Source organism: Malania oleifera, chromosome 9 (assembly GCF_029873635.1).
Source record: "Malania oleifera isolate guangnan ecotype guangnan chromosome 9, ASM2987363v1, whole genome shotgun sequence".
NCBI lineage: Eukaryota > Viridiplantae > Streptophyta > Magnoliopsida > Santalales > Ximeniaceae > Malania > Malania oleifera.
In genome coordinates this window covers 13,656,726-13,728,814 of record NC_080425.1, presented here as the reverse complement: position 1 = coordinate 13,728,814, position 72,089 = coordinate 13,656,726, and the positions used below count along the sequence as shown (strand labels likewise).

The following is a 72,089-nucleotide window of genomic DNA, read 5'->3' as shown; positions in this document are numbered from 1 at the left end:
CACTAGATCTCACCTAAGAAGTGGATGTAATCATATCGCTTTCATATCCCATCCAGAACCAAAAAACTTTAAGGAAGCTGAAAATGATGAAAATTGGATAAATGCCATGCAAGAAGAACTAGATCAATTTGAAAGAAACAAAGTATGACACTTAGTTTCTAAACCCAAAAATACTACAATAATTGGCACAAAATGGGTGTTTAGGAATAAGAAAGATGAAGATGGAAACATTGTTAGAAACAAAGCTAGATTGGTAGCCCAAGGGTATAACCAATAAGAGGGTATTGACTATGATGAAACTTATGCCCCAGTGGCTAGACTAGAAGCTATTAGAATGCTACTTGCCTTTGCTTGCTACAAAAACTTTAAGTTATTTCAAATGGATGTAAAAAGTGCATTTTTAAATGGATACATAAATGAAGAAGTTTATGTCAAGCAACCTCCAGGATTTGAGAGCCGTACTCATCCCAATTACGTATACAAAATCTCAAAAGCCCTTTACGGACTCAAGCAAGCACCTAGAGCATGGTATGAGTGTTTAAATAAATTTCTCTTAGACAATGGGTTCACGAGAGGAAAATTCAACACCACTCTTTTCTTAAACACAAGGAGAATGATATGCTTATCATACAAATTTATGTAGATGATATCATTTTCGGTGCCACCAATGAAACTTTGTGTCAAGATTTCACTCAAACTATGTAGGAAACATTTGAGATGAGTATGATGGGTGAGCTAACATTCTTCCTAAGATTACAAATTAAACAATTGAAACATGGAATCTTTATAAATCAAGCTAAATACGTTAAGGACATGTTAAATAAATTCAATCTTGAAATGGGTAAGTCTAAAGTAACTCCCATGAGCATCACAACAAAGCTTGACGCTGATGAAAAAGGGAAGAATGTTGACCAAAAACTCTACCGTGGAATGATCGATAGTTTGTTGTACCTTACCTCTAGCAGGCCCGATATAATGTTCAGTGTTTGTTTATGCGCTAGATTTCAATCTTGTCCTAAAGAATCTCATCTTCATGTAGTTAAAAGAATCTTTAGATACTTAGCAGGCACCCATGAATTAGGAATCTTCTATCCTAAGAATGCTCCCTTCGACCTCACATGCTGCTCTGATGCTAACTGTGGTGGTTGCAAAACCGATAGAAAAAGCACTAGTGGAACATGTCATTTCCTAGGACACTCTCTTGTGTCCTAGTTTTGCAAAAAACAAACCTCCGTAGCCCTCTCAAGCACCAAGGCTGAGTATATTGCAGCCGGCAGCTGCTGTGCTCAAGCCTTATACATGAAACAACAACTTGAGGACTTCCGAATCTTAGTTAAGGGTACTCCAATTCATTGTGACAATACTAGTACCATCAACATCTCAAAGAATTCATGCCTCCATTCTAGAACTAAGCACATTGAAATTAGGCACTACTTCATTCGAGACCACATTCAAAAAGGGGACGTTGAGTTGGTTTATGTTCCTACTGAAAATCAACTCGTTGACATTCTAACTAAGCCACTCAATGAAGAAAGATTCCACAAAATTCAACATGCCCTAGGCATGTGAACTCCTTTAGATATATCATAGAATCCTTTTGTCGGTTCTTACCCCGTTATTTAGCTCATCCTACGATTAACTAAGTTTTTCTCCTTCTTCTTGCTCTCATCGATGAACACAGGGTATTCGTCGCCGAGAAGTCTGAAGAATTCATCGACGAACACAGGGGTCTCGTCATCGAATTTGCCTTAATTTCATCAATGAACACAGAGCCTTGTCGACGAAAACTTTCGAGAACCTCATATTCCCACTCGCACAACCCTATCTTTTTACAAACCCTAGCCCTCCTCTTTCAGTTCCTCTTCTTCCTCTCGCCGCTCTATCTCTCTCTCCCTTCCTCCTCTCACTCCACATTGTCTTACCCACCCTCTCCACCTCTCCGAGGCTCTCCAAGCCTCCACCTCTCTTCGGCTGCACACACCATCTCTTCCAGCTCTCTCTCTCTTTCCCCCTCACTCCTTCAATGGCTCCAAAACCCAAGCGCCGCAACCTTCAAACTGAGGCCGGTGAAGTCTCCTCTCATCGCCCTCCCACCAGTCCTCCTCCGATTGCCCCCACACAATCTGACCCCCGTTTCGTCTCTCCAGAGGCTGCCCATCGCTATCAAAATGACATTCTCAAGCAGCACATCGTTTACGGGAAAATTGTGCCCTCTGAATTTTTTCAGCTCCATTTTCCCACTCTTCTCTCCAAAATTAAAGCCCTAGGGTGGGATGCTCTCTTTGACCTTGATGAGCTCGTCTATAAGGACTTAGTTCGTGAGTTCTACGCCACAGTTCGCGGGATCGTTATTCGACTCTCCAAGGACACCTTCTCCGCTGTGCTCGGTTGCACCCATTATCCACTCCAAGGCCTCCCCAAGTCATCTTGGCCGACATGATTTGAGTGGTTCGACTCGCACCCCCACTCAAGCTCCTTACTGGTTATCCTTGCATTCCCGCGATTGCTCGCCTAAAATCCAAGGACCTCATAGTTGAGTTTTGGGTCCTCCACCATATGATCACATACAATCTGTGCCCTCGCACTGGTGGTAGGGATTGGATCACCCTAGGCGATATCTTTAGCATGTACTGCCTCTGGGTTGGATGTGGTATATACCTTCCCTCTATCATTGTCCAGAATATGGAGGAAAGCCTCAAAAGGCAATGAGGTTGCCTTCCTTATGGTCGTCTCCTCACAACCTTCTTCGACCACTTCGAGCTCATTCGCGCTGGCCTGCCTTGCATTCATCCTATGCTGGAAGATATATACACCGAGGCGACCCTTCGTCACATGCACTTTGAAAAAGATGATGTAACCAACACGTGGGTCAAAGACCACGAGCAGGGACACGTTCCGATCGATGTGGTTGAGGCCGCCATGGAGGCCGAAGAAGAGGAAGGCGACGAGGAGGATACTGCATATGGCCATATCCCGGAGCGCCTGGACGGGCTTCAGCACGCCATGACACAATCTGGAATTCATCACCACAATCGTTTTGATTCCTTAGATGCGTCTCTTGCCCGACAAGAAAGTGCTAACCGCGCTCGCTTTGACACCCTTGATGCTTCCTTTTCTGCCTTCTTCAACCGTCTTGGTCGCCCACGCGAGTAGCGCTTTGTTTTTGCTTTCCCCCAATTTTTATTATGGCAAAGGGGGAGAGATATAGGCTTGTATAAGCTCTCTTTTTGGATGTATCTCTAGTTATTCAGATGTATCTCTAGTTAGGTGTAGTACCTTGTAACCACTGCAAGTAATGTAGTAACTTCATATTTCACTAAGATTATTGTACTCAGCAAGTAGTGAAATTGTTGAACATAAATGCACTATCTTTGTACCAACATGCTTTTGATCGATATACTGGATTGTTATATCTCGATCTTATGCGGGATTACTTGGGAAATATCGTACTTATAGACGGAATGCTGTCAAAAATTTTAAATAAATCTTCATTCATATAATGCAAACATTAAGGGGGAGATTTTATTTAAATACATTTTGTAAGGGGGAGCATTTATCCCTAAAAAAGAACACTAATGGATTGCCATCATCAAAAAGGGGGAGAATGTTAGACCAAGTAGATAAAGGTCTTTCATTCCAACTATGTTTTGATGACAACAACCCATTAGAAGTTCTTTAAAGGCTACTAACCTTTTTCTCTAGTTATGATCAGTTGCACAAAATGACACCAAAGCTATAAGTTTCAAATAAGCCAGAAGCAACTCGTGACATGACCAAAAGTTCAGCCACTCAAAGCGTTCATGGACTCTATGTCATATGCAAGTGTTCTAAAGACTGAGTGTGAGAGTGAGAGAGATTATTTTGTAATCCCTTGCATATGGAGTAACTCATATAAAGAGCAAGAAATGGGCATATCATACACACACACAAGTAAAGCTACTTAAGATGTCTAAAAACCCTTAACAAGACAAGGACCTTTCTTGGAACTTAAAAAAGATTTTTTCTAAGAAATTAAGAAGGGACTCATCGACAAACACATGGCTTCGTCGACGAGTATAACACAGTTCTCATCGACGAACACAGGGTTCTCGTCGACGAAAAGAAACTAAGAGGCACCTGAATTCAGAACCAGCACCTCGTCGATGAACACAGGGCTTCGTCGACTGATACATTGAAGAACTCGTCGACGAACACAGGGTTCTCGTTGGTGAAAATAAACTGAGATCTGTCTGAATTCAGAACCAGCAACTCATCGACAAATACAGGGCTTCGTCGACGAATTTACTGAAGAGCTCATCAACGACGTACAGACCTCGTCGACGAATGTCGGGTTGCAGGGCTCATTAAATGCATCAGAATGGCTAGTTTGACCCTTATCTTGCATCAATAAATGTCCAACGGTTCTCCAGTGCCTAGATCGCCCATTTGATGTTTAAATAAAGGTTATTGCATTTACTTCACATCTAGAAAACTCATTTTTACTCATCAAGATCATTCATTGTGCTTTCATTTTCTAGGGTTTTCCAAAAACTCACTTGCCCTCTTCTTGCTGCTCTTACTCTTGTTTTTACTCCATTGAAAAGAGGACATAGTGTGAGGATATTGTTGTGATACTCAGCTAAAAGGGAGCATTTAACATTGTATTCATTTCTCATCAACTTCTTGTAAAGAAAGGCCCATTGTTAGCCATTGTAGGGTATCTCTAAGTGAGTGCCTTGCTGAAGCTCTTTGTGAGCATGTTGTGTGTATTGGCTTCTCCGCCTGAAGGAGAATCGTATAGTGGATTTTGGGAATGTTGGGCTTTTGTGGAGCCTAGTTGTGTTTTAATTTAGTTGATGACCCGACCTCTATTTAATTAGAGATTTCTATCCTAAGGCTTAGTCCATGAGCGCTGCAGCTTGGGTCGTAAGTTTTGGAGCTCATTTGGAACGGAACCCTAGGCGCAACATATAGAAAAGGATTGCTTTCGGGTGATTAGGGTTTGCATGGTTGTACCTGCGAGAGAGCGAGAGGGAGAGCATTGTATCGCCGCACTCTTTGTGTTTTCTTCCTGATAATATTGAAATCCCTGCAACTCCGTGGACGTAGGCAAAATTGCCGAACCATGTAAATATTGTCTTGTGCGTGTGATTGTTTTTTCTTTGGCTTTATTTTTTCTATATTTTGTTTCTCACAGGTTTCGGGAATTTGTTCTTTATTCCCAACAGGGAATCCTTGAATTGGTCTCAAGGCGTGGACGTAGGCTGGGTGCCGAACCATGTTAATATCGCCATGTTAAGCTTTTCCTCTCTCATCTCTATTTTGTACTGCTTATTCATTTCCATTTGCTGCTGTACTTTTATATTGTGATTTTATGCACTTGTTCTAGGAAATATTTTTGTGGTTGTAGAAAATTTGCATAGCTGCGAGAAACGTCTATTCACCCCCCCCCTCTATACGCTCAATCGGGCCAACAATATGTATAATGGTTATTGTAAGGCTCTAACTCAACTCAACAAACATCATCCAATAGTTGAACGCTAAACAGACCCTAACGCCTTTTATCCCTTTTACCTCTATATCTCTTTTGCTATCACTTTCTTCTACTCTTAGTATCTTTCCTTTCTATCTCTCCTTACCTCTTCTAATCTAAGTTTGTTCATATCCACCATCCACCTATCTAAATTCAGACCATCCCTTAAAATGCGCTTGATTTTTATCAAACATATTTTTTGGCATGCTCGTCTAGGATCTTTTATGCCATTAGTTACTACAAGTACAAGGTAAAACCATTATGTCACAAAAGTAAATCATACTTATTGATGCTGATTTGGTGATGATTCGACAATAATTGGCCATAGTAGTGATGTATTCAAGTCGAGTCAAGTCAATACACTAGGATACTTGAATTTGATTTGACTCAAAAATGTTGACCTCGAAACTCAACTCAAACTCGATCGAGTACAAAATTGTTGAACTTAAACTCACCAGCAAGTTTTATAAATTAAAACAAAAAATAATATAATGTATTTATAATATTACATAAATGTATAAAATGTATATTATATGACTTATATAATATAAAAAATAATAAAATTACAAAAGTTTGATTAAGCTCAATTAGGCTTACAAGTAGTACTACTTGAGTAGCTTGAGCTTGACTCAAGCTTGAGTTGAATTGAGTCGAGTCAAGTTATAGCACAAGTCGAGCCTAAGTAGTCTATGAGTGGGCTTGACTCACTTACAACCCTAGGCCATAGAAAGTATTCGGGTGGCTACTCACACTTCTCACGAGGTGACAACTGTAATGAAAAAAATTGTGGGCAATCTACAAACCGAGATAAGATCTTAAAAAAAAAAAAATGCAAGGAGATGTTTGACAGTTCAAGATTCATAACAAAAACACTTATAGAAACCCTTGCTGACATTTGCCCATAATTCTTGTATAGGCATGGCCAAACCATCGCTTGTAGTTGCAATTGTAGATTCGGCCAACATATTCTTTTGTAGGAGGACGTTAGGGGAAAAATCATGTTCGCCCCACAATCACCACATGGTCGTATCATTCATGATAACTTCGCCCAGACTTAGTAGCATGGGGACAAAACAATATTTTATGAGAGACTATTGACTATGAAGAACATGCGAGTGATTTATTGGTTGATTGGATATATGAAGATGAAAAGATTAAGCCCACCATCGGTTAACATCATAAAGAGTCCATAGTGGTCGATTAAAATATGGAGGAGAAGGATTCTTATTTGAAAAAAAAAAAAAAAAATGAAGAATACATAACACGTATTTGGCTGAGAAATTAAACCTTGTTGATGATGAAGGCTAAGATGATCTTGTAAATGAAGATAAGCTCAAGCTCAATTTAGAGGTTAGCAACTTCATTGGCAAAAACTTTGAGCCAGGAGAGGACCATTCATTGGCCTAGCCTAAATCCAATATCAAGTGATCCACTCCCATCCTCCACTTTTGGTCGGTTAAAACTTTTTCTAGATTCAATATTCTAAAAAGTATCATTTACAAATAATTTGAACAACCTCTATTCAACCTAGGAAAGGTAATGCATTCTTCACAGTTGAAATGTAGGGGGAAAAAGGCATGCATACTCATTAGCAAATGCTAAGTGTCATTTATTGGCATAGCGCTCTTGTAAAATAGTTATAATTGCCCAATCTCAAGGTTTGTCTAGGGGCTTACATGAAGATTGCCAAGGAAATGCATGATGAGCATCATCTAAGCTAACCTTGCCTTTCATGAGGTAGATTATTTTGAGGTGGGAAGAATTATTTGCAAAAATTCACCGAAGTGAAATGCACGACAAGCATCACCTAGGCTAGGATTGAAAATGATTTGAGGCAAAGACTAGATTTTATTCAAGCTTATCTAAATTTAGGTAGTGCTTGGGACTTAGCCATAGAAATACAACATAAAAACGCCCTAATAAAATTCTCCTAAGAGCTTGGCAAGGGTAGATGGAAATCGTATCCATTAAGCAAAGTCATCTTGATCGGCCAATATCATCTTTGCCCCAAAACTATCATGGCACACATCATCGATGTGATTCTAGACCGCCAATCACCTTACCTTTTTCTCCTCTTTTGCCTCATCGTATTTAGCTATGAGCATAGATGAATTTTGGCTCAAGTGGCATTAACCTCAACCTCCTACTTTGCTAGCTCCTAAACTTCATTGCATTTTTTATCTTTGACCTTATGGTACTGGTCTCCAAGGTATTCTAGGTTGCATCTTAGATGTTTATCTTTAGCAATATATCTCTTGTCTCTCCATAGTGTCTTATAGAAGGCATTATGGTTAGGAGTAGAGCAGACAGTTAGTGAAGGTCACTTAACCGTTTTAGAAACTATATGACATTGGTCAAGTAAACAATTATTTGACAAAGATCACACATTGAAAATTACCTAGCAGTTATAGCAACTAAACGAAAAGTCGCCAATATGAGCCACAAATAGCACCTTTTTTTGGGGGCTAATTACATGATGAATTAACCCTTCAAACATGTGACTTGTCGCCTTGCAATGGATAACATAGGGAAACAACCAAGAACATTTCAAATGTGGATTGCCTAAGAAAGGAATGATATAATATCTTTGTGATTAACTAAAACTAAGGTTGTGATTTATGGTCACTCATAAGTGTTATAAATAACTAAATGGAGCAATTATTGGGAGTATTGATTGTGCTATCCTTATGCACCTCTATGGAATGTGATGGAGATTGTTCAATCAAGATAGTTGCCTTAAAAAAGAGGTCACCTAGGCAAGGTTAATCATGTATTGCCTAGTCACCCAAATGACTAAGTTGAGAATTGTCTAGAAGAGACGTAAGTCAAACATTGCAAGCGAAACACAAATTGCCTAAGGGATGGTATCGCTTATCACCCAGCCAACACAGAAATTATAAGTAGCCACTCAGACAAAAAACAACAAATAGTCATCAGACGTCGATGGTAGCATAATTTTTCAGGTGAAGTTCACCCATCATTAGACAACGATGGTCGCGTAAGTCATTAGGTGAAGGTCGCCCATCATTAGATGACAAGGCGGATAAGAATTAGGCAAATATGTGAATTAAAATAAATTAGGATTTTAATATTATGAAATGGTTCCAATTTATGATTATGTTTTAAATATTTTATAAACTTCCTATGTTATTAGGATTTACTATTTGAATTTGTGTTTGTAATCATAAAATTAATGTAGGTTTGACCCGGGAATGGTATATATACGTGTAATGGTTATTCTAAGGAAATCTCCAATTTAATTGAGCAAACATCATACAATAAGCAAGCACTAAACAACACTAGTGCCCTTTTGTCATTCTTAGCTCTTTCTCTTTCTCTCACTCTTTTCTCCCCTTAATCTCCTCTCTCTATCTCTCCTTACCTATTCTAGTCTAAGTATTTTCACCCCCTTTTTCCCCCCTCTCTCTCTTATTCTATGATTTCTACAGTTGTTACTATCATCATCCTTGCATTTTTTATGAGAGCTGACATAATTAGTCCATTCATAACCAATCCACAATCTATCCATCTAAATCCATATCATTCCTAAAAAAGTACTTGATTTTTTATCAAGCAAAGACCAACTATTTCGATGACAACCATCCATTATATACTAATATGCTAAATTATTGTTATGGTTGTAGTCACTACTATGCTTATATGAGCACCTTTGTACTAAGACTCAATGATCAAGGGAGGATTTCCTGAAGTCAGAAAGCATGACACTCAAATTGAAAGAATTTGAAGGTTTATATTATGTTTTAAACTCTCTCATTTTTTTTTTTTTTTGGGTGTTCCAAGCATAATCCTATTTTACATGATAATTGAAAATGGTGAATGTAACTTTCTTTAATGACTTATCATTTCTTTTTCAAGTATTTATAAATGATATCAATATATTTTATTTTAATTATGTTTTAAATTCAAATGGCCATTTTATTTTGATTTTAACTAAAAACTTTATATAAAATGAATGATTTAACCCACATAAATAAATTATATGTCTTAAAGTATTGCATAAACAACTTGTCATAATTATTGAAAAACATAAAATATAATTTTTAGGTTTAATGAAAATTGACAAAAAAGAAAAAAAGAAAAAAAGAAAACTAACTGCATAACAAATGTGTTGCCGTAATATGTTTTTTCACTATGTAGCAATGAAAACAGAAAATAGAAAACATATGACAGCTTCCAATAGAACTTTTTGAATTTAAAAATGATTAATATATGAACTAGCTTATCGATTTGTACAATGTAACTACTAGGTATTAGATAATTGTTTTGCGCATTAGTAGACTAGTTTCTAAAGTCTTTTTCTTTAATTGACATTTCTTGGAAAATATAACAATAGCAGCTTCTAAATTGAAGTTGCAATTATTGAGCTATTTTTATGAGTATAGTCTACTGCGAGCAATATATTATATTCATGAGCTATTATTCACCTGCATATCCATTGCTTATGAAAGCTAGCTAGATTGGGTTTGTATAGTCCATTCAAAGAGTGGTTTTCACCATATTCTTGAGAGCTTTTGTGAATTCTATGGTAAGTTTTATTGGTGAAGATCACCATTATGTTGAATATGCTTTGATAAGGCCTATTTTGAAAAGATAATTATGAGCTTTGGAAAAGAAGAAAACCAACATCAGTTATTTTTGAACATTTTGGATATAAATGCTTTATCTTAAACAATAATAAAGATAATCTTGGAAAGTTTGATGTTATATTAAAGATTTCTTGGTTATTTACAACTAGTAAAGCTTAGAGTTTTTAATGAATAAATTTTATCATGGGAAGAAAATAATTATGTTTGTATTTAATGAATTTGGCCCTCCTTCAAGAAAACATTTTAGTAATGATATGGATGAGTTAAACAACCAAATGGAAGACTCAACAATCAAGATTAAAAGCAAGGTAATAAAAAATGACCAAGTGGTTTAGAGCAATGAACAAGATCTAAGTACCTCAAGCGAAGGAAGAAGCTCCACATAACTTCCCACGAGAATGAAGATCCCATAAAATTAATTCTTAGTGATTCATCTCATGGCCTTGGTCTATAACATTTGGGCAAATGATTTCCCTCACAATTAGAAGTTCAAAATGAGGACATTTAAAAGGTTAAAAAAATCGATTCTAGCATTGTTAGATTAAGGTGTAGATTTTATGAAAAATAGGTTACGGTAAATGTGAATGTCACCCCATCTTCCACCACTTTGGTTTTTTCACCCCAATAAATGTCATGTTATCCATATTGCCCTATAAAAGGGCACCCTAACCCTCTCATTTGGGAGACATATCTTTGCATGTTTGTATAAACATTGTATACTTGAATACTTAGTTGCATGCTTGAAGTAAGTAGTGTAGGTATATAGAAAGAAGATGAGAGAGAAAGAGAGAATAGAGATATCTTGTACAAGGCCGGTTCCATATGATATTGTAATTTCTCCCGTGATAATGAAGTTTTGATCCCATCCGCTCGTGGAGTAGGCATAGCCAAACCACATAAATTTTTTTCTCGTCTCTATTTATTTATTTTCCTATTTATTTTTCGCATCTTTTATAACACGTTATCAGCATGAGACTCTAAGCAACTGAGTTATTTTTTTTAAATTTTTATTTAATTTATTTGCTTCTTGTAAGTTTTACCCCACAAGAATATAATATTTTCTAGAAGAGAATATGTCTTTTAAACTTTAAAGAGTACTAATCTCCAAAAGAGATGGTAAGATAGTCTTCCTGAAGAGGTAATATATTTAAATCTCCCGAAACTCTTGAAGAGGAAATATATTTAAATTTATCATCTACATACGTAATTTACTGAAAAGATTGACATCCTAAAGATGATATATTTTTAACCTCTCGAAGAGACGTTAAAATCGACCTCCTAAAGAGGTGAAACGTTTATCTTCTAGATGAGGTAGTATATTTAACATCCGGAAGAAGTGGTAAATTATTACCCAATTTAATATTGTAAATTGTAATCATACTTCTGAAGAGTACAAATTGAAAAAAATAAAATAATGTTTGTGAAGAAACATATTTAAGTACCCTAGAAGGATGGAAATAATTTTATATTATTATCTTAATTTTATTTTAGTTTTTACATTTTGTTTTCTAAATTGCCTTATTATTGTTAATTTATTCAGATGTTGAACCTAAGAAAAGTTGAATTTTTTCCCCTTGATATCAAAGGTAATAATTATTTATCATGGATTCTTAATGTTGATATCCATCTAAATGCAATGAACTTGGAAGATACTATTTTAGATGGAAATACCGCATCCCTGCAGGATCGCGCAAAAGTTATGATCTTCCTCCGTCATCATTTAGATGAAAAATTAAAGACTGAATACCTCACTGTTAAAGACCTACTTATCCTATGAAAAAATTTAAAGGATAGATTTGATCACCAAAAAAGTTGTGATTTTACCAAAAGTTCGATATGAATGGTTGCACCTGAGATTGCAAGACTTTAAAATAGTCGGTGAATATAACTCACCTTTGCATAAGATTAGCTCGAAACTAAAATTATGTAGTGAAAATATTACTGATGAAGACATGCTAGAAAAACTTTACTACTTTCCATCCCACTAATGTGCTCCTACAACAACAATATAGGGAGAAAAAATTTACTAAATTTTCTGAACTTATATCATGTCTTCTCGTCGCTGAGCAAAATAATGAGCTTTTGATGAAAAATCACCAAACTTGTCCAACTGGTTTGACCTGATGTAATTGGTGTATTCCCAAGAGGGGTAGGGGTGAATTGGGTATTAAAAAAAAATTCTAGCTAGGTTAAATTAAATCCACAGCCAGTATATCACAACCTAGGGTCTGTCAAAGGTAAGCACAATACCCAACAATAATTTACTGAGCAAATATTTAAACAATTAAAACAATCTCAGTATTCCCAATCAATCTCTAATCCCATAAGTAATAATGTATGCATATATTTAAAATAGAAATAACATTCACACCAATTTAAATATAGGCATGCAAGTGCAAAAATTAAATAGCGTAGGGAAAAGAGAAGAACACGATATTTGTTATCGAGGTTTGGCCAAATTTGCCTACATCCCTACCTTGAGCCAGCAACCTAAGGATTCACTAAATGCTCACTTTAACCGGGCGGATCGATGCCACTTACAATGTCCTTATAGGGCTGACACTCCCCAGCTCACCTAATGGGTGGAGCCAAGACCTTGCACACTTTCCCAAGAGGGTGCATCTCCTAATTCTCCTAACCGGGTTTGAACCAATTTGGTGCTTTCTTAACAGGGTCTAAGCAATCCGGTGCATGTTACAGGCCAGTGCAATCCTTTTCCGGCCACATGTTGGGAATACAACAACTATAATATTTTGTACAATAAAAATGCTTCTAAATACAAGCAGATGATGTACAAATTTAAATCTCTAATGCACTTAATCATGATATGAAATAAAAGCTCAAGTAAGTATGTGATTTTTCTCTCTAAAATATTTTCAATTTAAATCCAGAGAGTATGAAAAATAATCTTTTAAAAAAATCAGAAACCTTCCAAGCAAAAACATGCTCAAGGTTCTCCTTCAATACCCCAAGAAATTTCCCAAAATGATTTTTCAAATATTGTTCAAGGGAAAGCTAGGGTTTTGGCTCAAAAACAATTTTTGCAAGGAAATAGAAACAAACCTTTAAATATTGCAATGGATGTACAAGATTCACAAGCAATAACAGGTTTTCCCAAAGAAATATTTATCAAGAAAAAGTATGGGAAAAATTGTAAGGAATACTTTCAAAATGATTTACAACAATAAAGTGTAAGTGAGAGTGAATGCTTAAAAAATATGCCCAAAGGAAAATTTCTCTTTTCCAAAAGATTTGTTGAACAAAAAATAAAAGAGAGATGGAGTATAAATTTTGTCCCAAAAGGATTTTTGAAATCAAAGAGAATATGGGGGAACTTTGATTAAAAAAAATTTGCGAGGATTTGAAAGTTAATCAAAGTTACTAATTTTGCTAATGAAAGGGGTATTTATAGATTTTCCCAAAAATCTGACCGTTATGGACATGCTCAGCATTTTCTAATTTGTTTAATCAAAAAATAATTATGTTCAAGCGCTTTAAAATAAACCAACCCGAGCGGTTTGCTTGGGTGACCTTCAACGTCCGTGGACCGAACACACATAGCCATTTTGAATTTTGAAATAGGTTCAATGGGCTGCGGGAGGTGGCTGGCGACTGGCCAAGGCGATTTCTCGAACCTTCGTAGGTTCGGTTGCCCGTGGGCAAAGGATGGTTAGCCAAACTTGAGGTCTGGTCGACTGAGGCTTTCTAAGGCACAAAGTGTCAGTTGGCTAAGGCTAACTAAACACCTAATCGTAGAGGGTTGGTCGGCTAAGGTGTTTTACCATGTAAAGGGTCGGTAGACCGAGACTTTGTAATTAAGCCTAAAAATGTAAAGTCGGTCGATGAATTTGTCAAATTTATTTTAATGCTAAATTTTTACCCTAACTAATTAGTTATTAAGAATTTTTTTTTTTTTTTGTGAAAAGTATTGGTCCCTAGGGTATGTCTATGGCATTTCATTCCCTACGGTCAGTCTATGGTCATTACTGAGCTTAGAAATTCACATCATGCATGCATTGCATTATTACAGACCAAGTAGAAAATAAAATGCATTACAATTAAAATAAATATGTCTTCTTCTTTTCTTTGCCCTTTGGTCTTCCACTAAGTATGCCAGATTGTATAGTCTTCAAGTTCCTCCTGGCTTCCATGACCCTTTAATCTTATGAGCGTGCCTAGATATAAACTTGTTCAAGCACTTAAACACACATAAGATCCTTGTGATTTGTCAGCATCAAAATAGGGATCAGACTCAAAAAGTCAACAATCTCCCCCTTTTTGATGATGACATACACACTAGAGTAAAATGAGGTTTATCCTAAAAAAACTCCCCCTAAGAATATGCATAAATTAAAACATAAACATTGAAGTTCAAGCATATCAAGAAGACATTAAAAAAGTTGCATTTTTATTTAGCAATGAAGCACAAATACATAATGCATGTAGCTCAGATATTTTTCCCTTTTAAAGATTTCCCCCTTTTTGGCAATAAAATCATCATTTTGCTCATAAAAATTCTCCCCCTTTTAGCATCAACAAAAGGGTTAGGCTAAGTTTAAAACAATTTGGTCATTTAAAAAAAACTTAACCTAAAAGAACTCCCCATTTTTGAAAAACTCTCCCTCTTTCTGATATAAACTTGGACATTAAAAAAAAAAATTTTATTGTTGATTTGAAAAAAAATTGCAAGAAAACACATATAACAATATAACTGGTCATTAAAAGATTAAAAATACATGTTAAACATTGTTGGACCATAAATATCCACAAACCTTTGCAATTAAAACACTTCATAAGACCCGTGAGAGATTTGAGTTCAAAACACATGACATATGAAGACAAGTGTGGGTTTGAGTATGAATTCGATCTAACTGGTTAGCATGCATTTTTATGTATGAATGAATGAACTAGCTATGCTATTCAAAAACAAATAAAAATAAAAAATATATAAATAATAGGGCAAGAGATAAAAGATTTTAGTTTTGAAAGTATTTCTTGCCATAAAAAAGAATTATTTTCCCTAATGATGTTATCAAAAAGTACAGGGGATGTGCTTGCTAAAAAATAAACTTTAATTTAAAGCGAGCAAGCAACATTATTCTGGTTAAGCATTTAAGCACTCTTCATAATATAACCAAAAAAATACAATCATATAGATCCTAAGAATGTAGCAATTTAAAGCAAGATCATATGGCAACACAGATGCCTATCGCTAAACAACATATTTCAATTTAAGATTGTCAATAAAATCAATACATTTTAGCATATGCCACAGAGAATTCACAACAGATCTAAGCAAAAGAAATGTTGGTGAGCATAATATGATAGGAATTTATGTTTAGATGCTCCCCCTTTCAATTTGAATGATAGCTTAGATGCTTCTAAGTGCTTATACATATCAAAAATTACTTTCATTTAATAGGCCAAGTAGTATAAGCAGTTATTTAAAATCTTTTAACATAACTATATTGGATATTAATTAATTCATTTCAATCATTGCAACTAGTATAGTCTCCCTAGAGCCTTCAAATGCATTAGAGAATATATATTAAGGCATGAAATAATGCTTATAACGTAGAACAATCCATATCTATTTATAGGCTTTTAAAAGCTGGATATGATGTTCAGGATTTTTAATAAGAGCCTTAATATTCAAAAAGCTAAATGTGATGCATGTGAGACTTTTATGCTCTTTCTCTAGGGGTGGAGCTTAGCTCCTCTAAATGTTTGATGATTATGCTAGATGAAGTTTAATACTTATTTAGTTTTCACTCACCCTTTCAAAAATATTTTAACATTTATCTTTACCATAATCATCTTTTCACATGGTTTTATTTTGCAAAATTTCTACCGAAATTTGTAGCATGTCGTTTGTAAATAGAACATTTCCTATAAAACATGTACTTGAAATGTGGTTGTTTTCAGCAGATAAATCATATTAATCATACAACAACCTAGATCCACTATCAGCATGTAGTTCACATAACTGCATCAGCCATGTAGGAGACATTCAATACAGACATGCAATTAGGTAGCTCAAATTCATAAAATATAAGCTATCCATCAAGGAGATTTAATCATTTAATGCATTATGGATAGTAATTTACAATACTGTTCATAAAGGCATATAAACATGTAGTATGATTATGGGAGCATCTGATAGAGTTAAAATTTTAAGGAGACGTGCTCCCCCTGAGTTATGCACTAATGCTATCTTATGCCTTTATCTATTTTTCAAGAAATTAGCCAAGTGTTTTAAGATTTTCAATGATTTAGGCTTGGCTTTGAGTTCTTAGGCTTAAAGGACCAAAAAGTCACAATGAATATTCGTTTAGGTGTGATGAGCCTAGTCCAGCCTCTTTTCTTATGATTTTCAAAACGTATGAGGCTAAGATCGAATGACTTTGGATTTTTGTTGTTCATGCATAGGTTTCTCAATCATTTGCACTTTCATATATTTTGAAACCTATAGCAATCATTTTAGCCATTCATCTTTAGCATAGGGATATGAAGCTCTAATGGATTTGATTTTAATGTTAGAGAGCTTATGAATTAGAAGAAGATAGATACTTTTAACAATTTGATCATCTTTAAGTTCAGAAGAGTGTTTAGAGAAGTAGAACATTATAAAAGATAAGCAAGCTAGAGAATATGTCCTAAGTTATTTTGGTAAAGAGCATTATAAAGTATATGAATTTTGACTGTAGCTCTTTGAAGATTGGAATGTATCATTTGAATATGATCACAATATTGAGCAAGGATACGAACCAAGGAATAGGTAAAATCTTTACTGAATGTGATCGTGGTATGGTAAGATTTCCTATGGAGGAGATGGTGAACCAGAATAGAGGATTTTTATATTTCAAGTACAAAGGGAATAATTTTATGATAACTAGATGAAGACTTGATTCCCTTAGTGGATGCCCCTAATTTGGTTGAGAAGGGATGTCCTATGATAAACACTCAATATATATTAGTCATTTATAATCAATAGTGCTTTAAACATAGAGTGATGACTAAAAATTTTATTAGACAATTAAGGCTTTCAAGATGAGTTTAGGACAAGATGTTTAAATAGAAGGATTCATTTCCTAAAACTCAAACTTGTGCAATGGACAGAATATGCTTAACTTTAGATATTCATATCTAAGCGTGAGTTAAGTAATAAGAATAATTTACCAGGCAAAACCTTGTCCATTTAGGAGTGGATTTGTTCGAACACGCCAATATATTCACATTTTATCCAATCATTATGATATACATATGTATTAAGTTCAGGTTGGATACTTTCCTTGAATTCGCACGTTGGCTTGAATTTCTAATGATCTAAGTATTCAAAATAGTGTATAGTGAATGCATCTCCTAAGATTTGACATTTTAGGCACAAACCATTTCCCAATCCTTTGGTCATCACTCCCCCTAAACTTAGGAACTAAGGAAGGATTAAATGGTTATGTAATTCAGAAGAAATCCAATCTTCCTCAGGTCCTACAGGATTTGCCTTTCTGATTACCTATATCATTTTCTTATCTATGCCTCTGGCACCTCTAATGGATGATTATATCTGGTGTGCCTTTTCAATTTACAAAATAGGCAAGTTTTGTATATGCGTGAAAGACTATTGCTTATTTTATTTTTGCTCGATGAGGCATGACTATGGGATTTAAACGATGAACCCTTTTCAAAAAACTTATTTCTTTTAACTCCTAAGAGTTTATTATGATTATTCTTTTCATTTTTAATTTTGAGTATAATTCTAGAATAATCATCTATTTCTTCCTCTAAGCAGATAATTTTCAATATCTTTTTCTTTTCTAATGTGGCAAGATAGTCTTTTAGATTTTCTAATTGCTTTGCCAACTATTTATTTTCACTTCTCAAGATTTTTTTATGCTTAGATATCCTAACTAGAATCCTATGAATTATAAATGAAGCATTTTCTAGTCAATAGTGAGAAGCCCTGCTAGCACTTTTGAATTCATCAAGTGATTCATTACAAAATATATCACAATAATTATCACATGAATGACTGCATGAGTTACTAACAGTAATATCACTGAAGTTAACAAATGATTTAACATATGATATATTAAAATATTTTTTTTACTAGAATCATCATATGCATTATTAACAGAATTATCATGATATTCAATAGATGATTCAACGTATAAATTATCACAATATTTGACATAAGAGTCATTTATAGAGGCAGAGTTAGGATCATATACGTAATGCCCCAACCAGGGTTTATCAGGGAGCACTGCGTCTCTCCTCCTCCACCTGGACCAAACAACAAGGGGTGGGCCTTATCGGACTAATGACTAGCCCCCATAGACCAACACATGTCCTTTTCAATGTGTTTTGTCCTCACTCACACACTTCTTGAGAAAACTTTTCAGAAGATCACCCATCCCAAGATTACTCCAAGTCAAACATACTTAACCGTGAAGTTTTTATGGGAAGACTCACATATCAACAAGGTGGACACCTTTCTTTTCAAAAACCTTCCCATAAGAACTCCATGTAAATTTTTGTCTCGTCTCTATTTATTTATTTTCCTATTTATTTTTCTGCATATTTTATAACAGTAGAAACATTATTGTACACATTCTGATAATTTGGTTAGTAGAATAATATTGATTTTGGAAAAAAAAAACCTTATGCTGTGTTTGGGAGCATGAATTTCGTACTTTAAATTTAGACAAATTTCAATACAATTTTAGATTATATTTTGTCCAAATGCAATACAACTTCAAATCCAATACATATCCAAACATAAGGTAAATGAATTTGAAATAATAGTCATATGGTAATATATATATATATTATTGGTTTAAAGCTTAAAATGAAGGGAATGAAATGATCATTACAAAATATAGACTTTGATTACTAGACAAGAAGTTATTAGAATGTTATTGGCATTGTATGTTGTAAAAACTTAACTAAATAAATCAAAGGGATATGAGAAGTGCCTCTTATGATGTCCTTATAGTGGTGGAAGTACAGTTTTCTTTCTAATAAGATTGTGGTATCCTACTCACGACCTCCATGGCAATTACCCCCTGAACCTCCACCTCCATCCTTAAATTTCATCCAAACCCCCTTTCAAAAATTGCGGAAAATCCTCTCATAGGAGGAATCGAATCCTAATTATCCCGATGAGGAGTAAGGAGTTGGGAGGTGAACCGGTGAGCTTGAGGCCCAAGTTCACGGAAGTTTATTTTTGACAACCTCAATTCTTTAGATCTAACTTTGTCAAACGTGTTTATAGATTGAAAATAAAAAAGTTGTGTAATTCAAAACAAACCCCTAAAGGTTGGTAGGAGGTACAAACGTTTCAGCAAATTTCTTGATTTTTCAATGGCTGCCCTGCATTTTTCCTTAAAATCAAAGGCATATATATTCTCAATGCCCATGTTTATGTTGATATTATATTTGGGCTCAGTAAAAGTTCTTTGTAAACAAGATTTGAAACTAGCAATATAGGCCTAATCCTCGGTATGCATATATATTTTTTTCTTTGCTTTGTTTTTAGTTTATAAAGTAAATGAATGAGGGCAGACAAGAAATTGTAGAATAATCCACTAGAAGCCATCAGAATCCTTATCCTCTTGGGATATATCATGCCTAGGCTGATGGTTTTTGGGATAAATGGATGAAATGCCAACTAGCTGTGTAAATACAGAGTGCTGGCTAAACTTGGGAAATATCAGAATTACCTTTCAAAATTATGCGGCTTATGTTTCTCCTTTTCCTCTCAACAAAAGAAGTCCATAAATAAATTCCCATTTTCCAGGAAATGAAGAACGATCTATGGCAGTTCCGCCCATTTTTCATTGTGCGCCAGACTTTCTCCTTCACATCAGATGCTAGAAAATTCCCATTTTTCAGGGGATTGGATTTAAACAGAAGCATGCAAAATAGATCATGCCAGTTGAAAGACATCTCATAAAAAGAAAAAAAAAAATGTTAATCAAGATTATGCTAAATTATCAACATGTATTGTAAACTACAGAAAGCGGCAGGAGCAAAAATTCCCAGCTGGTATACACGTTCTTGCTTTGTTTTAGGAATAGCAGCACTACAGCATGGGAGGTTGAACTCCGCTTGAAGGGTCCCATCCAGGTGGGTTAATGTTTGGCCAATCACCACGACATCCTAGTCTTATGTAGAGGCTCTTTTTACCTTCATGAAAGCAGAAAATAGAGTCAGCTACAGAGCGAGTGACTAGCAGTAAATATCTGAGACACCATGCCATTTATTTGACTTCTTGGTCTGATATATATATATATATATATATATATATATATATATATATATATATATATAATAAGCCTGGGGTGACCATTCACATCTGGTAAGCTTTAGGATTTTTGGTCCTTGGGAAAAGTAGACAAAAGAAAACTCGTTTCATCTTCGGTGTTGGGGAAAAACCAGCAGCAGCATCACCATAAGTCCAAGCTATGACACTGATCCACTGAGATACTGCAGCATCACCAATTGTCCCTCGTCTCTAAAGCACCCACGCACACCATCCAAACACTAACGAACTCTCACCAGAGAATCAGCACTGCCTAAAAAACCCCACCAAAGTATATAATCATTATCTAAGTTGCAAAACAACACATCATAAGTCAACCACCACTGGCCACCATAATCACCACCAAAACTGCAAATTTTCACCACCAGCAGCAACCCAAGATCAAACAAACTCAAAAACATTGCCCCCAAACACTACAAACCCAACCCCAAATAACCACCAAACCCCTGACCTAAGACCAAAAAAGTCCCCACATCCATCATGAGTCAATCAAACAATACCATACAATGACAAATACAACAATGTTGCAGCCACCAACTACTGTGTAAAGCAGCATTACAACAGATAATGGAGTATGAAAAGCAATAACATTTTGAGAAAAAGAAAGAAGCAATAAACAGTATTAATTTGGTACAAGAATGGTTAGGATTTGAGATTGTAGAGAGAGGGGAAAAAGGAAAACAAAAGAGTAAAGGACATGAGAAAAAAAAAGGGGAAGAATTGCTGCTAGAAATTGGCATATAGATATGGTTGCGTGGTATCCACATGCTGGCAGAAAGTGAGAAATGAGAAAAAGAAATAAGGGAAAAAAGGAAAACTGGGGAAATAATTTTATTATTTCTTTTTGTGCCAAAAAAATGAGATAAAATATCTTTCAAGGTCTAAAATCATACTACCACCTTTCTTGCAATTTAAAGTCCATAATAACTAATTGTTTCCAGTGGCTTAGATTGCTTTTGTTTTGTAATTTGTACAATGAAATTGACAATAAAAAAGATATTGGGGAATCCTAAAAATTTTAAACTATAATTAAATGATAAAAACTAAAAAAGTAAATGCAAAAAAGAAGGAAACAAAAGAATGAGAAAAAGGAAATAAACAAAGAGAGGAAAAGTACAAGGAATAAGGAACGAAAGGAAAGAAAGGAAAGAAACAAAAAAAAAAAAAATGAGAAATAAAATTTAAAACATAAAAAATAGGAAAAAAAAAAAATGAAGCATGGGGTGGAGAGTAGGGGTGTTGAAGCATGTCAACAGAAGAGCGTAGTGTGTCCAATACAAAACACACATTTCATTCCAAACTTCGGTGGACACTAGCAAAAGATTATTGTTTATATGATAATGGTTTGTCTCTGCTATTACGTCTTGACCTGAATAATTTTGAAGTCTTCCACAATCTGGAGGAAGCTGTCTAATAATTAATTAACTAATGAAGTAATTATTTATTTATTCAAAATTTCCTAGTCAAAAAATGTAATGTAAAGAAGCCCTAATCTTTTGTTTTGCAGAAGAGAAGCAAATGAATTACCTTAAACTTTGTGTTAGATATATGTATTAAAAAATGGAAGAAAAAAGATAAAATAAACTAGTGTAAGAGAACTAGGTGGTGGAACCTAAAATGAGAAAATATAATAAAATTTAAAGATAAAATGATCAAAGATGGGGATTGGACTATAGAAGATGGGATAGATACAAATACTCTTTGGAGTAGATTAGCTAACTCTATTAAAAAGATAGTAAAAGATATTTTAGATGAATCAAGGGGAAGATTTTCGAATAACAAAAAAGTTGGTGGTGGGATAAAGATGTACAAAAAGCTGTAAAGACAAAAAGAATTTGATATAAAACATGGCAAAAACGTAGAAACATGGATAACTTTGAAAAATATAAGGAGGCGAGAAAAAATGCAAAAAAGGTTGTGTTAGAGAAGCTAAATACAAATCATTTAATAGTTTGTATGATAGATTGGATATAAAATAAGGGGAAAGAGATATACTTAAACTTGCTAGAGCTAGAGAAACGAAGAGTAAGGACTTAGAAAATGTAAAATGTATAAAAAGTGAGGATGATATTGTCTTCGTTAAGGACGAAGACATTAAAGAAAGATGGTGAATTTACTTTAATAAGTTGAATGAAAACCAAATAGAAGGTTCAAACTTAGAATTGTCAAATGAGGAAAAGACTAAAAATATGAGATTTATTCGCAAAATTAGAGTTAATGAAGTCAAGTTTGCACTAAAAAAATGAAAAATGGGAAAGTTATGGGATCAGATAACATCCCAATTGAAGTTTCGAAATGCTTAGGTGATAACGAAATTATATGATTAACTAATTTATTTAATACAATTCTAACAAAAAGCCAGATGAATGGAGGAAAAACACTTTAATACCTACATACAAAAATAAAGGAGATATTCAAAATTATAATAACTATCTTGAAATTAAACTTATGAGTCATACGATGAAACTATGGGAAATGGTAGTTGAACAAAGATTAAAGTTAGAAACGAAGGTCTCAGAAAATCAATTTGGTTTTATGCCTAGGAGATCTAACATAGAAGCTATATATCTTTTAAGAAGATTAATGGAAAAGTTTAGGGAAAAGAAGAGGGACTTGCATATAATATTTATTGACCTTGAGAAAACATATGATAGGGATACCTAGGGAAGTTCTATGGTGGGTTTTAGAAAAAAAGTGTGTCTGTAGTAGGTATACTGATGTCAGTAAGGATATATACGATGGAATAATGACTAGTATAAGGACTATAAATGGAGAAACTAGAGAATTTCCAATTACTATAGGTGTACATCAAGGATCTGCTTTGAGTCCTTATCCTTTTACTTTAGTGATGGACCAACTGATTAAGAGTATTCAAAAGGAGGTTCCATGATGTATGTTGTTTGCAGATGATAATGTATTAATTGATGAAACTAGGGACGGAGTAGAGACTGAGTTAGAATTATAGAGAGAAGTTTTAGAATCTAGAGGCTTTAGGATAAGTAGAAATAAGATAGAATATATGAAATGTAATTTTAGTAATGATAGAAGGAATATTGGAGACAAAGTTAAACTTGATGATGAAAAAATAAATAGCACTTGTAAATTTCAATACCTTGGATCTATTATACAAGCTGAAAGAGAAATTGAAGATGATGTAATGCATAGAGTTAAAGCCAGTTGGGTAAAATGGAGAAGTGTTTCTAATGTGCTTTGTGATTGTAGAATACCCTTAAACTTAAAAGGGAAGTTTTATAGGACAACTTTAAGACCAGCTATGCTATATGCATCAGAATGTTGGGCGACAAAGAAACATAATATCCAAAAAGTAAAAGTTTCCGAGATGAGAATGTTTAGACGGATGAGTGGTATAACATTGAAAGATAAATTAAGGAATGAACACATTCGCGGTAAGTTAGGTGTAGCTCCTATAGAAGATAAGATAAGGGAGAGACGACTTAGATGGTATGGACACTTGCAACGTAGGCCACATAAAGCATCAGTGAAGAAGAGTGAGTTAGTTACTGTGGGGGACAGTAGAAGGGGTAGGGGTAGACCTAAAATAACTTGGGAGGAGATAGTAAGTAAGGATTTAATATCCCTGAATCTGTCAAAAGAAATGGTACATGATCGCATAAATTGGCGGAAAATGATTCATATAGCCGACCCCACCTAGTGGGAATTAAGGCTTGGTTTGTTGTTGTTGTTGTTCCTAAGAAATCCATGCCAAGGAGATTGCCAAAAAGATCAAAGTTCAACTAGATTGAGCACAATGCTAGAAAGAGATGGTTCTGGTTTTTTGTTTTGTTTTATTTTGTTCTTATTATTGTTGTTTGTGCAAACAAAATAAATCTTTCTAGTACCATTGAGAAAAATAAACCTTTAGTTTCTGTCTCCAATTTGTATCCAGTTTACTCTGGTTTTTTTTTTTTTTTTTTCAAGCAAATTGTTTAGTCAAGCAAAAATTGGTATGGAGAACCTTATCAAAGATTTACAGTTAGTTCCAAGCTTTATTGTCACTTGTTAATCCTATGATGCCATCATTTCCCAGATTTTAAAGTCAGAATTTTGTGCAAAAAAAATGAGCATAGCAAGCATGAAAATTGTTAACATAGTAGATACCTGGGAGCTTCTTGTCTGATATGATTAACCGTTTAAGGCCACTCAAGGAAGCCTGAGCAACAGTTTTGGCATGATTTGCATCCCAACTCCCAAGATTGACCACCACATCTGCATTTGAGTAAGCAGAAGTACCGCCTTGGACATGCTTCTTTGCTGTCTCCTTTGCTGAATCTTTCTCTACATCATAAGTAAGCCAGAATCATTATAACTGAAAACTAAATGTGTCTCACAATGAAAAGACTTGAACTGCCATCAAGAGGCTTTCACTGGACCATCAACCAACTGTCAGAGTCACACATTGGATGTTTACTAGGGAAACCTTGGGCTAGGTTGGTATTGTCTGCAACTATGTGAGGTGCTTTTGTTAGCACAAACTCGTGAGGCCAATGATCCAAAGTGGACAATACCTCACTAGAGTTGAACCCAAGATCGTGACATTTGGTATCAGAGCGAACTTTGGGGTACTATTTGCAAGGTACTTTTATGAGGATGTCAGAGATTGGACGAGGGAGAATGTCACAGTCCCACATTGGATGTATACTAGGGTAATCCTAGCCTTACTAGGATGGTTTGGGCTCCAACTATGTGAGACGCCTCTTATAAGACAAACCCATGAGATCAATGGGCCAATGCAGCCAATACGTCACTGGAGTTTAGCCCAAGATTGTGACACCAACCATCTGGATATTTGCACAGTATTTGGGCATGTGGTAGAATGATGGTAAGGCTTGAATCACTATCGCACAGACCCATTTATTAATTTTCATGAAAGAACTAGAATAATTGGATAATTCTAAAAATCTGCAAAGATGCATGGAGGTGACCTTTATTTGAGCACAATAAGTTCATAAGCCAAACAAAAACACATCATATCAGGAAAGTGATCATGCAATTACTCAAATATTAAAGACCTAAGTTTGGATGGAAACATTGTTAAATCGTGCAGAGACTTTGCTTTTCTGATTCCATGGATAGACATTTGAAACCACTTCTTTCAAAACCTTCTTATGTAGTTTCCATTATGACACCAGTCTGAAATATGGTTGGAATGCTTGTTTTTATCTAACTGAAAACAGGCTATATTAAAAGCCTATACTGGGTTTGTGAATAGAATCAATCTCTATGAAGGGCGAGGCGGGGTTGAGCCCAAATCCACCTTAATACTGTCCTTAATGCCAATGAGCATCTTCATTAGGATTCTGAGAAATATCAAATCTAAAGGGAAGTTTTTTATTTATTGATCTTTCTGGGGAAAAAAATGGGAGGAGAGAAATGGGAGTACAAGTCATGTCAATTGTATTTATAAATTATGAGAACACCCAAACATAGCTCTTTCCAATCAAGGAAAACAGGAGAAACTATGCAGGATTAAGATTACTGATAGATAATTTGACAAAGTACAAGCATCATTGAAAGTGCAACAAATGTAGTTTGCGAGAATAAAAAACATTGTAAACAATATATGTATATATATATATATATAGAAATTCCATGATTCTATTTTTGAGGAAAATGGACTAGCTAAAGAGCAGCAGTGTACAGATGGGATTTTGCCTATCCCTTTGGAGGATGCTAATGGGAAGGATTTAGAAGCTCAACGACACACATAAGATGGGATTGTGGTTGTCTGATCTTGGAAGGAAATGAACTGTTGAATGGTGGTATAAGAAAGGTGTGGAAAGGCCAGCAAGAGTTAACAAATTTGCAGTGTTCTGAGAATTCCCATGGGAGGGGTTTAAAGAGAGCATTTCCAAATTAGTTTTTGTTAGGATTTTTATTTCTTCTCTTTTTTCTTTCTTTTGGTGGTTTATTTCATTTTTTGAGGATTTCTTGTCCTCTCCAAGGATGTAATCTCCTCATGCTTTGGGGTTGGTTGCGAACAAAACTTGCTCCGGGTTAAGTGCATCATATTTCTTTTGAAATTTCAGGTTTATTTACCAACAGCTGAAGTAGAAATCCAAGCACCATTCAACTAAAGTCTTCTACTTCATAAAAAATTTATATCATTCTCCCATATTGGTAGGGAGTCTGGGGACAACCTGGTTCGCATACATCTTTCCCACTTCAAAATGGCTCGTAACTATGGTATTTTCTTCATACAAAGGCATGACACATCATTTTCATCTTGAAAATGCAGTTTTTGAATCTCATGGTAGCATAATTTGCCATGTCAAGATGATCCTTCTGAGATATCTTTTTGTAAAAGCCATCACTCAGATATGCCAACATCTACATAAGCACATTATTGACAAGCCTCGAGGCATTTGCAAATATATTTCATGGTTTGGAAGCAACTTTTAATAAGGAAAAGCAACACATGCCTCTTTAGAGATATAGAAACTGGTTTTGCAGCTCATAAGTCAATACTTATGGATTTTCCTTGTAAGATAAAGGGCACATTTTCAAAAGTTGTAAAGGTCTAAACTTTGTTGTCCTGCAGGAGTTGAAAAAAAATTCTTAACAAGTTTTTTCCATACTTCTCATAAAGAGTTTCTAAAATGAAGTACCTATGGATTCAGACCATGACAGCCAGACAGTAAATCCTGCATACAGATGCCTCCATTGGTCATCCCATGCAGCAACTCCATGCTGCCCTCCTAATGTCGCAACCACAGCACGGATTTGACTGCAAGACCAATCACGCCCACAGGATGATGTTATTATTTTGTTTTGTTCAAACAAATTAATAAATCATATCCCACACAACATACCTACTTAGGCTTTCTAATATAGCGCTTTCTGCCTCAGCTACAGGTTTAGATCCTTCAGCTGTCACCCCTGGAAATGATTACACTTATTAATGCACTGCAAGATGATGGATTCAAGTTATTTCAAGCAGTCTCACCTAAAAACTATTATTGTTCTCTCTACTAGACAAGGTCCTAATTTTTAAAAGCATAATTATTACTGAAAAAACTTCTAGGGCGTAAAACAGACAAGAATTTTAGCAACCATAGCTGTCAAACTGAGATTGGAATCAAGAACCGAAATCATAATTTGTACACGGAGATTAGACAAGATTGAAAAAATCTATGTACTTACATGTGTATAGGTAAAACAAACAAAATACATGATAAAAATAAAATATATTTATAAGCATATCATGTGCATGCGTGCCTGTTTATGCATACTGCATACATAAAGGGTATTCCTTTTTCTTTTTTATTGAGGACTGTCAGATTACCACTTTACATAAAAACTTAAGCTATTAGGTTGTGGCTAACAATGTATATCAAGCTTTAACACTCCCTCGCATGTGCAGCCCGACAATACGTGGAGAGATAAACACAAAATAAATAACAGCCATTACAGGGAATAACTAATTTTTTAAACACCACGCAATAAATGCGGGCAAGGAGACTAGAACCTAGGACCTCCTAGTAACTCACTCTAATACCATGTTAGATTACCACTTTGCCTAAAACCTTAAGCTATTAGGTTGTGGGCTAACAATGTATATCAAGTTTTAACAAGGACCAAATCGCAAAATTTGAACTGAGAAAATTACAAGTCTGACTACTATTATAGCAAATAGCATATCCAACATAATTTAAGGAGGCTCCTTTCTCTTTTCAAATGTCCTCAAAACTGGCAACACAACAAATGAAATAAAATATAAATTCATGCTTAATAACTTCAGAAATGTTCCTCCTTTATGTACACTAAATCAATGCCAAAACAAGAATTATGTTTGTTGGTTAACACAGCACATAAGGTAACCTATTAGTCCCTTTTGAATGCATATGGTGTAGATTTTCCAATAGAACAAGATGGCAATCTAAAGGTACCTCCAAACTCCAAAAGCAATCATCTAAATTCTAAAGAGTAGTCAACACAAAAATGTGTTTATTTTTAGTCAATTCATATGGTTAGGTATATCTAGGTCGTTGTTTCAGTCAAGCTTTAACCCTGTTAATAAAGTTTATTTTAGACAATTCATATGGTTATGTATACTACTTTATATTGAGGACTGTTAGATTACCATTTTACCTAAAATCTTAAGTTTTTAAGTTGTGAGCTAACAATGTATATCAAGCTTTAACACTCCCCCGCATGTGCAGCTCGACAGCACGTGGAGAGATAAACACAAAATAAATAATACCCATTACAGCGAATAACTAATTTTTTAAACAACACACAATAAACGCAGGCAACGAGACTAGAACTCAGGACCTCCTAGTAACCCACTCTGATACCATGTTAGATAACCACTTTGCCTAAAACCTTAAGCTATTAGGTTGTGGGCTAACGATGTATATCAAGCTTTAACAAGGACCAAATCGCAATATTTGAACTGAGAAAATTACAAGTCTGACTACATATTATAGGAACTAGCATATCCAACATAATTTAAGGAGGCTCCTCTCTCTTCTCGAATTTCCTCAAAATATTTACACAATTTATATATATAGTTTGAGCTCCCATAGAAGATAAGATAAGGGAGGGGTGACTCAGATGATTTGGGCACTTTCAACGTAGGCCACAGTGTGCCAATAAGGAAGAGTGAGTTAGTTACTGTGAGGGGTAGTAGAAGGGGTAGGGGTAGACCTAAAATAACTTGGAATGAGATAGTGAGTAAGGATTTAATAGCCTTGAATTTTTCGAAAGAAATTGTCCATGATTGCATAAATTGGAAGAAAAGGATTCATGTATCCGACCCCACCTAGTGGGACTTAAGGCTTGGTTTTGTTGTTGTTGTTGTTGTATATATATATTTTGAGTTAAAAAACAGAAATCAATCCCTTGAACACTAGCAGTACATCATCTGTAGGCAGTGGCTAGTTCTACTCAAGTATGACCGTACTTGTTAAATTTTATCTCAAAACTTTAGATCATATCATCTACTGTTAGATTGTTCCAGCATTTTCACAAGGGAGGCAAAGACTGCTAAGCGGCAATCAGCATAAAAGCATACAGCCATACTCACATGAATCAATGGTCTGCTTGGCAAATGTTTCCAACAACTCTTTTGTGCTAAGAGGTGTATACCTGTCAACATATCAATCAAGCGGGAAAATTTTAGAACATGAGAGATGTCAAAGAAAATAAAATTGTCCTAGATATAACAAGCTAAGCAAAAGAAATGTACAACTGAAAAGTAATAGCATATAGAAAGTAGTGGACCATGATCATTAAAGCCGCTGATTCAAGATTATAGTCCAACAGGTTGTGATGCAGACACACTCGCGAGCACACATAAGAGTTTATTACTTTACGGTGATATGGTTTTTCTTTGTTCAAAATTATTAGTCAAACGTGATTTATGTTACAGTGACTACTGTAAGTGACAAAAATGGGATGGTGCAAAATACGTGTGCAATACCAAGAAGATGTCCAGAAACAGGAAAAGGGTGAACTGGTATGACTTCCGTGAAAAATTAGTAGGTAATAATAGCTCTCTTCAGAACCACAAGTAAGATTCATACCCTAGACCAGCTGCAAGTTCTCCAGCAACTTTCTGGTTGATTTCAGTAGAATCCCCAACAAGGTAGATTGATGTTCCTTTTAGAAACTGCACAGCTCCTTTTGTCAGTGACTCCCAGGACTCCACAATGTCGGGCCATTTTATATCTGGATCCTGCTTCTTTAAGTTAACAACCAGTTGATCGTCATCTAAACACCTGCACAAAACAAAAATCCTCGAATTAACAATTTAAAAATGTATACAGTTGAAAAAAAACATTTTGCATAACAGAAAATACAAACCATATTGTTTCAGCAGGCTTTATCTTGTGGTACAGATGGTCAATTTCTACTAATGTAATGAGAGAATCTGAGCACTTTGCTCTAATTGTTAAAGAACTTTCATTTGAGTTCACGAATATGTCTTTGGAACTTTGGATATTTCTTCCATCTAGTTGTAATCTCAATTCAACCTCAAAAGGACCATCAGAAAACTGCATTATATTTCACATGATTAGAAGAGAAGTTAAAACCAACTGATAAAAAAATTTAAAGATGTAAAGAATTAATCAAATTCAAGGAACAAAAAATAGAAAATAATATAATATCCAACTGAGAAAATCACCTATTGTTATTTATAAGTGGTGACTGATATAAACTTTGTTAGATTACCACTTCATCTAAAAAGCTGAAGCTGTTAGGCTGTGGGCCAACAATGTATATCAAGCTTTAACACTCCCCTGCATGTGCAGCCCAATAGCATGTGGAGTAAATAATACCCATTACAGGGAATACAATATTTTTTTTAGCACAAGATGATAAATGCGGGAAACAAGATTAGACCCCAGGACCTCTTCGTAACCAGTTCTAGTACCATGTTGGATTACCACTTCACCTAAAATCTTAAGTTGTTAGATTGTGGGCCAACGATACATATCAAGCTTTATCAAACGTAATTAGTACTTTAGTAGAAGAAGAGCCCTTTTCAAGCTCCAGTCTGCAATTCAGTAAATCATTTGTTGCCTATAAAATTTAAACTTAATCGTAAGTTTAGTGCTTTATGAATTCAATCATAGAATATATGAATCGCAGAATGGATTATAAATTTATGAATTTAGCACTCTTAGTCCGCAATTCATTTGTTAAATAAGTGTGAACCTAACCATATTTATTTTATTATCCTGTTTTAAAATCCATAAATTCAGTAATCAGTCTGAATTTATGAATTTAGTACTGTGTTAAACAAGTTCTATTATTTATTTCTTAAGTAATTAAAATCCAGTAAATTTAGACCAACAAGTTATATTGTATAAAGTCTAAATTTACTGAATTGCAGACTGGATTATATATTTACTGGATTTAATCATAAATAGAATTGTATAAAGCAACAAAACACCTGATCAGACTGGAACATGAGTTTAATCATAAAATTATAGTTACGCAATATAACTTGTTGGTCTAGATTCACAGGATTTCTATTATTTTACAAACAAACAATAGAATTTGTTTAACTTATTGTACATTTGTATGTCTTATGTGCCTTATAGAAAATGGTGTGCACTTGTATAATAATTTTGTCTAACTAATTAATTTATCAAACATATGATTAATGAAAAAGTGAAAACATACACACACACACACACACACAATTTTTCTATCAATAGTATTTTAAAACAAATGTAAAAAATTTATTTCCCTTGCCAAACAATGTTAGCAAGTCCATCTAAAGGAACCCAAATGTTCTAAAACTCTCTTTGAGAAGGGCAAAGAGCTTAAAACATGCAAATAAACCAAAACACATAAGATGTTTGTGCCTGAAAAATATTCATGGTCGTTACACCCACTTCCTGTTATGCTACTCCATCTTCTCACTACACCTGCAACCATTATGCTATGATTACCTGTACCACCATTTAAAACCATGATCCCAATATTATGGCTAGTAATGGGAACTTTCATATAAAAAATGGCGCAAACATTGTCATCAACATCAAAAGAGCAACCTGTGGTTTTTTCAATGGACAGGCCATTGTTCTAAGTATATACTACTGGAAAAACCATAGACACTGGATTAGGAATTGTTGTGCTTAATCTGCATACTGCATAATAACATCTAATTTCTTATCAGCAGGTTGGACTGGCTAAACTTCAGTATGCATCTTTTCATAATAAGTAACCCAACTATCTGGGAGACACTTTATAAGGTAAGCTTTTGAAAGCTGTTTTGGAGCACAGGTATGGCTAGAAATTGCATTTAATCAACAGAATATTGAGGTCTTCCCATATGAAGTACAGCAAGATCAAAAGTGTGGTTCCTAACCATAGTTGTTAGAATCTTATGATTCTCAATGTGATTCATACGATTCGTATTAGCTCCGCACCAAATCAATTCGACTCTTACTAGCGAATTAAAAACTAATTAATTGTTGCTGAATCTATTGATTCACCTTGTGAATCTAATAAATCAATTTGAATCTATTGATTCGCATGATTCTAGACCTATCATATCTTGACAAACCCAACTAACTTAAAACCCCCAAAACAACATTTCTTTCTTCTTCTTTTTTTCTTGCTTTTGTTTTTACACGATTAGCTTCCATTCCTTGTCTACATTGTGCTAAAAAAGAGAAGAAATAGAAATTCACATGATATGTTGCCTTCACAAAACCATTCTTCACTCTAGGAGCATACTATTCTAATATTAAGAAGAAGGTAAAGAACACTCACTGGCTGAGGTGATACTCATGTTTCATTGTGTAGTTAAGATTCAAGAGTTGGTTTTTATGGTAGTTTATTCAGTTATTATCATTTTTCTCCTTTTAGTCCGTGAAAGAATATACATGAAATATTATTATTTTTAATTGTTAATAAACACCAAAAGTTCAATTTTTTATTATTTTTTCTTGATTCCTTCCTTTGAACAGCGCAAAATTCATCTTATTAATATTTCTTGACTCTTTCTCTTAGTTTTCATTCACTTAGGGAAAGCAAACACACGAAATATGGTTTTTTTATTTTCAAAATTTAAACGTACTTTACCATTTTGCTTCTTGTTTGTATATCACTATATGCATGTCATTTAGAATTGATTTTGGAAATTGTACCAAATCTTACAATTTGATTTGATTCTCGATTCCCAAAATTGGAATTTCGTTTACAATTCGAATCTCTATTTGAAAACTATGCTCTTGTCAATAGATACTTTTTATGACTAAAGCAGGAGGAATCGATTGATCACGTCCTTCAGCATCGTTCTTGGACCAAGAAATTATGGAACTAAGCCATCTCCATTGTAAACCAGAAGTGGGTGACTGCAGCTACCATGGAAGATGAACTGTGGGCTTGGAAAGGGGCCAAATCAAACAAGGAAGGAGGAAGATTTCTCTCCCTAATCCCCCTTGCTATTTTTTTGTGGGGTGTGGAGAGAGAGGAACAAAAGAACCTTTGAAGGAACTATTTCTCCTACCCAGTCCATCATGGACCGGTGGATTGCATCAATTAAAACCTAATCTCCATGATGCCGGGTTTCCAGCAATCAGTCTCCATGGGCCACTGAACAGCAACTTATTTTAATTTTAAAGCCCTTCCACATCTTACTCAATGTCATCCTAATCTCTTTCTTCACCGCTTATTTTCTTTAAATCCACCAAAATATCACTGTAGTTTAGTTTTCTAAGTTGTGCTGCATCATGATGTGCATTCTTGTCCACACATAAGTGCAGCTATATTATCTATACTATTAATTAAGCAGGACTATGCTGTTGGTCTGCAACTTTTCTTTTTGAAAATGCTCATATCATATATTTTATCTTTCTAAAAAATGCCTCCGTTATAAACTCCTCAAATGTTCTAAAAGGGTAGTATCAGGAAATAATACAAAGCCTAAAATACTAGTAATCTAAGGAGACAAAGAAAAAGCCTCTGAGCACGTGCAGAATGTGTGCAAAGAGGCTAGTGCATATTTATCATTTCCATCATAAACTTATTTCTTTGACTTTTCTTCATCATTGGTTCATAGGTGCAATGGAAGTAAAATATAATAGGGGGATTTTTTATTTTTTTTTCCAATTTTCCTCCAGAGGTGATGCAGAACAGCTGAGGGGAGGAGAGGGTGTAGAAGAGCAAAATAGATCGAAAGGACTCACATGTCCACATAAGGGATAAACCTAAATTGAATTCCATTGTAAATTTTCCGTAATAAATTACATAATATTGATGTTTAAAGACCTAAAATGCTTCTGAAAATACAAAAGATAACTAAGAAAATTTGATATTACCCAGACATTTGCTTTCCTAATGGATAAGGTCCTGGAATCTACAAATTTAGGGCCTACAAAATGCTACTAGAAGAATACCATTAAGAAAAAATAACAATAATGTCCAAATATGTTAAGATCTAAAAGTCCCAAAAATCCTAAATGCCTTGAATCTGAATTGTTGGCCTTGTTTCTAATATTGCATCCTTCTCACCCAATTAGAAAAGGAATCGGCTGAAAGTTTTAATTGAAAGTTTAAAGTGTTGGGAGGAGATCCAAAACAGCAAACTAGAATTCCCTAAAATCTGAGATCCCCCAAGTCAATCAAACAAAAACTTTCCCTTGGGAGCAACAATAAATTAAACAGATGTCACAGCTTGCTTATTGCATCAAAGTATCAATTTATAATGACACATCTAAGAACTCTTGGACCTTCTTGGCCACTTGCTCATTCTTTAGTGGGTCATTTTGGTGAGTTTGGGAGAGAGTTAAGTGTTCTTGACTTTGTCTTAGATCGGCACATAGTGTTGGGAAAATCCACCATCAATGTTCTCTTCTTTCCTCACAACTTTGTCCTTATGTTGTGCAGGTAATGCTTGGAAAGAGCTGTATCTTTTATTTATTTATTTATTTTGCAAGTTTTAGTATGATTTCTGGTCATTGGGTCGATCCATGGGTAACCAAGCAACACATGTGATTTTCATGGAGAGGGCATCACATCAACCATACGCTGAACAACTACTCACCTTGATAGGATCAAACCTCTCTATTTGATTGCCAACCAAAGAAAAATGGAGAAGATGAGGATTAAACCCTAAACTAAATTCTATTTCATTCTAAAATCCCTAATCAATTACATATGGATATTTAAAGGCCTAAAATGCCTGGGAAACAAGAAAATAAAAATTAGGAAACCTAATAATATTGGGACATTATTTTTCCAGTATATAAACCCTAAATATACTATTTATGACCTAATAAAAGCTAAAAGAAAAATACCATGGAAATTGAACAGATAAGATAATAATAATAATAATAATAATAATAACCAAAACTTCCAAATGGCTTGAATTTGGATCTCCGTCCTAATTTCTCATACATCTGGTGCCAACCTAAATTTTCACTTGAAGTGAGGTGAGACCATGAGAAACAATTTAGCATTGCAGCGTTATCTGTGCTAATTCTTACTATGCTTTCTCTACTTAAATAAATTGAGGAAAATAAATAAATATCTCTTCTCTTGCCTTCTCATTATCCTTTGAATTTTCTGTTATTCATATAGTAATAGTTTTCAGCTAAACGAAGTATACATGTGTTCAGTTTCTAAGAAATCCAGTAAAAGCAGAAGAACATAAAATTGTGAGTCGCTTCATCACTGGTTACTTGAAAAACAAAATCCTTCACTCAGTTGAACCTATTTGAATACTTGTTTCATCTGCGGCATGTTCTTCAGATTTTTGAATCCTAAACAACCTAAAACATGGGGTTCAAATCTTTTTTTTTTTTTAAAGAAGTCTCGACATCAGCAACTCAATTACGCAATATATTACCATTTCTCTTATTTTCAAATCATGTGCTGATTAATGTCAATCAATAAAATACACGTTATAAAAAAAATTTGTAAATTCTGATCCCAATCTACCAAAAATATCTAGTATTATAGAAATGGGAGGCATGCTCCCCAAAAATAAAAGGTACGTTTTCATTCGAAAAATTCTGACTATTAATAGTCCAAAAATTTGTTGTAGAGAATTTGTCAGGGAAGGAAAATCAACAACAGCTCAATGTTAACTAGAAACACTAGTTTCATGCTTTCTTTGTCAAAAATGGAAATGCAGAGAGAATCGAAGAAGAAGATTTCAGATAAAGAGAAGAAAAGAATGCTTTTTGTATTTCTACTGTTGCAGCAAGCTTACAATCGTGTGCTTATATACAATTGCCAAAGAATATTTTTAACTAACTAAGAAAATACATTACTGCCCTTTATATACAGCTGGGCAAGGAAAATGAGCAACTAACTGAAGGAATCAAAAAGGGAATATGGAAGCAGAAAGGCAGACGTCAGTCTTCAGGTGTGCCATGTGCTGTGTGCTGTGCTGAAGCCATCTCCAATACCCCCCCCCCCCCACCGGAAGATGGAGCGTAAAGATTTACGACTCCCATCTTGGATAAGTGAGAGGAAAGAACTTTGGGGTCAGCAATTTGAGCAAAGCTAGGGACATAATGAGTGCAGAGACTTCCATCTTGGATTTTGTCAAATGGCAATAGAGCTCGATATGTTTGGTTCTTTCGTGGAAAACAGGGTTCGCAGCAATGTGTAGGGCAGCTTGGTTATCACAGTGAAGTAAAGCTACCTGAGGATGAGGAACTTGAAGAGCAGATAAGATGAACCGTAGCCATGTTAATTTAGAACGGGTAGCAGCCATTGATCTATACTCTGCCTTTGTCGATGAGCGCGAAACAACCGATTGTTTCTTAGACTTCCAAGAGATCAAGGAGGAGCCAAGAAAGATGCAATAGCCCCCGACAGATCTTCTGGTGTCAGGGCAAGAGGTCCAATCCAAGTCACAGTAGGCCTCAAGTTGAAAGGAAGAAGAACTGGGGCGAAGGAGACCTTGACCAGGGGCACCCTTGAGGTATCGAAGAACCTTCTGAGCTGCCAAGAGGTGTGAATCAGTTGGGTTGGCCATGAATTGGCTTAAAGTTTGAACACTAAAGCATATGTCTGGTCGGGAGATAGTGAGGTACAGCAGGCGACTAAATAGTCTTCTGTAAACACTGGGGTCTGATAAAGGAGTATCGGTGGACTTAGTGAGTTTGAGGTTTTGTTCCATAGGAGCCTTACTAGGATTGCTGCCCAAGGTACCAGAATCTGCCAAAATGTCCAGTGTATATTTCCGTTGACACAAATGTATCCCTTTAGATGACCTTGCAATCTCTATGCCAAGAAAGTATCGCAATGTGCCGAGGTCCTTTATTTGAAAATTGCTGTGTAGGAAAGCCTTGAAGTCATTCACAGCATTGAGATCATTGCTGGCGACAAGTATGACATCAACATAAATGAGTAAAATAACAAAGATGCCATTTGTGTCGCGGGTGAAAAGGCTATAATCAGCTTTGGATTGAGAGAAACCAGATTCAAGCAAAGCAGTGGAGAGTTTAGAATACCATTGTCTCGATGCTTGTTTGAGACCATACAAACTTTTGAGTAACTTGCAAACTTGGTTGGGAGAACCTTTCTTGTAGCCGGGAGGCTTGGTCATGTAAATGTCTTCATGTAAATCCCCATGTAAGAAAGCATTATTGACATCAAATTGATGTTAATGCCAACCCTTAATCAACGCAACAGCTAAAAGACATCTCACGGTGACTAGTTTTGCAACTAGAGAGAATATCTCTTGGTAATCGACCCCGTCAAGCTGAGTGTAGCCTTTAGCTACCAATCTTGCCTTCAATCTCTCAACACTTCCGTCAGAATTATATTTAATTTTGTAGACATATTTACAGCCAATGGGTACTTTTCTAGGTGGTAAAGCAGTGAGTTCCCAAGTATGGTTTGCTTTCAAGGCAGCCAGCGCATTATCCATAGCTTGACACCAACCGGGGTCCTTAATGGCTTGTTTAAAAGTTTGTGGTTCAATGTGAGTGGAAATAATGGTTGAGAAGGCTTTATATGGATGTGAAAAAGATTGATAGGAGAGAGTATGATGCAGAGGAAAGGGTTCACCTGAGGAAGACAGCAGCTGCTTGTTCAACAATGGGATGGGAGTAGCAAGAGTAGTTTGTTGGCAGTGGAAATCTTGCAGATAACTGGGTGCACTTCTAGCTCTAGTGGACCCGCGAGGGAGGAGAGGAGAGGTGGATGGTGGGGGAGAAACAAGGGAAGAGGAAGGAGAGGTTTGGGAAAGGGGGTGGAATTCCTTGAGAAGGATAGTGGTAGGTAATGACGGAGTAATGGGAGAGGAGGAAGGAAGCTGGTGAGAATTAGAGGAAATGATAGGGTGTGGCATAGTGGTGAGGGGAGGAGATGGAGAAGAAAGGGAAGGGGATGTGGTGTTGGGGAGGAGAGAATGGAAGGGAAAATTTGTTTCATGGAAGTGGACATCTCGAGATAGAAAAACTTGTTCAGTTTGTAGGTCAAGTAATTTATATGCTTTAATGCTGAAAGGATATCCTAAAAAGACACACACTTTACCACGGGGGGTCAAATTTCTTCCTCCCATGAGAGAGTGTAGAGGCATAAGCAAGGCACTCGAAGACTTTTAAGTGTTGGTAACTGGGTGGGATATGGAAGAGGGTTTCATAAGTGGTTTTATTATAAAGGAGGGGGGTGGGGGTTCTATTAATGAGGTAGACTGCTGTTAGAACACAGTCAGTCCAAAATTTGAGAGGGAGACGTGATTGGAATCGTAATGCATGAGCCACATTCATGATATGTTGACGTTTTCTCTCCACGACCCTGTTTTGTTGGGGTGTTTCCACACAACTCTTTTGGTGTATGATGCCTTTGGTTTGATAGAAATCTTTCATTTGGAATTCAGACCCATTGCCACTCCTAAGTATCTCAATTTTTGTCTGCAATTGTGTTTCAATTAGATTGCAAAAGGTGACAATACAAGTACGAGTATCAAATTTATTTTGAAACATGTAAACCCAAGTTGTTCTAGAGAAATCATCGACAAGAGTGAGGAAGAAACAGGATCCATCAGCTGCAATGGTGGAGTTGGGACCCCAAATATCACAATGGACAATATTGAAAGCATGTAAAGAGGAATGCTCAGAGTGTGGAAAGGAAGACGATGTTGTTTGGCTAAAGGACAGACAAAACACGGCATTTGATTATGGTGTTTCAGATTGCTAGTTACAATCGGGTCATTAATTAAAAGTAATCTGGAAGGAGAGATGTGACCAAGTCTGTAGTGCCATAAATCTGAACAAGAGGTTGTCTGAGTAGCAGAAGCAGAACGGAGGTGGTCTTTGTGAGGAAAGTAGGACAAGCATCTACTAGAGCAGAAGGTGACACCCATGAGCTGAGTAGATGATAAAGGCCACCTCTAACTTCACCCATCCCAACGTTGTCCAAGAAGCTAAGTCCTGAAGAAAGCAAGAATCAGATAGAAGAATTAGGCAGCAGGAAGCATGTTGAGCAAGTTGTTTGGCAGAAAGTAAGTTAAAATGAAAAGAAGGCACACACAAGACATGATTCAGCACTAAGTGCTCAGAGATTCTCACAACACCAGTGTGGGTAATAAAGACTGCTTTTCCATTAGGTAACTTGACTTGGTAACAAACAGTAGCAGTTATGGATGTGAAAAGGGAAGAACAACAGATCATATGATCAGTTGCCCCTGTGTCAATTATCCAAGGTGGGGTGTGTGAGCTATGAAATTTCTGTGTGTGTGTGGCTGAACAAATGGCCATACCAGAAACCCGAGAGGTGTTGACATGACTGGAAAATGGAGATGGAGAGGGCTGAGCAGCAGAGAGAGCAGCCATGGGTGAGCTGGGTTCTTTGGGATGCAAAAGAGCAAGAAGTTGCTGATATTGGCTCTTGGTAAATGCCATAGATTCTGTTGGGACAACCTCATGATCAGCCTCTAGAAGAGCACTGGAGTGGGTGGTTGTGGCTGCAAAACTTCTGGGTTTCCCATGGAGCTTGTGTCCAAGGGGGTAGCCGTGTAGTTTGTAACATTTAGCAACAATGTGGCCAGTCATGTGACAATGTGAACACAAAGGAGGTTTAGCATTGCCAATCTTAAAACAATTATCAAGAGAGTGGCCTGGGATCTTACAGTGGGAGCAATAAGGACGGTTGTTTTTCTGGGTATTTGAGTTGGAGGACTTGGGAGGGTATTTTGTGGGATTGTAGGTAGGTTTGGCCATCATAGCCATAAGGTCAAAGGGGGCAGAGGTGGGAATGATTTGGTGTTGTCGTTCTTGTTGCTGAACCATAAAGAACACTCGATTAAGAGGTGGTAGGGGATCAAGGAGCATAATCTGGTCTCTTGTGTTTGAGTAAGAGTCAGACAGTCCCATGAGGAATTGAATGACACAATCACGGTTGTAACGATCATGAAGAACCTTCAATTTTCCACAGTCACAGCTGGGAAGAGGGTCATAAACAGCAAGCTCATCCCACAAACCTTTGAGACGACCTAGCGACAGAATCCTGACTTTGTGATGAAGCAGCTAAATCACGTTTAAGTTGAAAGATGCAAGGACCATTTTGTTGAGTAAAACGATCCCTCAGTTCCACCCACAGCATTCTGGAATCATCAACTAAAGCCAGGCTTGATTTCACAGAAGCACTTACAGAATTCTGCAGCCAAGACACAACCAGATCATTGCACCTCTCCCAGGCTTCAAGAACAGGATCTGAAGAAGCAGAAGGTTTAAGAAGCGTGCCATTGATGAATCCGAGTTTGTTCTTCGCACGAAGAGCTCGGCTAACAGCACGCGACCAGCTGACATAATTATCAGCAGTAAGGAGGTCAGAGACCAATGCAGCATCAAGGTCATCACCTTTCTCAATTCGGAATGGGTTAAAGGGGTCAGAAAAATTCAGGTATCGGTCTGAAGAGTTCTTCTCATTGGAGAGTTTGGAAACATCATCATCTCCAATATGAAGTGCTTGTGAATCCTGCTCTGATACCATGTCAGAAATGGAAATGCAGAGAGAATCGAAGAAGAAGATTTCAGATAAAGAGAAGAAAAGAATGCTCTCTGTATTTCTACTGTTGCAGCAAGCTTACAGTCGTGTGCTTATATACAATTGCCAAAGAATATTTTTAACTAACTAAGAAAATACATTACTGCCCTTTATATACAGCTGGGCAAGGAAAATGAGCAACTAACTGAAGGAATCAAAAAGGGAATATGGAAACAGAAAGGCAGACGTCAGTCTTCAGGTGTGCCATGTGCTGTGTGCTGTGTTGAAGCCATCTCCAATATTCCCAAGTAACTAAACAGCATGTGCAATTTAAAGAAACCAAGATCCACTAATTTTGTCCTAGTTGTGAAGGAATTTACTTCTGCATCCAAAGCAGCATACTGTGCTCCAACTGAAAAACATATAAACACCAAACCCCTATCATACTCCAAACCCCTATCATACTGTATTTATTAAATTATTTGGCAGACCCTTTTCAGCATACCAAAGTGGTGTGCATTACATTGTTTTACTCCAGATGTGAGTTAGTTTTTAAATTGAATATCAGCACTAAAGATCTTCCATAAGCTACCTGGGGATATATACATATAGCTCTTCTGATGAGTGTCTGGAACTGGGAAACGTAAATGTCCACTCCAGTCAGCTTAATTCAACGATTTAATCAGTTTGAGTTGAGTTTCTCCTTGTCAGGGAATCAACAGTGCACAAAACATGATGCACCATTAGGTTGCTATGACATCGTAGGAAAACAACACCATGGTTAATCGTTAACACCAAAGAAAACAAAAGCCGCCACTCAGCTAAGCCTAACATACCGTTTAACTTACATAAACTGAGCCATTCAATTTGCGAAAATTCACAAACAAGTGAAACAACACCACCATAAAAAGAAGAATTAAAATTTTCCTTTTTCTCACAACAATTTTCTAGCCGCAAAAATGAAGGGCAGAAAACTAGAAATTTCAAAAAATTACCTCGTAATTCTTAGTTTCGACGGGGATGGTGGAAAGGCAATTACAGGAGATTCGATTGAAACTCTTTAAAAGGTTCATATTGTTCAAAAGAAAGCAAGAAGAAGAAGAAGAAGAAGAAGAAGAAGAAGAAGAAGAGCGACAAGCATAACAGAAGGGATTTGTAATGGAGGCCAAATGGAATTTGGACAAGGAAGGAGGAGGCTTTAGGGGCGAAATCTGTAGTGGTTTGATGGGGTTCTGGGAGAAGAAGTTGAGAGTGGCCATTTGTGCTTTAGATGAGAAGCAGAAACAGAGATGGATAGATAAGGGAGAGTCTTGCTCAAGAATAGCCTTTTTGGTTTTGGCCTTTTGGCTAGTTACTCTTATGTTTGGTAACGATCAACTAAAACACGTGACTTATTAGGAGTAGAGGTGACAAAATGGGTCGAAACTGGATAGATAATTTGTGATCATATGCTTAAATCGAGTTTAAATTTAATACAAACTAACCTGTTTATAAACAAGTCAACCCATACCTGATCCGTTTTTTAAATGGGTTAGGCAGGTTTGAATTAGGTCACTTGCCGGGTGACTCGTTTTGCTACCCCTATTTGGGAGTGAAGGGATAGTTTCTTCAGGGGAGGGAATGGAGATGAGGGAGAAATGACTAGGCTTCCCTACTGTTTCTCTGTGAACTCGCCTGTATTTTCTTCTTCTGGTGAGTGGATTCGATTTTCCCGGTGATCCGAGTGGCGAAATTTGTACTTACTAGTGGAAAGTTTCGTTTTTTCTTGGGATTTGAGATATTGTGTCACCATTGAAGTTTCGGTTTTTTTTCTTGTGATCACAGAGAGAGAGAGAGAGAGAGAGAGAGAGAGAGAGAGAGAGAGAGAGAGAGAGAGAGGCTCCAACCAGGAGGGGATGGTGACGGTGTCATAGGATAAACTGGAAGGGAGAGTGTGAGAGGTGGAGTCATGGTAGGGATGGTGAAAAATCACCCAAAAACTCTAATCATGCCCAGTGGTAGGGATGGTGACTATCACGGGAGGAACTAGATGGGAGAGAGTAGGAGATGGAAGATGGATAATAGTATAGAAGCCCAAGCCAAAACATTTTCAATTTCTTCTTGTGCATCAATTTGTTCTTGGGCAGCAAGCAGCGTTGGGATTTCTTCTTGGGCAATTGGTGGCATGGGGATTTGGAATTAGGAAAGATGAAATCATCAAAATGCCATTCACACCCCATTTCAATTTCTTCTTGTGCGTCAGAATTTTATTGTGCAGCAATGTCCCTCCCCTATTCTACCTTACCCTACACGCATTAATTAATTATTCATTAAAAAATGGAGGTAGCTGGATATAGGCCTAGCAAAACGGATCCATACTTGACGGGTCGCCTGTGATTCACCAAGTTAAAACAGGTCTGGGTCTATGAAAATCAACCCGTTTATAAACGGATCAACCCGTGACCCGCCTATTTATAAATGGGTCAACTTGGGTTTTGGTCGAGACACCAGTCGGATGACCTGTTTACTTGCCTCTTGTTCAATAAAACCCAAATGCAAAATGAGAAAACCTTAAATCCTATTCTTAATCCCTCACCATGGCTGCCTCCTCCACACCGGGTGATCTAGTTGGTGTTCTAGGGATGCATATACAGTTCTACTGCATCTTTGTCTCAGTCCCCTGTTACCGGAGTCCTTGCTGTAAAGTAAACCATATTGGTTTTTACTATAGTCTTTGCTATCCTATTAGGCTGCTATTGCAGCATTTTCCTTGGTTAAAGACGAGAGGTGAGAGGTGAGAGGTGAGAGGTGAGAGGCGAGAGCTGAAGCAGCAGGAACTCTTCCGGGCTCATACTGATGTAGCCATCGCCACTTGCCATCACCATCACCATCGCCACTCCCCGTCTTCTTCTTCCCCTCCACCTCCAACTAAGAGACTAATTGAGAGATGAGAGTCATTGAGAGATGAGATATGAGAGATGCCTCAGATAAGAGAGGAGAGATTCTTGATAATTTAATTTTTTTTCTTTTAAATTTTTAAATAATTACTTTTTTTAAACAAGTGACTTGTGACCTGCCCATTTATTTAATGACCGGATTAGGGTTTATAGGGTTGTGCCCCGTTTAACTTCGACCTATTTGCGACGTGACCCGTTTACGACCCGACCCATTTTTGACCAGCCCGGACCCGACCCATGAACTCGTTTTGCCACCTCTAGCTAGATGGATGCATGCATGCATGCACAGTGGACAATATATTGCAGTCCATGTTTATATACAAATTGAAGACTCCACCTCCCACATATGTATCACCCACATCCTGTCTCATATGTTGCATTGTTAATCCATACAACCACCGGTTACACACACACACACACACACTGTAATAACCCCAAAAATAGTTAAACAAGATTAGTGGAATGATCTTAAAAAAATAAAAAAATAAAAATTAATTAATTAATTAAAATTAAATTAAAATAAAAAAATAATTAATTAAATAATAATTAGTAATTAAAATAATATAATTTAATATAATATTATAATATTAATATAAATATATATAAGTATATAATATAATATTATTATAATATATTATATTATAATCTTAAATCTTCCAGGAAGCATCTGCAATTTGAATTGCAGAGAAGATGCCCCCTTTAGCACCCTCGTTCTCTCTCCCACTCTCCTCAGTTTCGCGGTTGATATTCTCCTGATTGAAAATCAGGAAATATTACTGGACTCCATTCTCTACCACCAACATTTCTACCGGAGCGGATTTGTCGTAGGAGCAACGTACGCATATTCCCTGGGGTAAACTCAATTCTTATTCTGACCACAATTTTTCGTAAATCTTAAGCTAATTGATGATTGGTCGGACACCACCACGAGAATCTAGGGATAATTCTCTACAAGTCTAGTAGAGCAAATTTCTCGTGCGGTCGTCGTAGGCATAACCCTAAAATTAGGATAAGGGGGTTATTAAGGGGCTAATTATTATTTAATTAATATAGATTTAGAAATGCTAGAATATTGGGCATTTTGAGGTTGAATTTGAGTTATTGAATTCAGGGCTCAAGTAAGCGCCGCGAGTGTAATTTTGGGACCCTATAGGCATAGTTCAATAAACCAGGTAAGGGTGTTAAATATTAGTTTAAATGTTAATTTGGAGTATATGGAGACTAGGGAAGGTTATATGGGTATTATTTTGGGAAATGAGTTAATTAATCTGGGAAAAATGCGAATTGCAGGATTTGAGTTTCAAGCGCTAGGAGCATAGGATCTAGGTTTTAATGAGACTCTCAATAAGTCAGGTATGGAGAATAAATTATAGCAGTAGTATTTTGATATTATTGATTGAATGAATATGTGGAAAATGAAGTTATGGTATTTTTTCCTGTGAAATTAATATATTATGAATATTAGATGAAAACTGTGTGGCATATGATGTATACTGAAAAATGTCAAATATAATGATGGGTAATTTTTGAGAAAATAATGAAATGAGAATTATTGATATGTTAGTGGAAAATGATGAAATATGGTATTTATATGTGAATAGAAATGATTTCTATGAAAATGAGAATGTGTGAATTACTTATATGGGTATTTTGAGAAATGTTGAAGTACGTTAAACATGATATATACTATTATGAGGTGATGAAATGTGCACAGAAAATGATGAGAACATTTTTATTGAGATGAATTAAGATATACTGATATAAGATTAATTGTGTATATTGATATGAAAATATTAAAATGTGAAAATGAAAACGTGAATTCTGAAATGTGTATACTGGAATGTGAATATAGGAAATATGAAATGCACTATAGAAATTAAATTGTGATGATTGAAATAAGAATACTGATTGTGAATACTGGGGAAATGTGAACATTGCAAAGTGCGAAAGTTGCAATGAGATCATTGAAATATGATTGATGAAATGTCAATACCACATAATGATTGCGGGTATGTGGTAATGATAACCTTGATGGATGGATATGGAAACTATAATGATGGGTTGTGATATTGAGCACGGTACCGTTGCTAGAGGTGTTAGTGCAACCACACGGACTTGTGGAGCGTGTGCCGTGATAGTCGACTGAACTATATAGTAGAGTTGTTGTGCCCTCTGAGTCCGGATCAGAGTTATAGGTTGTTCAGTCGTACTATAGATATGGGATATGTGATATGATATTTTGATCTAACTGAGTTGGCTAACTGCGGTTAGATCCAGCCTTCGAGCCACACAACACTGACCATGGGGGGAAATATGGCGTAATGAATATCCTCAGCGCAGCCATGAGTTACAGACACGAATATATTGGTTATCAGGGACACTCATGAGCTAGATGAAAATAGGAATGCAATGAAAATGGAAATGAAATGAAAGTGGAAATGCAATGAAAGGAAATGAGGGAAGAAATAGTGTGAGTTAATCATATAAATAAATGAGGCGAAGTAAAACTCTCCACTTGAGGGCTTACTGAGTAAGTTGAGTGCCTTGATAATTATCAGCTACGGTTGAACCCGAGTAATTGGGTAAGGTTGCAAATGATATTAGGGCAGAGGGAAGCTGCTTGTATGGGCGGGTAATCTTCCCTATTCTCAGGAACTTTGTTGGTAAATGTAAGTTGTGTACGAATGATTTTGGAGACAAAATTAAAAGCTTTTAAAAGTTTGTAATCTATATCTACACAAGTATGAAAATGAACTTGTATACTTTCTCATATGGAAATCATTTTAATAAGTATTTTGATATAACTGAATTCATACTACCACACACTGTAATAATTTATTCCGTCTTACTGAGATGTGTCTCACCCAAATTATCTAAATTTTTTAAGGAATAGAGACAGACTAGGTGATAGGGCTCCGAGATAGTGTGGAGCGAATACTTTGATATACAGGGTCGATGTTGGACTAGGGAGGTTTAAGTCACCTAGGGCTATGTTGTTTTGGGTATGATAGAAATGTGTTAGCTTTACCGTGATCCCAAGAGGGGGGGTGAATTGGTATTTTTAAATTTTATCTTCTAGGTATTTCTCCTAGCAGCAGTATGTTCACAAGCCTAGGGTCAATCTAGTGCAAATAATGTAAATATACCAGAAATTAAATAAAGCAGTTTAAACAATCATATAAGCGTCATAAAGCAGTAAAGGAAAGATGACACGCAGATATGTTATCGAGGTTCGGCCAACTGCCTACGTCCCCGCCTTGGCTAACCAGCATAAGGATTATTACAATACCTTGCTCACTTAAACGGGTGGAGCGGCACCTATACAAACCAGGTCAAATTACCACAGGGCTGACCTCAACCTTTACACCAATCCTTACCGGGCTGGATTACCGCCCCCTCAGGCCACGCCTGGAATCTCTCAGATATACAATCACAAGGTACAATGCAGGAGTGCTTTCACGTAAAGCAGATTTGTACCACAAATGCGCACAAACACAAACACCACAAGTGATTTAAAATGTAAGCTCTGTGTGGTCTGAATATGTCAACTCTCAACTACGTTTTCTATCAGTGTAATACGTACGTGAGAGTGTCAATAATAATCTGTGTACTTTAAAATATTCAATCAAGCGTATTCACACAGAGTATCAAACAAGCCTCAACATAATCAATCAATAGAATGAGTCAATCATACGAATATGTATATGCTTGAATGGCAAAATAGATAATCTTTATTTTCGGTAAATGCTATATTACTTGTATAAATAATACCACAAAGATTAGTATAACAAGCACAAATACCTTTTCACAAATTGTTCAATAAGTTCCACAAGATATTTGAGTAAGCTTGAAATATGTTTTTGCAAATCAAAACAAATACACACTTCCAAAGATGTTGCAATGATAATGCAACACTCAGAAGTTTACCACAAGTTTTCTTAGAATAGGCTTATTAGCAAAGCCTCCTAAGAAAACTTAGGTTATGCTCTCGAGAGAAAAATCGATTTAAACACTCTTAAACAATGAGAGCAAAACCTATTTGAATATACACTCAAAGCACTTACAAATGATTTGAAGAAATGAGCTAAAGTGCTTTTGGGAAAGATTTGAGCAAGTAGGAATCACAAGGAGGTATTTTTGCTTGAGAGAAATTTTCCTAATCCTTTTTGCTAATCAGTGCTTAAATCACCAAATGAAGGAGTATATATATAGACATACTAAAAATTTTGACCGTTGGGGACTTATTAGGGATTTTCAGAAAAGATTAACGACACTTAAGAAACTTTAACCCTGTTTAAAAAATTTAACCTCGGTAAAAAAATATGAGCAACTCGAGAGGTCCGGTCGACCAAAAGTGGTTCGGTCGACCAGGACTCAAGTAGCTCGGTCGACCGAGAGCATTTTGAACTGAGTGGTCGGTCGACCGAACAAGGGCGATATTCAAAAATACCGCGATTCGGTCGACCGAGGCCTTTTTGAACTGCGTGGCTCGGTCGACCGTACAGTTAGGAATCCTCCAAAACCCTTCGGTCGACCAGGTCGTTGCAGTACAATTTTGGTCGGTCGACCGGGGGGTCAAAATGTTGACTCCTATGGTGTTCGGTCGACCGAGGTCAAATGACCTGTAAGGGGTCGGTCGACCGGGCCAATTTGAACTGAATTGACCGGTCGACCGAAAGTGTACCAAGTGTGCATTTCGGTCCCGAATTGACCTAAAAAGGTTTATTCCAAGTGCCTAATAAACATATGTGCATATGTGTGTGTCCTAAGGTCACTTGGGGTCCAGTTTTGGAAACACCGAAAAAGTTCGGTGTCGGTCGACCTGTACCCTAAGGTCTCTCTACAGTACTCTTTCATTCAGGGTTTGGTTCGAGCTTACAAAATAAATCATGCATGTGATGTGTGTGCTTATTACAAACCAAAACCCTAATTACTATTACAGACGTCCTAGTTACTATTACAGACAAAATTCACTTAGAGATATTACAATTTGGAATATGAAATTGTCTTCAAGCTTTCACGTGTCTCTGAATATATGCTAGTATAAACCTACACATGAACTAGATATTTATTAAATACAATTGTATTTGTCATTATCAAAACCAGGGTGCGACCTATAAGGTCAACAAAATGTACATGTTTATGTATAATGATACTCTGGTATTGTATTTTGAATAGTTTGTATTTTATGACTTTCGCTGTTAGGTTAATATAAATGAAATACTTGTTTACTTGGTGCCCAATGCGGGTCGGGTCATGTGAGTGGTATTAGAGGTGTTGACGTGGCCGATATATGATTGTTTATATAAAAAAAACAGTAAGAAAAATTAAGGCATCACAGTTTGGTATCAAAGCCTAGGTTGTTAGGTTCTGCAGATTTTAGTAAACAGCGGAATATAATAACAGAGTATAGGAATGGACTTTAAGGAAAATAGGATACGAGTAGATAGAAATGTGAGTTAGTGATTGTTAGAAGATGAGGTGAGAATTTAGGATTCTATCTTGCGGCCTAGAGACATAAGTACCGAGGTTGTTTCTATTTTTTTCCTAGGGTGACGATTTCAGGACAACCATAGATACTACCATTGGGTCTTATTTCTGAGTGGTAGGACATAATTTTAAATGGGAATTGAGAATGTGAGATAAAATGGTCGTAGAAGAGTAATTTATGAATTATGGCAGTGTATTGGTTATGTGATAGTAATTGTATGCCGAGACTAGTTGTTCCCTTTGTAGGATGGATCTGGGGAACAGTAACACAAGTGCGGGAGGTGATGGAGCAGGACCTTCCAGTATGGGTGGCGAAGACCCTTACACGGTATTGTGTAGCGTCACCCAGCAAATGATGGTTGAGAAGGCTAGGAGCTCGGGGGAGCAGAGCTGCATGATCGAGCAGTTTGCGCATATGCGACCCCCATTTTTGCTGGAAGAGCGGACCCACTAGTAGTTGAGAACTAAGTCCAAAACATAGAGAACATACTGGCAGTTCTCTTATGGATAGATGAACAGAGGGTGTTATTTGCCACATTTAAATTGACTGGGGAAGCAAAGCGCTGGTGGAGGTCAGTGAGATTATTGGAGGAGCAGAGGCCTGACCATGTGATGATGATGTGGAGTTGCTTCAAGGAGATCTTCTTAGAGCGGTACTTCCTCACTACAGTCAGGAGTTCGAAGGCATCAGAGTTTCTACATCCAACACAGGGGCCTATGACGGTGCAGCAGTATGTAGCGAGATTCATTGAACTATCCTGATTCGCCTCGTATTTGGTGCCAAATGAGGAGAGGAAGGCAAGGAAGTTTGAAGAGGGCCTGAGGCAGAATTTGTATAAGTAGGTGGTAGGCTTCTGGGCTTAGACCTTCTCAGAGATAGTAGACAGAGCTGCAGTGATTAAGAGCGACCTACAGAAAGGCGCAACAGCACAAAGCCAGGGAAAGAGGCCCGTGCCTCCCAATTTTCAGGCAGGGTCCAGTCGTGGGGTGTGAAGGAGATATGATAGCAGAGCGGGATGACGATAGGGAGGAGGAGAACGAGCAGTACAGAGTAGACAGATGCCCTCTCCTTGTCTCAGATGCTACAAGAGACACCCAGGAGGGTGCCAAGTGAGGGAGGTTGTCTGTTATATGTGTTATCAGCCTGGACATATAATAAGAAACTATCAGGCACCGCGAGCGATAGCGGCAGCTCCTCAACCATATAGAGGAGGCTACCAGGCACCTCTAGGCGGACAGGAGAGGAATACTACTCCGGCATGAGTTTATGCACTAATGCCGGGAGATGCTGAGGCGGCAGGAGATAAGGTGACAGGTACTGTTTCAATACTGTCATTTAAAGCTACAACCTTGTTTGATTCAGGGGTGACTCATTCTTTTATCGCCTGGGAATATGTTAAGTTGTGTGGGTTTGAACCTCAATAGTTAGATATTAGTCTATCTGTTGCTACGCCGACTAGGGCTGTAAGGATATGCAGAAAGGTACTTAGGGACTGTCTAGTGGGTATTTAGGGGAGGTCTTTGTTAGCTAATTTGGTAGTTTTAGATATGCATGGATTTGAGGTAATCTTGGGGATGCTAGCTGCCCACTATGTCAGCATTGACTGCCATCAGAGAGAGGTAGTGTTCAGACCTCCAGAGGGATAGGAGTACAAATTAGTGGGATCATGTGTGCAAACCCCACCTCAGTTACTATCCGCTATTCAAGCATGTGGATTGCTATTAGAAGGCTATCAGGGATATTTAGCCTGTATAAAGGCGGTATCAGAAGGAGGGTTGAGGGTTGAGGGTAGAGGATATCCTGATAGTGAGGGATTTTCCTGATATTTTCTCCAAGGATTTGCTGGGACTACCTCCTGATCGTGAGGTAGAGTTTGTTATTGATTTGGTTCTAGGGATAGTGCCGATTTTGAATGCGCCGTACAGAATGGCACTGACAGAGCTAAAAGAATTGAAAGAACAGTTGTAGGTATTGTTAGATAAAGGGTTTATTTGGCCCAGTATGTCGCCCTAGGGAGTGTTGGTTTTGTTTGTGAGGAAGAAGGATGGGTCGATGAGGTTGTGCATCGATTATAGGAAAATAAATAAAGTAACTATCAAGAATAAATACCTACTCCCTCGTATCGATGATTTGTTTGATTACCTACAGGGGACATAGATCTTTTCGAAGATAGACTTACGCTTTGGGTACCATCAGGTGAAATTCAGGGTGGAAGATGTTTCGAAGACGACATTTAGAACACGGTATAGCCACTATGAATTTCTGGTTATGCCATTTGGTTTGACAAATGATCATGCAATGTTTATGGATTTGATGAATAGGATCTTCAACTAGTATTTAGATCAGTTTGTGGTAGTATTTATTGATGATATACTGGTGTATTCGAAGAGCCTAGTGGAGCATGAGAAACATCTGAGGATAGTGTTTCAAGTGCTAAGAGAAAAGAAGCTGCATGCGAAGCTCAAGAAGTGCGAGTTCTGGCTGGAACAGGTTACCTTCCTTGGACACGTTATATCCAGGGGTGGTATTTCTGTTGATCTGAGTAAGATTGAGGCGGTAGTAGACTAGGTATGACTGAAGAATATGCAGGAGATTAGGAGTTTCCTAAGATTGGTTGGGTACTACTGTAGGTTTGTTGAGGGCTTTTCTAAACTGTTAAGCCCACTGACCAGATTGACCAGGAAAGATATGAAATTTGAGTGGTCTGGTGAGTGTGAACAAAGCTTTCAAAAGTTTAAGCAGCGACTCATCACTGCACCTATATTAACGATTCCTTCAGGAGAAGAGGGATTCGTAATTTACAGTGATGCGTCCCATAAAGGGCTTGGATGCGTGTTGATGCAGCGGGGTAAAGTGATAGCCTATGCCTCACGACAGCTGAAATAATATGAGAAGAACTGCCCTACCCATGATTTGGAGTTAGCAGCGGTGGTGTACGCACTAAAGATTTGGAGGCACTATCTTTATGGGGGTAGGTGTGAAATTTTTATAGACCATAAGAGTCTGAAGTATTTCTTCATGCAAAAGGAGTTAAATATGAGGCAGAGGAGATGACTGGAGTTAATAAAGGATTACGACTGCACTATCAGCTATCACTCAGGAAAGGCTAATGTGGTCGCTGATGCTTTGAGCCGGAAATCAGTGGATTTATTTGTACTTGTAGTGGAGATTTAGCATCTGATCCAGATGGATCTAGAGAGGCTCGATGTGGAGCTGGTAAAGGTTGATCACCAGACATTTATTGCTAACCTGATTTTGCAGCCAACTCTACAAAAGAGAATAAAAGCAGCTAAGAGGAATGATGCAAAATTGGTAGAGCTTATGGAGAAGGTACGGTATGGTCAAGAGGCAGAGTTCAACATCTTAGATGATGAAGCCTTAAGGTTCCATACCAAATTATGTGTTCTTGCCGACCCTGAGATCAAGAGTGTTATCTTGGAAGAGGCACATCGGTCCCTATATACTGTACATCCGGGTAGCACTAAAATGTAAAAGGATCTTTGAGAGTCTTTTTGGTGGAGCAACATAAAGAGGGAGATAGCCTAGTATGTGGATCAGTGTTTGACATGCTAGTAGGTGAAAGCTAAGCATCAGAGACCGGCAGAATCATTGCAGCCACTCCATATTCCTGAGTGGAAGTGGGAGCATATAAAAATGGATTTTGTCATAGGACTACCGTCGACTTTGCATGGACAGAACGCTATTTGGGTAGTTGTGGATCGACTGACAAAGACTGCCCACTTTCTGCCAATCAGAGTTAACTACTCCATGGACAGATTGGTTGAGTTATATGTCTAGGAGATAGTTAGGCTCCATGGCGTCCTAGTGTCCATAGTTTCAGACAGAGACCCACGGTTCTCATCTCATTTTTGGAGGAGTTTGCAAGGGGCCATGGGTTCTCAGTTGTTGTTCAGCACAACTTTTCATTCTCAGATAGATGGACAGACAAAGAGGATGATACAAATTCTGGAGGATTTGCTTCGAGCATGTGTGTTGGACTTTGGAGGTCGTTGGATGCAGTATTTGCACTGGTCGAGTTTGCGTATAACAATAGCTACCAAGCTAGGATTGGGATGGCACCGTATGAGGCATTATATGGCAGGAGGTGCCGATTCCCGTTATACTAAGAGGAGATTGGAGAAAGACAGATTTTAGGGCCAAAGCTGATACAACAGTCTCAAGATAAAGTCAGACTCATCAGAGACAAGATCAGAACAGCATAGAGCCGGCAGAAGAGTTATGCAAATACTCGTCAGCGAGAATTGGAGTTTGACACAGGAGATCATGTTTTCCTAAAGGTGGCACCATTGAAGGGAGTTATGAGGTTCGAGAGGAAGGGTAAGTCGAGCCCTAGGTATATTGGACCATTCGAGATTCTTGAACGAATGGGTCCAATTGCCTATAGGTTGGCATTGCCACTGGTCCTATTTAGGATCCATGACGTATTCCACATTTCTATCTTGAGGAAATATGTCCCAGACCCCTCCCATGTGATCAGCTATGAAACATTGGAGTTGGGTGATACCTTAGCTTATGAAGAGGTGCTAGTGCAGATTTTAGACTGGAAGGAATAGGAATTACGCACGAAGAAAATTCCATTGGTAAAAGTTTTATGGCGCAATCATGCCATTGAGGAGGCTTCCTAGGAATTAGAGGATCAGATGCTCCAGAGATATCCATATTTATTCAGTGGAGTTCAAAGTTGAGCCAGTTAGAGAAAAGGTAAATAATGATATATGTATTTTGATTTATATAGTGTAGTGTGGGATAAATAGAGTTTCTAGTTTTGGGGTGTGAATGGATTTGGGAGAATTTTGAGTAGTTGTAATCTCTCAAAACCCTCTTTATAACCACGGTGTTCCTCTGCCATAAGTGAGGGTAATTAATAAAATTGAAAATGTTTTCTCTAAGGATGTGAAGTAGATGAATAGCAATTTTGAGGATGAAATTTTTATAAGGATGAGAGAATATAATAACCCCAAAAATAGTTAAATAAGATTAGTGGAATGAACTTAAAATAAATAAATAAATAAATAAATAAACAAATTAATTAATTAATTAAAATTATATTAAAAAAATAAATATTAATTAAAATAAAATAAAATAATATTATAATATAATATTAATATATATATATATATATATAAGTATATTATAATCTTAAATCTTCCTGAAGGATTGATATCCTTCAAGAAGAATTTGCAATTTGAATTGCAGAGAAGACGCTTCCTTTAGCACCCTCGTTCTCTCCTTTTGTTCTCTCTCTCCCACTCCGTTTTGCTGCTGATATTCACCCGATCGAAAATTAGGAAATACCGTTGGACTCCATTCTCCGCCGCCGACATTTCTGCCGGAGCGGATTTGTAATAGAAGCAACGTAGGCGTATTCCCTGGGGTAACCTAAATTCTCACTCTATCTCAATTTCTTGTAAATCTTAAGCCTAATTGATGATCGGACACCACTACGAGAATCTAGGGATAATTCTCTACAAGTTTAGCGGAGCGAATTTCTCGTGGACTCGTCGTAAGCATAACCCCAAAATTAGGATAAGGGGGTTATTAAGGGGTTAATTATTATTTAATTAATGTATATTTAGAAATTCTAGAATATTAGGCATTCTGAGGTTGAATTTGGGTTATTGAATTCAAGGCTCGGGTAAGCGCCGCAGGTGTAATTTCAGGACCCTGCAGGCATACTTCAGGAAACCAAGTAAGTGTGTTAAATATTAGTTTAAATGTTAATTTGGAGTATATGGAGCTTAGGGAAGGTTATATGAGTATTATTTTGGGAAATTAGTTAATTAATTTGGGAAAAACGCGAATTGCAGGATTTGAGTTTCGGGCGCCGGGGGCATAGGATTTAGGTTTTAATGAGACTCTCAATAAGGCAGGTAAGGGGAATAAATTATAGCAGTATTTTGATATTATTGATTGAATGAATATGTGGAAAATAAAGTTATGAGATTTTTTCCTATGAAATTAATATATTAAGAATATTAGATGAAAACTGTGTGGCATATGATGTATACTGAAAAATGTCAAATATAATGATGAGTAATTTTTGGGAAAATAATGAAATGAGAATTATTGATATGTTAGTGGAAAATGATGAAATATGGTATTTGTTGACCTTATAGGTCACTCCCGGTTTTGATTATGACAAATACTCATAATATCTAATGGGTATTTGAGATTATGTGTAGGAACCTCAATTGTCAAGATCAAGATGCACGTGTAAGCAAATAAAACTTGAAGACCAATTCATGTTTTCAATTGTAATATATATTCAATTGTAAACTAATTGACAAATTCTTTTTTATGTCTTTTTTCAACATTCCTTTCATTTTCCTTTAAAAGTTTAACTTTATGTTCACTATATGCAACAATAGTATGGATTAAGAAACCACGTGCTCGATATATGGAATAACTTCATCACAATTATTGAGAACGTAAAATTGCGCCTTTGTTTGGTCCTCCAAATCAATGAATTCATATGCCCGTCCACCCAACGATCGAACATTTGCTCGAAATACAGAGCTGATGGGTTCTTCATCTTCAGAATTACCATGAATGTGCATCTTGTTCATCACAAGTGAACCTTATATCAATATTATGTAGATATATTGAGCAAAATGCAAAACATTCATTGTCAATGTATGCCTTAATAATTGAACCTTCCGGCCGTGACTTATTGCACACATAGTTCTTCAAAGTTGACAAGTACCTATGCATTTTACATAGCATTAGTGACGTCTACAAATAAAGTGAAGAAATCATGTGAACATTGTTGCATTATAAAAATTACCTTTTAATAAGATAAATCCAATGATATTGTACTGATCCTTAAATGATAGCCTCCCTTAGTAAACGAATGGCTAGGTGGACCATAACATCGAAGAATGCTGGTGAAAATATTTTCTCAAGCTTGCATAGTATGATTACTATGTCCTCCTCTAACCATTTAAGTATGTTTAAACTCAATTTCTTTAAGCACAACTATTGGAAAAAAATTCTAACTCAATTAGCACTGAGCGAACATCGTCAATCAAGTATCCATGAAGGAAAACTGGTAGAACTCGTTAAAGAAGGACATGACACTCATGACTTTTCATTCCTAACACCTTACCTTCCTTCTTACTTATGCATTGAGATATGTTAGATGCATATCCATCAGGTAACTTCACTGATTTCAACCATTCAAAAAAATTAATTTTTTCATCCTTTGAAAATGTGTAACATGTTCCCATCACAAATCAGGTGCAACTTAGGTCGTATTCCCATATCTTCCATATCCTGGCGAGCATTTGCATTATCCTTTGATTTTTCATTTATATCCAACAATGTACCAATCACATTCTCACAAATGTTCTTCTCAATGTGTATAACGTCCAAGTTATGGCATAGTGGAAGATCTTTCTAGTATAAAAACTCGAAAAAGATGTTTCTCTTTGTCCAATTTAACTCATTCTTAGCACATTTCCTTTTTCTACTGCTCGGTACTTTCCCAAATTTCACATTTCTTATCAACTTCAACTAATTTAATATCTCTTACCCATTTAGTTGATTTGGCTGCAACCTTTGTTCAAGTTTTCCATTAAAACTTCTATTAGAATGAGTCCTCCAAGGATGTCCAGGTGGTAGAAAATGATGATGACACATAAATCATAACTTCCATCCATGCTTCAAGGATAAGGACCCAACATCCTTATTACACACTAGACATGTTAAGTATCCTTTTGTGCTCCACATCGATAGATTGTCTTAAGCGGGGAAATCATTAATTGTCCACAACAGTGCAACATGCAGCTGAAATGTTTTCCTAATTTCCACATCAAATGTCTCCACTCCTTTTTCTTATAGTTCTTTCAACTCATCAATTAACGACCTCAGGTAAACATCAATATCATTACTAGGTGCCCTCGATCTAGGAATAAGTAAAGACATGTAAATGAACGGTTCTTTCATACATTGTCATGGCGGCAAGTTGTATGTCATCATCATAACTGGCTACATGCTATATGGGTTGTTCATGTTACTAAAAGGATTGAAACCATCTGAAGTAGCGCCAAGTATGATGTTGCGAGGATCACTAGCATACCACGGATGCATTTTATCAAACTCGGCCTAAACTTCTAAGTCTGCTGGATGGCTAAGGGTGTTTTCCTCTTGAAGATGTTTCTATTTATTCCATCTCATAATTGCAATAGTCTTTCTAAACATGTATAATCTTTGAAGTCTCAGTATTAATGGAAAATATCGCAAAATTTTTTAGGGGTTTTTTTACCCTTCTTTTAATTAGTTTTATACCTTAGTTCACCACATTCTAGACACTCGTTTGCATTTTCGAATTCACTATAAAAAGTGCGCAATCATACCTACATGCTCATTCAGCTCTATAATAGTAATATAGGGAATGGTCTGTAATAATTAATGTGCATCATGCATGTAGGAACTATAAAGCTCAAATGACCATAGACATACTTGGGTCGACCTTCGTCAGGTTTTTAGGCTTAATTGAAAATCCTAGACCTTAGAGAGATCCTAAGTCCTTGCACTTACACTTAGGTTAGTCCCCAATATCACATACACTATCAGGGGAATAAATTGAATTAAATCAGGACTTAAATTCCAAAATTAGTGAGGCTTCGGGCGACCGAACCCCTAGTGTTCAAAACACCTCGGGCGACCGAACCCTTGGCTAGTCAAAAGGTTGACTTTGTTTCGGGTGACCAAACCAAAAATGAACGTACCGTCCTCGGTCGACTGAACCACAATTCTTACTTTTCCCACCAACTCGGCAGTCCAAACTTTAACGTTCAAAATTTCCTTGGGCTATCGAACTCATGACTGGGCGACTAAAACGTGGACAAAATGGAAATCGCTTTCAGTTAGCCAACCAATCCTTAACTCGGGCACCAGAACTTCGAAAAATAACTTTTTTTTTATTGAGTCTGTTTCGGCGACCGAACCGTGGATTGGACACCCGAAAACTCTCAGGTTGTTTTATTATTACCGCAGTTAAGAACGGTTAAACGGGGTTAATTTCCTTAAATGGTTTTAAAACAATTTTAATTATTACCCCTATGTCCCCAACAGTTATAATTTTCACCTTTTCTATAAATAGGGGTTCATTTGCATGGATTAGAAAATAATTAGAAAATTGATTAGTGAGAAATCATCTGAAAATTTCCAAAGCCTATATTGTTCATATTACTTCCAAATACTCTCCTACTTCATATTCCTTGATTATTCATGCCTAGACAGATTGTTTAAATTATTTGTGCTCCATCTTAAATAGCCCTTAATTCTCATTTGAAATTTGTGTTGATTGATTTTTGTCTTGAGAGTTAGGCTAGAGTATTTTCCACTGATTTGAATAAATAAATCTTGTGTGGGAAAACTCATTGGCTTTAGGGTCTTTGCATTGACATTGCAAAATTGCTTAAGCTTTATTTTTTGTGTGCAAAATATTTTCAAACTTGATTTCAAACAACTTTTGTGCTTGATACATTTGAGAAAATACTTTTGAGTTTGTTTGAATTGCTAGCATTTTTGAAACACTAATATGTCATTGAGATTTGGTATACTTGCTTTTCAAAGATTAGCCTGTAAAAACACTTTTGTGCTTAAATTGAGAATATCACTATACTAAGTGTTGCTTGCACATATACACCATTGACATTATTATTCTTACATATTTGGTGTGTTCTGATTATTACTGGTACATATGTGCTTGATTGAGAAGCATTTCATTGTACGCACCTTGTATTGTGAAATCTATTGTATTCCAGGCATGGCCTGAGGGGGCGGTAATCTAGCCCAGAAGGATTATCTGTTAAGGTTGAGGTCAGCCCTGTGCTAATTGACTTGATTGTATTAGGTGCCGCTCCACTTGTTAAGTGATCTTATAGTGTAATCCTTGTGCTTGTGAGCCAAGGTGGGGACATAGGCAGTTTTCCGAACCTCGATAACATTTCTAGTGTTGTTTCTATTTACTGCTTTATTGTGCATGCATAGCTAAATTACTTGTGCAGTTTAATTTCTGCTGAATATTTATATTGATTTATTTTATACACATTAGATTTACCTTAGGTTTATGTAATACTACTGCTAGTATATTGACCTATGGGATTACATTTTAAAATACCAATTCACCCCCCTCTTGGGATTGCACCAAAGTCAACAGTATCCTAACCAATCTTTAGTGCTTTCTTCTTCTTCTTGGACACTTTCTTTAGCTGGGGACAATCTAGCTTGATATGCCCAACTTCTCTACAATTATAGCACATAAGAAGATCATCATTTTGCTTCCTTCTGCTTGACTCTCCCTTTCTTGTTCTTTCTCATGAACTTTCCAAATTTCTTAGTGAGAAGAGTCATGTTATCATTTGATTCTAAATCACTTCCTTCACTAGAGCTGTTAGATGATGCCTTAAGTGCTGTAACTTTCTTTGCTTTATTTTGCTCATTCTTCCTTTCATTTATTACTAGTTCATAAGTAATGAGTGATCCAATCAATTCATCAACCGACATCTCCTTCAGATTCCTTCCTACTGCTATTGCAGTAGCCTTAGCTTCCCAAACTAGAGGTAGTCCCCTAAGTATTTTCCTGATCAACTCATAAGTAGGGTAAGATTTACTAAGAGCATTTAAAGAATTTGTGATGTGTGTGAATCTAGTGTACATGGATTGAATAGATTCATTAGCAGTCATTTTAAAATGCCTCATATTTACTAGTAAGCATGTCTATCCTACTATATTTTACTTCCTTAGTACCTTCATATGTGACTTCTAATTTTTTCAAAATCTCTTTAGCAGTGTTACAGGCCATCACCCTACTAAACTCATTTACATCTAGTGCATAGAATAGTAAGTTCATTGCAGTAACATTTATTTGCACAAATTTCCAGTCTTCCTCTATATACTCATCTTCAGTCTTAGGAACATTTACCTTGTCAACTACTTTCAAAGGAACATGATTTCCTTTAAATACAATTTTCCACACTTTCCAATCAACATTTAAAAGATATATACTCATTCTTCTTTTCCAGTATGTGTAATTTACACCGCAAAAAATAGGTGGTCTAGTGGACAAGTGTCTCTCACCGAATGGGGTTACACCGATGTGTGTCATGTGATCTTTTTACAAAAATAACGGTTTAGTCTATGTAACCTCTCTCTAATATCAAATGTGAATTACGGTGTTATCCTAATAGGGAGGTGAATTGGGTATTTTTAAAAGATTATGACCTTTAAGATCTAATTTTGAAAAACCTTCAATTACAAACTTTCAAGTTACCTAACAACAAGGTTAATGTTTCACAATTAATCAATCTAATATGTGTCTTTGTCAAGCATACACTGTAATACACCAACCCCGAAAGGTCTGCGATATTTACTTTTTACCATTGATTTACAGCGGAAGTAAATAAACTCAATTATTATTAAATCAGAGCACTAATTATCCATATTACAATCATTTATTTCAAAAGAAGTAAAATTACATAAGCCTAAATATCCGGTATCATATTAATATCGATAATCAAGCTTTATTTTTTTCTATTCTATTCCCACCCGCATGCTTGCTATGTCTGATTTTTGATATGTCATTCAGAGTTATCTGAAAAGTAAAAATATGATTGGGGTGAGACGACACTCAGTAAGTAAATAAAATTATTATTAGTGTGTGACCAAAATAAGCTTTTAAAAATTTCGTAAAACAATATTTAATACTATAACTTCAAAACTGCTTCTAAATAAATGTAAATCTAAAAATTTCTGCATAAAACTTTTACCATCAACTATAACAGTAAAATTTAATAACCATATAATATGACCGTTAAATTAAACTTTTAACTTTAAAATTATAAAAAAATTTTAATTATATACATACATATACTTTTCCTTATACGTTTCCTTTAAATCATCATTTAGGCACAAGAATGACCCTTTTCATATAAACTTATACTTTTCCTTCAAATCATTAATAACTATGTACACGTAATTAAATATATATAAACATATATTGTAAAAACCACTCTTAGGCCTGTTTGCCGTAAGTCATGTTTACCCCCATGACTGGGTTGTGCGGTCCAAAGACTGGACTTAACTGGTTGGCCGACCAAATTAAATCAATGTACGTAAACATTAAGTGAGATTTTCTTTATTAAGTCCTGGTGCGGAACCAGGTGTGCACTCAGGAGAAATCCACTAACATAAATAACCACTCTATAAACAGTGTGAGTGCACTCTGATCCATCTAAACTTTAAGCTGCGGTACCAAACATTTGTAACTTTGAACTTCCTTTACCATAAGGGGTTTTAAAACCATCTTATTATAATTTATGCACTTTAAAATAATCTCGTGAAAATCTCATCTTTACTCATTTTTTCATGAAAAAAATGTAACGTAGAAATGAACTCATGTCACACAATTCTTGCGTTAAAAGTATATATAATTTTTTTTAATAGAAAGAAATGCTGAAAATTTATCCGAGGGGATTAGAACATTTCTTAATCAAAAATAAATGAAAGTATATTAAAGATAGAATTGGTATAATTAAATATGCGTAAAAATAAACTCATGAAAATTTTATGGAACTAACTAGCATAATTGAAATTTACTTACAAAATAAACTCAGGTATGAATTTTAAATAAAAAAAAATTAATATAATCAAATTTACTTACCTCTTCTTTTACCTTGCGCTACGAACACAATGACTATCTCTAAGAAATGAGATCGGAAAGAGTAGGTGAGTGAGAACTAATTCAAAAATTTTCTCTCCACCACTAATTCTTTTACTCACTAATCTTTCTCTTCCTTTGAATTTTTTTGTGAAAAATGAACGTTGAGAGCTTCCTATTTATAGGAAAATTTTGGGGAAGAAGTGAAATTTGTAAAAGTGTGGGGAGGGGAGTGAAATTATAATTTTTTTTAAAATTAAAGAATGGACATGGGATGGGCCAGGTATGAGTTGAGTATGGGATGGGGATGGAGGCCATGTGGGAGTGCTTGCCACCATTCACATTAAATAAATTTTTAATTAATTAATTAATTAATTAGTTAATAATTATTTTATTATTTTAAATCATTATTATCATTATTATTACTTTTAAGCTATGTTTTAGTATTTATTTTTTTTAAAAAAGAATTAAATTTGAATTTTGAAAACTTATGTGGACCTCACACAACTTCGAGACTTAAGTGGGTCCTACGTAACTCTAATAATTCTTATACGATTTTATGAGTCCTATATAACTCCGAAACTCGTGTGAATCCCACACAACTTTGGGACTCATGTGGGCCCCACGTATAATACATATATTATTATTATTATTTTACTATGTATTTCTACAAATTATGTCTGTCAAAACCCTATTTTATGTATTTGTACTTATTTACGTGTACAAATAGTGTCTATCCTGTTTATCCTATGAAATTTCATTTTGACTAGACCGACCTTTAGGGAGCGACTGAGCCGCAATGGTCTTTGAGCACTCGCTAAGACAAGGTATTTATTAGGCATCAAACATGGAATCAAGGATCCTACAGAAAAACACTTTTGTATTAATATTAACTTAATGACCATTTTCATTATTTTATTACTATTGGGCTTTAATCGTATTTATATTTTTGGGTCATCACATTCTCCCCTCCTTATAAAAATTACGTCCTCGAAATTTGCTAATTTAAAATGAGTATTGTATAATTGGTTGCGCTATTTGAAAGAGTAAATTGATTAACGATTTGACTAAGTCTTATAATAGATTGAGGGTCAATTTGGTGAAGTATTTTATTTTGCAAATTGAAGTGTGAATCGTCGGTCTAATAGGGGTTGAAATGGAAAAAAAATTCAGAAGATGTGGAAAAGGATAATTTTATATATATATACACACACACACACACACACACACACACACACACACACACACACACATATATATATATATATATATATTATACATGTCCTATAATTTAAAAATATATGTATAAAAATGAAACAAAATTTGGCTTTTAGAACCTTAGATCAACGTCATCATCTATCAAAGTGCTAGCGGTGTCACTGCTAACTGTTTAGGTTCTTTCTTGGCAGAATTGACATCTTGTAATGTCGCTGACTTGGGTTGAAAAAAGGGAGAGAACGCTCGTTTGTTCGGCGAGGGAGGAAGAGCTGCCCTCTTCCCTTTGTGGCATTTGGTGGGGATGATCATAACAAGTCATTGGTGCCCCGTATATAAGTCTCAATGCGTATTGGATCTCTTTGCAATGGTGGAGTAGGCCAGCATTATCCAAAACCTTTAGTGTGGTGACTGCGATATTGCCATTGTAAGGGGTATGACTCATTGGTGTGATATTAGTTGTAAGTTTCATAGACGGAATATTGTCGATAGGAATGAGGGTACAAGTGGTTGGAAGAATGGCAGGGGCACTGCTCGGGGCGGTAGTGGCGGAGGAGGTAAAATGGAGAATTGATGGGGCAGTAGTTGAGATAGTGGCTTCTCCAACTGATCCCCGCCTACACCTACGGTTCTCAAACCAAAGACGTATATTTCTCGGCTCGATTGGACCATACCGTCGGAGTTGTGCTGCAAGCAAGATAGTATGCTCCACAAAAGGGAGTTCCCCTTGACTGCTGTAGAAGGCCTCCTCTAAAATCTCTAGCTGTGCCTTACTGGGTTTCCATCTTTAGATCAACGATCTAGTACTGCTCTCAGCAACTTGGAGAGTTGGGTGATTTGGCAACATTTTCGAGTAATGAGACAACTAAGAGACAAGTTGGGAAGAACTAATCACTGCAAACCGAAATGTGATTGTTCAAGATGAAAGAAAGTTGTGATACTTAGAGTTCAAGAAGGGCAGACCCCTTTTATAAGGGAATGACTTTTTTTTTTTTAACTGCAAAAGTACCCCTTTTATATATATATATATATATATATATATATATATATATATATTCCATTATCATTATTATTATTATTATTATTATTATTATTAGATCAAATATATGTTGGGCATGTTTGGCCGATTGATGATTTGACATTGGTTAGTTATTTGAAGGAAATTAGTTAAGTTTTATATTGCTTTCATTAATGGAATTTTTACTATAAAAAGTTTTTTTTTTAATATAGAAAAATTTAAGTTGTATTAACTTTTATAAATTTATACAAAATTAAAGATTTCGTCAAAAATTATACTCCTAAATCAAACTTGGATACTTGATGGAAATTGAATATGCAATGGGAAAAAAAATATATACATATTTAACTTGCACATGCTAAAGGATTATATTTTTTTTTTTGAATTTAAACATAATAAGTAATATTTAAATTATATTTAATTCCTTATAAACTAATACAAAATTAAAATTAAAAATTTTGTCAAAATATATATTCCTTAATAAAGCTTGAATGTTTTGTTGATAACTGAATGTGTAATGTAAAAATACATATTCATATCCAACTTATACATGCAAATTTTTTTTGGATAAATTCAGATTTCATAATAGACCGTTTGTTCATATCTATTTATATGTGTAGCACTTCTAAACTCAATAGGGTCTAATGTGTTATTTCTTATATATTTAGTAAAAATAATAACAGTGAAAATAAATAAATCTCAGATATTATTATATTATTATATTTATATATATAAAAATTTTAAATTATTAATGCATCTGACAATTAATTATGAATCATCAATATGGGTACGTGTTTATACAAATATAAATAACACATTTAAATTAATTAACGTGTCTTCAATAATACTACCATTTTTTTTAGAGAATTTATAATTATTACCTGTCCTTGGAAGCCTTCACATTAATTTCATTTCCTCAAATGCTACTATCTTTAGGATCCATTCTTAAACAATGATCAAATGTTATTTTAAAATTATAAATCTATTATTAACGTATAATAATATAACAAAATAAAATAAATATTCTTAACTACCCAATCCTACCCAAATCATGTTTTATGCTTAAGCTCTAGTAAAATCTATATATTAGAGTATGTAGAACCTATATCCTATGCTCTGATAAAATTATTTCTTAAAGTTTACAGAACCTATAACCTATTGCTTTGATACCAAATGTAATACCCCAACTCCGAAGGGTTTGAGATATTTACTTTTTACAATTGATTTACAACGAAAATAAATAAATTCAATTATTATTAAATCAGAGCGCTAATTATCCATATTATAATCATTTATTTCAAAAGAAGAAAAATTACATAAGACTAAATATCTAACATCATACTAATATCTATAATAAAGCTTCATTTTTTTTTTTCTATTCTATTTCCACCCGCATGCTTGCTATGCCTGATTTTTGATATGTCATTCAGAGTTATCTGAAATATAAAAATATGATTGGAATGAGACGACACTCAGTAAGTAAATACAATTATTATTAGTGTGTGGCTAAAATAAACTTTTAAAAATTTCGTAAAACAATATTTAATACTATAACTTCAAAACTGTTTCTAAAATAAATGTAAATCTAAAAATTTCTACATAAAACTTTTACCATCAACTATAACAGTAAAATTTAATAACCATATACTATGACCGTTAAATTAAACTTTTAACTTTAAAACTATAAAAAGAATATTTAATTATATACATACATATACTTTTCCTTATACGTTTCCTTTAAATCGTCATTTAGGTACAAGAATGACAATTTTCATATAAACTTATACTTTTCCTTCAAATCATTAATAACTATGTACACGTAATTAAATATGTATAAATATATATTGTAAAAATCACCCTTAGGCCTGTTTATCGTAAGTCATGTTTACCCCCATGACTAGGTTTTGCGGTCCGAAGACTGGACTTAACTGGCTGGCCGATCAAACTAAATCAATGTACGTAAACATTAAGTGAGATTTTCCTTATTAAGTCCTGGTCCGAAACCAGGTATGCATTCAGGAGAATCCACTAATATAAATAACCACTCTGTAAATAGTGTAGGTGCACTCTGATTCATTTAAACTTTAAGCTGCGGTACCGAACATTTGTAACTTTGAACTTCCTTTGCTATAAGGGGTTTTAAAACCATCTTATTATAATTTATGCAATTTAAAATAATCTCGTGAAAATCTCATCTTTACTCATATTTTCATGAAAAAAATGCAACGTAGAAATGAACTCATGCCACACAATTTTTGTGTTAAAAATATATATAATTTTTTTTTTGAATAGAAAGAAATGCTGAAAATTTACCCGAGGGGATTAGAACATTCCTTAACCAAAAATAAATGCAAGTATATTAAAGATAGAACTGGTATAATTAAATATGCGTAAAAATAAACTCATGAAAATTTTATGGAACTAAATAACATAATTAAAATTTACTTACAAAATAAACTCGGGTATGAATTTTAAATAAAAAAAAAAAAACTAACATAATCAAATTTACTTACCTCTTCTTTTACCTTGCGCTACAAACATAATGACTATCTCTAAGAAATGAGATCGGAAAGAGTGGGTAAGTGAGAACTTACTAAAAAATTTTCTCTCCACCACTAATTCTTTCACTCACTAATATTTCTTTTCCTTTGAAATTTTTTGTAAAAAATGATGGTTGAGAGCTTCCAATTTATAGGAAAATTTTGGAGAAAAAGTAAAATTTGTAAAAGTGTGGGGAGAGGGGTGAAATTATAATTTTTTTTAAAATTAAAGAATGTGCATGGGATGAGTTAGGTATGGGTTGAGTATGGGATGGGGATGAAGGCCATGTGAGAGTGCTTGTCACCATTCCCATTAAATAAATTTTTAATTAATTACTTAGTTAATTAATTATTTTTTTATTTTATTATTTTTAAATCCGTATTATCGTTATTATTATCATTATTATTACTTTTAAGCTATGTTTTAGTATTTTTTATTTATTTTCTTAAAAAAGAATTAAATTTGAATTTTGAAAATTCATGTGGACCTCATATGGTTTTGTGGGCCCCACACAACTTCAAGACCCAAGTGGGTCCTACGTAACTCTAATAGTCCTTATACAGTTTTATGAGTCCTACATAACTCCGGGACTCATGTGGGCCCCACATAGTCTTGTGGGCCCCACATATGATACTTATATTATTATTATCTTACTGTGTATTTCTACAATTTGTGTCTGTCAAAACACTATTTTATGTATATGTACTTATTTACATGTACAAACAGTGTCTATCCTGTTTATCATATGAAATTCCATTTTGACCCGGCCGACCTCTAGAGAGTGACTGAGTCACAATGGTCTCTGAGCACTCGCTAAGACAAGGTCTTTTTTAGGCATCAAACATCAAGGATCCTATAGAAAAATATTTCTGTATTGATATTAACTTAATGACCATTTTTATTATTTTATTATTATTGTGCATTAATCGTATATATATTTTTGGGTCATCACATACACTTTTACCCAATTACTCACAGATGTAACAAGTGTTCAACACATGCACAATGCACAAGTAATTTAAATACAATGCGGAAATTAAAAGGAGTTAAGGGTAAGAGAGATGCAAACACGATTTTACGAGGTTTAGCCAACACGACCTACATCCTCACCTTGAGCAACCCACTCAAAGAATCCACTAAATTCCTGCTCCTTTAATCGGGATGAAGCCTCTCTTACAATCCGTTGCTTACAAGAGGTACAGTTTCCTCCTACTCCACTGCTTACAAGAGATATGACTTTCTCCTCAAACTTGGTTCATAGCCCAAACCGTGATTACAATATAAAATTACAATTTTGCAAAACTCAATATTGCTTCTAACCAAACTAGTGAGTACAATAAAAAATCCTAACACATATTCATGTGATAAAACTAGAAGTTTAGTATGTATGTAACAATGAAATCGTTATATGAATAATATGCTTCAAAAAATTACCATTTGACCAATATCTCCTAAAAATTGATTTCTTAAAAAAAAAAAGAACTTTCAAGATCTTAGGGTTTAATTTCAAAAGTCTTTATGCAAGAGCCAAAAATAAGATCCTTTAAAATAATATTAAATAATTCTCAAATGTATGTTCTTGCTATCCAATAATTTGTAAGATTAAATCTTTGACTAAAATAAGTGACTTTGAATAACACAAAGATTTAAACAAAACTTTTCACAAGATATTTTTCACGAATATATATTTAGAACCTTTTAGACTTTTCAATCAAGTAGAATTCGCAATAACAAAATATCGAATCTTTGAATAAAAATGGGAACTTGAAGATCAGCAAATATTCAATGTTTAGAAAATCCTTTCGAAAATAATTTTTTATGTAACAAAACAAGGATTTTTCTTCTCAATAAGAATAATAGATATATGAGTATGAGATATGAAAAATCTTCAAGATATCTATATATTGAAAACACAAACCAATCCCTTGTTTACCAAACCTCAATCACCAAAGCTTGCTTTCAAGACGTGCAAATGAAATCCCTTTGAAAAGCTGAGATGATTTGCTCAAACAGTATGAAATTAGTAGAATATTGGCAAAGTCTTGGAATGGAGGCACACATAGCATAAGATGTGTGAATATCCTTCTAAAACTCTTGCTTCTTATGTTTTTAGGGTTTTGGGAGTGTTTAAATATTGTTTTCGCCGTCAAATTAATTTATGGCCGTTAGATCATGAAGATTAAACACTAATCTATCCGTATTCTCGCTGAAACTTCATTTCTGCACCCGACATTCATTGACAAGAGGACACTTTCACCGACGAGTGTTCAACACTTGTTCGTCGACGTGAACTTGAATTTCATCGACAAGAGCTTGTCTGAACTTTTAGAGCTCTCGATAAATTTTCATCGACGGTAACAAGTTGTTCGTTGCTGAGGTCCCTTAATGCTTTCGTCGACGAGGCCTCTAAAAATTTGCCTCTAAAATTCTTTTTAAGTTAGGACATTTATAAATAAGATTTTCATGAGATGCATGTATCCTATGGTCAATTTAGGGTATATTTTGAGCTTCTAACTATATTATATAAAATATGCAAATAGAATCAATTCTAAATACCCATTCCCACGACGATCTTAAACTTGACGCTTGCATCTTCATTCTTCTACTCTTTTAGTTCCATGGATTGTGTCAGGTTGTATATGCTTTAATCCTTATGGCTTCTATGACTTCCTCACCTTTTGCGCATGCTAAATAATGTTCTTGTTCACAATCTCATTACACAGGTCAAATACCAAGTGATTTGTCATTATCAAAACAGGATTGGACTCATAGAGTCAACAAAATATATGAATATAAAATGATTATTATGTTCTCCAACAAAATTTTTTGCCAATAAGAGTATTTGGAGAATCTGGAGTTTAAGTTCAAGAAAATATTTGTGCTATAAATAATTTCTTTCAATAATATTTATCATGAAAAAAATCAAGAGAAACCCAAGTAATACTCTAAAAAAAATGATTTTCAGAAGATAAATAATAAGTGAGAGTATATGCATGTGGATACAAATAAAATGCAAAAAATAAAATATTCTCTTAAAAAAATGATTTAGAAATAAACAAGTAAAAGAGAGTTGAGAGAGATTTGTGTCGCGACGTCCTGGAGTGCGGGTGCCCCGGGGTCGGTGAAATAAAAAATGAGGTTTTAATTTTCGAGAAAAATAAGAATATTAGAATGGAGCCGCCACTAACCTTTTAGTGTGATTAGAACACTTGATTACTACCTAATTAATGGTAGAATCGGTCTGCGTTACCAAAGTTGGGATCGGGAGTTCGGTTACGTTAGGGAAAGGTACAAGCCCCCCCTACGCGCCCATTCTTATGAACGATACCTAATTAATTATGAAATTATCCCAAAGTAAATTTAAGAAACCTTTTAGGTTACTCCTTTTGTGAATTTACAATATGTACGTGAAAACCTCACACAAATATTTACATAATAAATATACATTCCCTCAAGATCGGGGTATGTGAAACTCAAAGAGTTCACACCATTTTGTTAAAATCATAGGGATGAAAATCAAAAAATAATCATAATAATAAAATAATAAAAAGTTAATATAAATACTAAAAATACCTCAATTGAATATACATATACTTCAAAAGAGAATAATGAGAGTAATAATAATAAATAATGAAAACAAATATGATAATAATATTAATAATGATAATGATAATGATAATGCTAATAATAACAATATACAGTAATAACAATGATAGTAATAATAAAGACAATAATAACGATAATAAATAATAATGGTAATAATAACTATAATAATAGTGATAATGATAATAGTAATAATAATAATAATAAATATAATAGTAATAAAAATAAATAATAAATAATAATAGTAATAATAATAAATATAATAATAATAAACACAATAATAACGATGATAATAATAATAAATAGTAATAATAATAATAATAATAATAATAATAATAATAATAAATACAATAATGATAATAATAATAAAAAATAATAATAGTAATAATAATAATATTAATAGTAATAATAATAGTATTGTTAAATAAAGATAATATACATATTTTAAGAATATGATATTTACCATAATATAAACACACAATCAATAATGATATACATAATACATATATAAACAAAATTACCAAAACTAAGGAAACAATCTATTACTCAAATTATGGAAACCAAGTAAACCTAAGATTAGCAAGTAATTATACAAGGACAAGAAGGTAGTGAAATTATGGAAACGAATTCAAACTATTCCTAACATGTTAACAGTCAATATGGTCACCAAATACGAAATTATGGTAATAAATAAAAATAAAAATCAATATACCATTCTAAATTTTTTGTATGTTAAATATAATAATAAAACATGATAACAACCTTACATGTGATATGATAATAAAAACCCTAATATGAATAATACACATTTGAATCAAGACCACGATAATAAAAATCTTACACATCATAAACATAACATAATAACAACAAAACCCTAAGAATACATATTAAACATTAAAAACAATATAAACTTTACAATATGAATATTAACATTTTAATAAATACCACCGTAATAAGGTCTTACAATATGAATACTACCCAAATAAATACAATGAATAACAACCACACCCTAAAAATACATATTAAACATTAAATTATACACATAAACAATATAAACCTTACGATGCCAATATTAATATTCTAATAACCCTAAATATTAAATATACAACTTGAATATTATGTACTTAAATAAACACAACAAAAATTACCACAGTTAAATATTAAGTAATAAAATACTTACCACCACAAAGAAAAGAAATCCTAATAAAAGACATGTTAGCATAACATCTATAAAAATTTGAGCTTCATCGGACAAGTAATCGTCATCCGATCATCTACTTCATGCGGACTGCGCAGAAGTTGGTGAACCTGCCACTGCTATGTGATTTGGTTGTCCAAGAAATAAAAATAAAATTGTAACACTCAAAAATTAATCTGACCGGTAAAAATTAAGAAAAAAGGGTTAGAAACAACCTAGAAAAATTTTAGGTCGATCGGATAAGGAATCGTTGTTCAATTGGCTTCATCAATTCAACCGCATAGCACTGGCGAACTTGGTAAAATTTCAATTCGATCGGATAAGGAATAGCTGTTCAATTGGCTTCATCAAGTCGACCACGCAGCACCGGCGAACCTGTTGCTACTGCGGTAAGTTGATTGTCCAAGAAATAAAACTCGAAGCTTCAAAGCTCTAAATAAAAATCAAATTGGTGAAAATTAAAATTAGCGAGTTAGGAATAACCTGGTCAAATTTCAATTCGATTGGATAAGAAACCATTGTTCGATTGGCTTCA

General features: G+C 35.3%; 2 protein-coding genes across 2 annotated transcripts; both read right to left on the bottom strand.

The window, feature by feature from the left end:
* Positions 1–19,986: 19,986 nt before the first annotated feature.
* On the bottom strand, positions 19,987–42,204 carry LOC131163698 (probable inactive shikimate kinase like 2, chloroplastic). The gene is made up of 8 exons (XM_058120375.1): positions 41,863–42,204; positions 30,266–30,456; positions 29,986–30,180; positions 29,487–29,548; positions 27,271–27,337; positions 27,067–27,185; positions 24,560–24,736; positions 19,987–20,304 (listed from the first exon to the last, which is right to left on the bottom strand). The coding sequence occupies exons 1-8, from the start codon at positions 42,124–42,126 to the stop codon at positions 20,201–20,203; spliced, it is 1,179 nt and encodes a 392-aa protein (XP_057976358.1). The 5' UTR covers positions 42,127–42,204; the 3' UTR covers positions 19,987–20,200.
* On the bottom strand, positions 39,642–41,618 carry LOC131163699 (uncharacterized). Its single transcript, XM_058120377.1, has 2 exons — positions 41,460–41,618; positions 39,642–41,279 (listed from the first exon to the last, which is right to left on the bottom strand). The coding sequence occupies exon 2, from the start codon at positions 40,871–40,873 to the stop codon at positions 40,349–40,351; it is 525 nt and encodes a 174-aa protein (XP_057976360.1). The 5' UTR covers positions 40,874–41,279; positions 41,460–41,618; the 3' UTR covers positions 39,642–40,348.
* Positions 42,205–72,089: the final 29,885 nt, after the last annotated feature.

Coding starts and splice junctions, on each gene's coding strand:
- LOC131163699 (XM_058120377.1), bottom strand. CDS start 40,873: ATGGTATCAGAGCAGGATTCACAAGCACTTCATATTGGAGATGATGAT.
- LOC131163698 (XM_058120375.1), bottom strand. CDS start 42,126: ATGGCCACTCTCAACTTCTTCTCCCAGAACCCCATCAAACCACTACAG. Junction 30,181..30,265: donor AAGCCTGCTGAAACAATATG/GTTTGTATTTTC, acceptor TGTTTTGTGCAG/GTGTTTAGATGACGATCAAC. Junction 27,186..27,270: donor ATATTAGAAAGCCTAAGTAG/GTATGTTGTGTG, acceptor TTGGTCTTGCAG/TCAAATCCGTGCTGTGGTTG.